The following is a 72,089-nucleotide window of genomic DNA, read 5'->3' as shown; positions in this document are numbered from 1 at the left end:
AGGATAAGGGAGTTTGGAGTCAAGTACTCCACTGCGTCCTCTTGCTCCTGTGCCTTGGCGTCGATGGGTCGCTCGTTGGTCAAGTTAGCTGCTGAGTAAAGAAGGGTCTGGAACTCCCCCCAGGTGTAGCAGCCGGTTGTTCCGCCGAGGCTGTTAAGAGCTCTCTTAATGAGCTTAACCGCTGCCTCGGCTGCTCCGTTCCTGTGGGGCGCGTCCGCAGGATGGAAGTCCCACTGCCACTCGGTGCCATTCCTGGCAGCCACGTTCTCAACAGATGCCTTCTGCAAACAGGCCAGGTGTCTGTGTAGCTCTCTCAGTGCAGGCCTAGCACCCACGAAGTTTGAGCCTCTGTCAGACCATAGCTTCTTCGGATGCCCCCTCAGAGCAGTGAATCGAGAGTAGGCCTGAAGAAAGCTTTCAGAAGACTGGTCATCGACGAGGTCGGTGTGGACGGCTCTGGAATACATGCAGCAATACACTACTCCCCAGACCTTTTGCTTGACCCTTTTCTTAACAGCGTCCCTCACCTCGAAGGGGCCACAGAGGTCCAGTGTGGTGTATTCGAATGGGTTTGCTCTGCTAGTCCGTTCCTGAGGGAGATCGCTCATCACTTGTTGGCACAGTCTGGCTCTTTGCTTCTTGCAAGTGATACACTCGTTGATCACTTTCTTGGCTATCCTCCGACCTTGCACCACCCAGGCCTTTTTCCTTGTGCGCAGCAATGTGGCAGCAACGCCTTCATGATTTGACTCATGAGCTTCTCTTGCCAGCAACGTCCCCAGCCACGACTGGAAAGGGATCAACGGTACAGCCGTACCGTCTTCGTTCCAAGATTGGACTCTACCGCCACACAGCAATAGTCCTGTTTTGTCATCCTTGGTCACGACCAGGCGGTCCAAAGTCGTGTTGTTAAATTCTGCGCCGTCTTGGGCCTCAAGGGCCAAGTCTTGGAAGGCCGTTGTTCTTTCTTCTGCCGACAGCTTAGAGCCCTTTGCCTCCCACTTTGCTGGACCCGCACCTTGCTGTTGTCTATTCAGCCAGGATTCCGCAGCTCGTCGAGTCCAGGCGACAGCCCCACACAGTTTTGACAAGGTACTGAACCGCTTGGTCTCGACAAGGCGCACGAGATCTCCACCCCAGGGTTTCCTGGTTGGCCTCTCTGCTGCTGGAGTTGGACCCTGACCTTTTGGCGGTGGCTGCGGCGCGGGACGACCCTCTTCATCCGTGGAGTCTCCCAAGCCCAGGCCAACGTCAGTTTTGCTGGGGCCAGATGTTTTCTGCGACTGAGCCCTGGTGACCGCAGCTGAGAAAGCTTTTCTCTTGAGCCTCTTCACGTCATCAGCAACGGTGGTCACGATGTCGCTAGCCATCTTCACCGGCCACTCACCTTCAGGCAATCTTAGGAACCCAGGGCCTCTTTGCCACTCCGACTCTTCATCGAGCTCCTCAGGCGATGCTCCCCTTGTAATGATGTCTGATATGTTGAGGTTGCCCTCAACCCACCTCCAGTCTTCTATTGGACCAGCCTTCTGGATTTCTCCGATACGGTTTGCAAAGAAAGTCTGATAGCCGTAGCTATCCTTCTGGATTGCTCCCAGGATCGTTTGGCTGTCTACGAAGTGGATCCAGTGCGCAACCTCGATGCGGCAGTGCTTCTCAAAGTACCTTCTCAGTCGGCTTGCGAAGACCGCGCCGCACAACTCTGCCTTAATCACGTCCCCTTTTTGGTCAAGGGGAGTAAGTTTGGCCTTTGACTCAACAAACCTCACTACGACCCCGTTCTGCGTCTCCCACCGGAGGTAAAGCACGGCGCCGTAGGAAGCCTCACTCCCATCTGAAAACGAGACTCCCACAGGGCGGCCTATGGCTCCTGGTGGCGTGAGGCTTCTCTCGAACCTGATCTGGCCAAGTCTGACATACTCCTCGAAGAGTCTTATGGATGCCTCCCGGAGTTTTGGCGAGAGAGGGTCATCCCAAGTATCTTTGGTCGGGTTGTCTTTCCCCGCTTCTTGGTAGGATTCCCTCACAAGCATCACCCCTTTTTGCTTAGCAGGCGTGGCTAGACCACTGGGGTCGTAGAATGCAGCAACCTGGCTTAGCAGTACTCGACGCGTCAAGGGGTTTGGAGTGTTGCTTCTCACTTCCTCTTCGCGCAAGTCCAGTCCTGTCCTCATTTTGCCTCGCTTCTTTGAGAAGTTGATGGACGTCAACACACGAAGTTTGTCGGTCTCTGGTTCATAGCCGACTCCCAGTGCCTTGCTCTCTTCGTCCCGCATTTGGTTGGGTAACACCAGAGTTTTGGGTGCAGGCGTAACAGTCTCACTGGTACTGGAGCTGGCTGTGGCTCTTGACCTCCCACTGTGGCCTGACAAGACCCATGGTTTCAGGAAGAAGCCCCCAGCTTCTAAGATCTTTTCCACCCCTTTGGTGATGCTTTCCAGTGTCTCGAGGTCATCGTGAGATGTCAAGATGTCGTCGACATAGCTGTCTTCTATCAGAACCCGGCGCTCTTGAACCATGGCAGTGAACTGGGGCAGGTTTGCCGTTTCCCTCATGGCGACCTGAGCAATGCAGCCCGCAGGCTTATCGCCGATGTTGACCCTGACGACTACGAAGACTTCAATCTCATCCTCTGGGTTGTCCCTCCAGAGGAAGCGGTGAAGCTGGACTTCTTTGTCTTTCAGCCAAACGGAGTTGTACATTTTTTTTCACATCGCCTAAAGCAGCGTACAACCCACTCCTGAACCTCAAAAGGACTCCTCTGATCTGATTGAGTACGTCGGGACCCTTGTGCAGGAGGTCGTTCAGACTTACTCCCCGGAACTCTTGGCTACTATTCCAAACAATTCTTACAGGGGTAGTAGTTGAGTGAGGATTTGGTGCAACTAGATGACTGATGTACCACTTCGGTCCCTTCCAACTGTCGATGTCCTCTTTAGTGAGTTTAGCAGCAGCTCCCCTTGAGACCATTTCGTGGATTTGTTCTCTGTACGCAGCCTTCCACTCTGGCTCCCTCGCGAGACGTTTCTCCGTGTTTAGGAAGGTTGCCTCCACTGCACGTCGATTGTCTGGCAGCGTCGCAGGGTCTCCTTTCCATGGGTAAGCTGCGTCCCAGTGAGGGGTTTCGCTGTGCTTGTCTGATTGCACGTAGGTGAGGCATTCTTTTATTTTTTCTAGGTCCCTTTGTTCTCCTAGGGTCATTTCTTTGCCTCCAGGAGGGCACCTACCGCACTTGCAGCCACCACATTGAGGATCACAGGCCGCGCCGACACTGTCCCACTTGAACCACTCGAAGACTTCTTTGATAGTCGCAGTACTCCGGGTGATTGTTTCTCCATTTCTCACCTGAGCTTCGCTAGGTCCTGCTGGGTCCACAAGGATCTCTCTGTACGCCTTTGAAGTTGTTCTCATTGACCTCGCAAAGTGAGTTTCGGACCTATGCACTGCGAGGTCTACCACTTCGAAAAGGTCAGGATGAGTTCCGCCGACAGTCTTACCCAGGGGACCGTCCCAGAGGACGAGGTCTCCCACAACTTTGGTTGGTTGTGGGACCAGGCGACCTTCCCTGTGACTAATTAACAGGTCAATCTTCTCGGGGCGGACCAAATCCTTGGCTGCAACATCAGGGAAGAACTTCAGTAGTTGCTGTGGTGTGACTGCTTGGTTCACCTTTGCGATGCTTTCCAAGCCGTAACAGAGGAGTTTGTGCTCCGTTACTGTACCCTTGGGGGTCTTTACCCTCAGCCTCAGGGTATACCTTCTAGTAGCAACTGTCTTCTCCATCCCTCCAACTCCTTGGACAATCATCTTGATGTTCTCACCATTCAGCTTGAGACGCTCGGCGGCTTCATTCGAGATGTAATTTGTATCTGACGCAAGGTCAATCAAAGCACCGATTAGCTGGCCTGAATTTGTCATCACTTCCAGTAGCATCATTACGACCGGGTACTCTTTCGGCTCATTTCCAGTGCTGGTGCACACTGTTGTTGAAACTTTATTTGAGAAAGCTTCTTTGAACTCTGCCTTCAGCTCTGGAGAGAGTTTGGCAAGGAGGTCCTCCTGTTTGTCGGTCAGTCCAAGTCCTCTTTTCTCCACTTTTGGATCGCTCTGCTCTCCGCTCGTTTTATCCTTCTTCTTGACCGGTGGCTTCGGACAGAGCAAGTAGTTGTGGTCTGAGGACCCTCCTTTCCGACAGTCATCCTTTGAGCAGAGAAATCTTTGGGTGCAACTGCCATCTTCGCCATGGTGGCGCAAGCACTTGAAACATGCTCCTGCTTTCTTCAGCTGAGCCTTCTTACTCGACAGGTTGAGCTTCTTGAAGACTTTGCAGGCAAACAGTCTGCCCGCGTGCATCTCGTCTCCACACGCGATGCATGAATTCGGTTGAGAGTTCTTTTGAGTGTTCCCCGATGTGGCTCTGGTGAACGCCTTCTTTTCCTTCCACCTCTCTGGTTTGTCCGCTGGGCTGGGCTGCAGCTGCAGCTGATCTAACTCCTCGAGAATGTCTTCCTGCTTTTTTAGGTACTGCAGTAGACAATCAAAGTGGTTGCGCGAAGAAAAGCCGCTTGCAGGTTCATTCTTGTACGTGAGCCACTTTTCTTTTAGGGAGTCAGGAAGCTTACTCTCAATTGACTGTGCAACCACCCGATTTTTCACAGCATCTTCCTCACCCAGGACTTGGAGATCACGAAGTGCTCTCTCCACAGCCTGAATCAGTTCGATTGTCTTTCTAGGGTGGTTTCCCTTCACAGGGGGAAGTCCTTGCACTTCCTTCGAGATTAGAAGCACTATCCTTGGTGTTGGAGCCAAAAGGTACTTTTGTTCATTTATTATTTTCTTTATTATCAGGCCTCTTCTCTGACACTGTGTGTGTGTGTGTGAACATGCAATTCTGGCATTGGGCACTGGGTGGAGCATTCATGTTGGAATGGAAAGTGCATATAGGTATGCTCCCAGGTGAGGGGAATTAGGTGCTGATTGGGAAAGCACACAGTTTTCGACCGTGCTGCAGTGTTTGGTGCTGCTCCATGCCTTTCACTATTACCGTGTTTGTTCATTTTCTCCGTGTTATCAGTATTATGTGAAGTCATGAGTTTGGTTACTGGGCATCATAGCGTGACTGTTGCTGTTGGACTATGCTGTACATATGGTGAGCAATGACAAACATGCATTACCAAATAAATGGAGGGTCGGTGAGACATCCAATTATAACACAGTGAATGGACATTGATTTCTTGGACTTGAACACGCGTCTGAAACTACTCCCAATTCGCCCCTCAGTGGCTTTATTATTTTGGTTTAATTTAGCCTCTACATTAGTCGAAAACTGGCTTAATTTTTGACTCGTATTGGACCGTTGTTCGGGATCAACCAGCCATATACAGCACTGGAGTGTGTTTGGCTGGAGCTGCAGGTGCATAGTGGCAGAGTGCGCCTGCTGTCATAAGCTCCGGAGACCAGGTGACGGGAGACTACAGCCATCGGCCCGGGACAATCTACTCAGCGTGTCGTGCACGAAGAGGGATCCACATCTCATCACAGCCAGCTAAGCGGTACCGATCTGTGCGAGGCCACAGGCAGCTCATCGCAGGGGGCCACGGGTTCAGAGGGATCCACATCCCAGCCTATTCCTCGCCGGCTCTTGCCGGTGCGGAAAAAACATCATGTGAATCACACTCACACGCTCATTGCCGATCAGGAACGGCAACTCACCAGCGCTGACGTCACAGCCGCTCTTTCCACTGGGACGGGACACAATCTGCTCTGCCAACGCAATGAAGAGGTATGTGTAGCGCGCTACCAACATGACATGGCCATTAGATGGTGTGCACACATTAGCCTATAAACCCAATGCATTGGTTCCATTTGGGTTTTGAATGGTGGGGTGGGCTGTGCGAACATAATGCCCATTGATGATTATTGCTTGTGGTTTCTTCTGTGAATATATGCTGCGTGGTCTATGAATTCCTACCTGGTTCTGATCATTTTCTTGGTTTATGATCTGTTTGACTTGGGTGTGGTAGGCTATTTCCAAATTGATTGTTTTTGAATTATGTCTGAGCAAGAAAATACAATTTCTCCTGTTGAGCCTGCACCTGTTGAAACTCCATTTACAATGGAAAACCCTGTTGAAATGCATTCAGCTGCTGGTGTGACCAGTGACAAGGTGGAAGCTGGTGAAAGGGAAAAACGTACAATTAAACTAACACAAAAGGCATTGTTGGCTAAAGTGGAAAGGCTGCAAGAAAATAGGAAATCCATGTTGAATAAAGCATCAAACTTAAAGGGCACAATACAGGACCTAATGCAAGACAGAGAAAAGGAAGCTGAGGTTCTGTCCACAATGGAGAAATACAATTATCTGTGTGGTGAAGCAGAGGATGCACACATTGCTCTGTTGCATATTATGCCTCCTGAAGAAAAGGAGAAACATGAAATATGGTTCAAAGCAAAAATGTTGAGTGTCAATGAATTTAATGATGGTGTGAACAAATGGTTGTCAAATACAGACATTTTGAAACCAGCTGAAATTGTTGAAAATGAGGATGGTAATGTTGAGGAGGAGAATGAAATAAAACCCAGTGACAGCATCTCCAATGTGGAAGTAAATGTTCATGGTAAAAAATCAAGCCGGAAAAGTCATGTAAGTCACGTCAGTTCAAGAACCAGCAAATCCAGTGGAAGCTCCACTTCTTCAGCACGCATTCAGGCAGAGGCTGAGAGGGCAGCACTCCTGGCTCGTGCTGCAGGTTTAGAAGAAAAACATGCTCTGGAGGAGGAAGCACAGCTGCTGAAAAGGAGACAGGAAAGGCTGGAGCTGGATACAGAAATGGCCGCTTCTGCTGCTAAACTAGCAGTATTATCTAGTCAACAAGCTTTCTCAAGTACATGGTCAAATGGAATGGAGTCGTACATGAGAAGAGGAACAAGGTCAAATGAAATCAATACTATTCTCAACCCACCACCAATGGACTTACAACAACAACCACCTATACTACAACAACAACATGCATATAGGAATGCAACTCTCAACCCACCACCAATGGACTCACACCTACAACAACAATCACCTATACAACAGCATACAACTCTCAATCCGCAGGCCAAAGCATACACGCCAAAGCCAAACCCACCACAACCACCGCCTATGCAACAGCATATGCCTCTAACTCTTAACCCACCACCTATACTACAACAACAACAACAACATGCATATAGGAATGCAACTTTCAACCCACCACCGTTTCATTCGCAACAACCTGTGAACGCACAACAATGGCAGCAACAACCATTACCATCATCTTTGCAGCTACAACCACATGCATATGGGAATGCAGTAAACACAGTACAGGATGGAAAACCGACAGGCACGCCTCTATTGAACCCTCATGTGCAGCTTACATCCCCTAACGTCATCCAAACTCAATTCCAGCAAGGAAATGATGAAACATCTGCTTTATACAACCTCATGCAAAAGCAAAATGAAATTTCATCACTGCTAATACAACAGCAAACTTCTCATTTGTTACCACCAAGAGAAATTCCATATTTTGATGGAGACCCTTTGCAGTTCAGAGCGTTTATCCGAGCCTTTGAACACTGTGTGGAGTTGAACACCAGCAACAGAGGGGATTGTTTGTATTTTTTGGACAAATACACAAGAGGGCAGCCAAGAGAGCTAGTGCGTAGCTGTCATCACATGGATCCAGAAAGAGGCTATGCTATGGCTAAGGATTTGCTTCAGGAGCATTTCGGCAACGAACACAGGGTCACCGCTGCCTATATGGAAAAGGTTCTGGGCTGGCCAATGGTGAAGCCTGAAGATGTCAAATCTCTTCAAGCTTATGCGCTCTTTCTGCGAGAGTGTGGCAATGCAATGGAGGCTGTGCATTATCTGACAGAACTTGATATGCCAGGAAATATGAAGGCAGTGATTCTGAAGCTTCCATATAAGCTAAGAGAAAACTGGAGGATCTGTGCATGTGACATATTGGAACGATGCAATCGCAGGGCACGGTTTGTTGACATCATCACATTCATCGAACGTCAAGTCAAAATAGTGTCTGACCCAATCTTTGGCAACATTCAGAATACACCACCACTAAGTAAGGCTATGAACAGGATGGAATCTGACTTAAAGCCCAGATTCAAGGGGGGCAGCTTTGCCAGTACTGTCACCATGGAAACTCCTACATTGGAAGAACCCAGAAACTCTAACCAAGCTCAATGGCAAATTGGCTCATCTGCCAACACCCGCTTTTGTATGTGTTGCTCTCAAGATCACACACTGGAGCATTGTCCACGTTTGGAGGAGAAGACACACAGGGACAAGATTAACTTTCTGATGGAGAAAAGAATCTGTTTTGGCTGCCTTTGCATTGGGCATAGGAGCAAGGATTGCGTTAAGCGCTTGACTTGCAAGCTGTGCAGTCAAAATCATCCCAGTGTTCTTCACATCCATCAGAAGGAGAGAGCAGTTAACACAGACCCAAGCCAGTCAAAGAGCCCGACGGTGACTAACGCATGCGTCTCTCTACAGACATGTGGTCAGACAGGGGCCGGGAATAGTGACGGGATTTTATCTATCCTGCCAGTACAGGTGAAGTCCAATAAGGGAGACAAGGTCATACAAACGTATGCCTTTCTAGATCCAGGCAGTACAGACACATTTTGCTCTGAAAACCTGATGAGGAAACTGGACATGAATGGAACAAAAGCCCAAATCAGCCTACTCACCATGGGCCCAAAAGCAACTGTTTCCAGCTACATGCTGACTGGTTTGGAAATTTCAAGTCTCACTGGAAACCGGTCATACAATCTACCAAAGGTCTACACCCAGAAGAGGATGCCTGTGAGCACACATAACATCATCAAAAAGGAGGAGCTGGCAAAGTGGCCATACCTGGATGGTGTTAGTGTTCCTCGCATTCAAGCTGAAGTGGAGTTGTTGATAGGCACCAACGCCTCTAAATTGCTTGAACCCTGGGAAGTAGTTAACAGTTATGGAAATGGACCTTATGCCATTAGGACCCTACTGGGGTGGGTTATTAATGGCCAAGAGTGCAGTGACGAGCGGTGTGAGAGTGGCTGCCCCGCTACTGTTACTGTTAACAGAATCTCCATAGAAAACCTGAAGGAGCAGGTGAATGATCTGGAAATGGCTAATGGAGAGAGGAAGTGTGTGCAGCAGGAGCTCACACAAGACAAACAGGAGAATGGGACCATCCTGAAGGCAACATCTGAGGAAATGGTGGTCAAGATGGAAAAACTCCACAATGAAGTACGGGCTGCTAAAGAAGAGGAACTTAGTGCCAGAGCTGTGGGACAATGTAAAGATCAGTTTGGCCAAACAGCCAAGGACCGAGAACAACATTCTGCGCTCACTCTGGAACATGCAGACTTGCAGAAGACTGCTCTGAGGGCAGAATCTGAGAACAACTTTCAAGGGGTGGAACTAGAGCTGAAAGCTACAGACACCAGAATACTAAAGCTTCAGAACTCTCTGGAAAGGGGCTCTCAAGATGGATCAATTCTGACCCATGAATTCTCCAGTCAGTTGAAGAAATTGAAGGCTAAACACAAAGAGCGAATGTCTGCTTCAGAGGAAAGGCACCAAAAACAACTGGAAAAGCACAGGAGCACCATAACCCATCAACTTAACACTGTTCGTGTAGAGCTCAAGCCACTTTCATCTGAACTCTCTGAGGTGTTGAAGAATAAGCAGCTTCTGGAGGAGAAGTTGACGGCAGTTGAATATGCCAATAGTGGAGCTCAGCAGGCAATCGAACACAGGCTGCAAGACCAGGTGACAAAGCACGATCTGGAGTGGAGTGTGTTCACAGTGGATCTTGTTCAGTGTAAGAGTGACTTGAACTTGGAACATCAGCTGGAGTTGGCAAAGGCTGACTGCAAATCAAGACGAACACACTGGATAGGCCAGTGACCAACTTTGTACAACAGGAGTTGTAATGGGACAGACCATTAATGTTGACCTCTGACACAGAGGAATTTTGTTTGTTTTGTTTCAATGATTTGTTTGGCTCATCATAATATATATACATTTGAATTGTTCATGCCATCCTGCCATTCACAATTAGGGGCCGGTATGTTGGAGCCAAAAGGTACTTTTGTTCATTTATTATTTTCTTTATTATCAGGCCTCTTCTCTGACACTGTGTGTGTGTGTGTGAACATGCAATTCTGGCATTGGGCACTGGGTGGAGCATTCATGTTGGAATGGAAAGTGCATATAGGTATGCTCCCAGGTGAGGGGAATTAGGTGCTGATTGGGAAAGCACACAGTTTTCGACCGTGCTGCAGTGTTTGGTGCTGCTCCATGCCTTTCACTATTACCGTGTTTGTTCATTTTCTCCGTGTTATCAGTATTATGTGAAGTCATGAGTTTGGTTACTGGGCATCATAGCGTGACTGTTGCTGTTGGACTATGCTGTACATATGGTGAGCAATGACAAACATGCATTACCAAATAAATGGAGGGTCGGTGAGACATCCAATTATAACACAGTGAATGGACATTGATTTCTTGGACTTGAACACGCGTCTGAAACTACTCCCAATTCGCCCCTCAGTGGCTTTATTATTTTGGTTTAATTTAGCCTCTACACTTGGCTTGTTTCCGTACTTATTGTCCAGGAGTCTGAATACGTCGTCTGCAGATCCACAGCTGGATAGCACGAAGTCCCTCTTGACTTTGTCGTCTAGGCTGCCTAGAAGGTGGAATTTCTTCACATTCTCCAATCCGTGTGGGTTTCCCAGGCGCTGCAGGTCTTCCCACTCAGCCTTCCAACGGTAGTACTCCCTCATGTCACCGGAAAATATGGGCAGGCGTGCCCGCTCCAGACTGATCAGGGGCCTGACATTGTAGGTCGCGGAGTTCATGCCGGAACCACCTTGCAGTGCGTTGAAGGTCCCACGTGGCGTGCTTGCGGCATTTGGAAGTACACCATAGCTGAGGTTGGGGGGCACGCTGGGCAAACTAGGCTGGACGCCGCCTAAGGGGGGTTGTATGCTCCCAGGGTCGAACAGGTCAGAGTCAGGTTGAACAGCCCACATGGAAAGAATCTATATGTACCCTATATGTTTTAATATAGGGCCACATATAGTTTCCCCATATATGGTGCATACATAAAATTGGCCGTTTTCCTATATTATATGTACATATATGTACCTATATGTATAGGTACATATATGTACCTATATGTACATATAATATAGGAAATCGGCCAATTTTATGTATGCACCATATATGGGAAACCTATATGTACATATATGTACCTATATGTAGGATTTTAAATAAAAAAAAATAGCAGCGCACACGGGATTCGAACCCCGTTCTCCAAGGTTCAAGCCGTGCGCTCTAGTGCTGAGCTATACATTTTCTTGTACTAACCAGAGAGCCGGGCACATTATATACTCTCTCGCACACAACGTAGACCACAATTGTCAGCGATCGGGAAGTTATTTTATGTGATGCGTATGATCGTAACAGACTAAAATGATGTTGTGTGTGTGTGTGCATCTATAGTCTGTAGGCTGTACGGCTTCAGAGGTTAACTTCATTTAACACCAGAGACTCACAATAACATAGTGTGCCCAGAGCACCTCGTTCCGCACTTGGTGCAGACCGGTGCAGACTTGCTTTGGTCTAGTCAGTCACAGCTAGTAAGTACTTGCGCATGCTCGTTGCTGCAGGAACTGAATTCATTATTTTATAGTATTGCGCTAAACTATTAACCATAGTTGTGTCCTGGAAGCTTTTTGCTGGCACCACATAGCCTATAGTCCCATATTTATGATATTTCATGTGACATAAAATGCGTTGAAATGTAGTTTTCGTGTAGATCAGATTTCAACTCTCAGTTACACAATAAAAGACAATAAAATGCCAATTCACACACTATCAATATTGTCTCTATTCCAAACTACAACAAATGTTTTAACAATATGATGAACCAAATTGTGTTTTTTTACACGTTTACGTTGTAACCGCATTTTAGCCGGTTGAAAAGAGGGTGAAATTAGGTCTTAGACGTTCAAACCCAATATCACCCAGATTTAAACTAAAAATCAACGTTGAAAAAACGTTTTGTGCTCGCTGGGTATATATGGATTATGACACAGTGTATACAAACAGATTTGTAAATGACCTATATAGGAGGCATATACCTTGTATTGTGTACATATATGGCCTATATGTGGATATAAAGAAGTGAGACCTATATGACCTGTATTATGAACATATAGGGCCTTTATGTGTATATAAAGAAGCTATATAGGAGACATATATGCCCTGTATGTGCACATATAGTACCTATATGTGGATATAAAGAAGCTATAGGAGACCTATATGCCCGGTATATGCACTTATATGCACCTGAATCTGGCCTATATGCAACCTATATGCGGCATAAATGTGGCCTATATGCGCATATATGCACCTAAATCTGGCCTATATGCAACCTATATGCGGCATATATATGGCCTATATGCTCCTATATGCGCATATATGCACCTAAATCTGGCCTATATGCAACCTATATGCGGCATATATATGGCCTATATGCTCCTATATGCGCATATATGCACCTAAATCTGGCCTATATGCAACCTATATGCGGCATATATATGGCCTATATGCTCCTATATGCGCATATATGCACCTAAATCTGGCCTATATGCAACCTATATGCGGCATATATATGGCCTATATGCTCATATATGCTGCATATAGGTTGCATATAGGTTGCATATAGTTGCATATATGTTCATATAGATTCTTTCCATGTGGGAGGCTCTGCCTCCTCACCGGTCTTGCTCTGCTGTTCGTCTTGGTTTTGCTCTACTGGTTCATCAGCCTCCTCCTCTTTGCCACCATCCCAGCCTTGAGCACTGCCTTGCCACGACCACTCATCCCACAGTTTCTCTCGTCGTTTCCTCAGCTTCCTAATCCGGTCTCTTGACTCCGTTATCTTGGGTCTAGGAATCAAGTTTAACCATGCAGTTAACCCTCTGTCAAGCTCGAAGACCTCCCGTTCCAGGCTCCTATTCATCAGCTCGCGCTGCTTCCCGGTCATCTGCCGGTAGTCAGTTTTCTCAGCCTGGTCCATGGCTGATTCAGCCTCATCTCCGAGGGTGCTAATTGCCTCCTCAGCGAACCTGGTCCAGAAGCTCTTTTGGATGATCTGTTCAGTCTCATCAAACTTGCAGTCGCAATCCGCTGTTTTCTGATCGATATGCTCCGCATTCTCTTCTGCCTGTTCATCATCTGCTTCTCTCAGGGCCGTGGCATACTCAAAGCCAGCATCTCTGACTCTGGTGTGCTCCATTTTAAAGTTCATCCAATCGTCTCTCATTTCACTTTCTCCCAGTGCGTTAGCCCTGGAGGCGAGATGGTTGGCTTTTCTGGTGAACGATGTCTGGACTGCTGAACGCTTCTGCTTAAGCTTCTCCAGCTCATCCTTTGTTGTTGCCATCTTGCTACTTTGTCTTGCGCTTACCGATGGTTTCAGCTTTCAATGCCACCTGGGCTCAATAGTCGTTTTCCTCTATTGGGTTTGTAGACTGTCCCTTCTTCTTGGCTTTAGCTTCTTTATTCCTCGGCTAGCAGGTTAGCAGATGAGCAGACAGCGTTTATGGATGGGCTGTTAGCTCACAGTCAGATTGGTTAAAACAGTCCTTTAATTATTATTCTTTATTTGTCCTTGCTTCAAGGTTGTCCGGCCTAGTTTTCTCCAGAACCGGGGCCTTGGTTTATGACTTTTCGGATCTTTCAAAGTTTAGCCCTCCGAATAAGCTTGGCAGGCAGCACACTAGAAGATATGACTCGTGTTTGTCTTTTGGTTTGTTTATTTTTTTAGTTCCAAATGACCACAGGTCATAAACCTGAAATAATCAGATACAAAGAAGCAAATGTTACATGTATGTATGTTCAATAAACTGCAACTCCTAAGAGCTGTCTTCATTTTTCAATACACAGAACATAGATTTCCTTAAGCTTGTCAATTATTTCTTCCATTATTAATTATCATTCTACATCTCTTTAAACCTACATAAATGTAAGTAATAGATTCTCTAAATATACACAAGCAACATTGTACATATACCAGTAATGTAGTCCAACACATAACACAGCCATAGATTTTACACAGCAGACCCCAAATAACTGCAGTGACTCCACTTCCCAGAAAGCTTAGCGCCCTAGGCGCATGCGCAAAGCAGTACCTAACCGGCATGCGATGTTACCAAATAGTCCGTGTCTAGCCACTCACACATGTCGCCGGCAAGACACAAACACCATGACATTCAACATGACACGTTAATGCAATGGATCAAACAGCAACGGATTATGGAGTTACAGTCAACGTTTACCACGCTATCATTTCTGTCAGCCGACGAAGCATTTTAATTGACGCTAATGTCTCGGCTAATATTGGACTGAGAATGCTACTCAGCTAGCCGAGAACTAGCTGAGGGCGCTACGTTAATCTCACATTAGACTGAACGTTTATAATCCCCAAATTATAAATTTAACTAAAACACATCGGGATAACGTGGTAAACGTGACACACAAAGTTATTTATGATTGAACCATTGACAGCAGGCTATTTTACAACTAGCAGCTTATACATACCAACGGTCTGTGTGCTCCTGTCAACGGTCTGATCACAAAATGAGCCGCTGCTGCACAACATTAAAGAGCACCTACAGCAGCCGCACGCACCCACAACCACACAATTTAAATAGCATTTTTCTCTGTTATCAGAGGAAAAGTGGCTGCGGCAGATCAATAATTATACTAAAATGTCCCAAAAGTCTTGACAAACACAGTGATCCATCTGTTTGTCATACTCTACATACTTCAGTGAAACATTTCCAAGTTGCTGACAAGTTGACGACTATATAAAACCGTAACCCGATAAACACTATCTTTTGCATCAATGCATTTGACTCCCGAACAAACGTATTAGGGCAGGTGTCAGCAACCTATGGCTGGAGGCCATTTTGGCAGAGAGTAGAGGAAGTACTGTACAGCCTGGGAAAAACCATCTTGATAATGTGACCTCAAATTCTGTTTCTCTGTATGTAGAGCGAAGCAGAATGTGAAGTCAGGTTTATCAGGTTATCAGGCTAGAGGACGTACAGCTTCATCTAAACGGGTGGAGTTGATAGCCAACTCTTCTTCATTCCAAGTTTTGATGTGGAAATGGCATGAGGAAGAAAGAAAACAGTATCCAGTCATCAGGTACTCTTTGGTTGGTTCTCTCTCTCTCTCTCTCTCTCTCTCTCTCTCTCTCTCTCTCTCTCTCTCTCTCTCTCTCTCTCTCTCTCTCTCTCTCTAATTTTCTGCACTTTAGAAATTGCCAACAAGGAGATTACTGATCTGGTGATTTGCACTTCAACTTTCTGCACACAAAACCATTCTTGAATGTGTTTAGTACGAGGCATTCTTCTTTGGCCCTTATAAAAACACAGAGCAATCATCAGACGCAATTCGCCGAATTTGTGTCTAAGAGGCAGGAAGTAACACAGTTGCAAGCAGAACATTAATGAGGGTTTTCAATTTTGAATCCTTTTGGTGATCCAATGCCGGGGCCCTCGTTACTGTTTTGCTTGTACCTGTGTTACTTCCTGCCTTTTAGACACAGAATGGGTGAATTGGGTGGGAAGTGAAAAAGGCTAATGACTCCCACGGCTGCTGCAGATACACTTACTGTTATTATATGTTTAACATTTAGCAACAATGTGAGTTGAAGGCATCCTTTAGATTTCACCTGCTGTAAGTAAGGTTCCTTTGGTCAGGTGTCCATGTGTTGTACTTGGAGGCAGTATGAATTATCAAACAACATACAGTACTATAGTAAACTCTCAAACAGCCCCTCCTGGGCTACCGTACAGTAGGGCTAGACTGGCCTTCTCATAGCAAAAAATCTGTTGCTCATCTGTTGTTCATCTTGATCTCTTGAGACTAACTGAAACCTTCTCATTTTTGTATCATTCTGTGATCATTTATTCGAGATGAAAAAGAGACTTATTACTGGGAGTCTTCTCTGAGACAAATGAAATTGAATTGAGATAATCATTTGAGCAATATTTGAGAAAGTAAAGAGACGAACATGAGATCATTCTGAGACTTTCATGAGACAAATCTGACAAGTATGATCCTTAGACGAGATCTTATTATTGTGTATCCAATGTCTTGTCCTTGGCTCAGTTATTTATCTTAAATGTCCAACTGAAGCTATGAGAAGGTAACATGATTTTGAGCCATATTTGAAAAATATGAGAAACAGTGAAGAACTTAATGAGTTAATAATTAGTCAGTAGAATGAATTGTACTAAAACAAGAATAAACACTCTTCAGTTTTAGATCAACCACCTTAAAGTGGCAAAACCATATCAATTTTAAGTAAATTGGCATTCATACTTTATCCATCTCTATTGTTTAATCATGGGATCAAGAGGCATAATAATACACAACACAGCCTGTAATAACATGTGATTCCACCATCCCTCAAAAAAAATCAAAAATATATATACTGTATATATATATATATATATATGAAATTAGTTTCATACCAAATTTCAACCAGAAGGCCACCAGATTTGCATAACCTGATCAGTCCGTGACGTCAGTCATCATAGTGGCAGCTGGCATCGCGGCTGGTTCATCATCTCCTCTGAAGCCATCCTCTGAAGCTGTCGTTTGGCCCACCCACCTCCCCAGTCCACCACCAACGAGTCTTGACTCCCAAAGAATTCCCCACGGGGGGGATTCTCTATCCTAGCCTATTCAGATGCCCTCCTCTCACCACAAGAGGAGCGCCACCTGGCAAGGGAGTCATATGCCAAAGTAGTTGCCATGCTTGCCATTTGTAAAATAAAGCCGCTTGGCCTCTCATGATTGAAATATATATATATATATATATATATATATATATATATATATATATATATATATATATATATCAATCATATATATATATATATATACATACACTGTATATATACTGTATATATGTGTGTATATATATATATATATATATATATATATATATATCGTAGTCTCTATATTTTTCTATTATTTTCTCAGAAATTGCAATTTTATTTTATAATTTCAATTGAATGTAACTCAACAAGCTCCAATATATTATCATGTGGTGAAAAGGTAAGTCAATAGGTTACCAACAGGCTACTGAAAATGAAATCAGTACAAGCACAGCACATTTTAATAAATTGCAGGAAGATAGACAGGAAAGAATTGTTGATAATGTAAGCCTATAGTAAACTATAGTTTACTCTACAGTGCAGGCAATGCTAATATGATACTATTATTGTAGACATATCAGTGTTGTCTGGAGTTATCATTCCAACTTAGAAACTAAGACAGATGTAAACCTGGCCATACTGCATGGCGATACAGATGGGCCCAGCTCAGAGATGCAAAGAAGATGAGGGAACATCAGCGATAGAAGAGCAGTACAGCTGCCTCAGTCATTTCCCTGGATGCACTGTAACCTGTGTTGGTCCCATAGCCACTCCAGTCAAAGGAAGTGAAGTCTCCACATTGTCTTGGTGCATCTTCAGGGAAGTGTCCTCCTCCACCAATACAGTGCTATATTAAAAAAGAGTAAAAAAATAAAAACACATAGACTTGTGTTGTTATACTTGTGATACTTATGAAGACTTTCCTCTGTCTTACATTAGTTCTGCAGTAACCTAACCCTGGAATACTTCTTTGTTGTAATATCTGCCATTACTGACGTACTGCATCAAAGGAGTCACATAAATCAACTCTCACATGTTCAACATCGCCTCCTGTTGGTCTGATCCCAGAGCAGATGGCAGTGGCCGAACGCTCACGGTTGATAGCTCTGAAGCTGATGTAGCCTGGGGTAAACTGACCTGATGGAGAAGCAATAAATAAATAAATAAATAAATAAATAAATAGATAGATAGATAGATAGATAGATAGATAGATAGATAGATAGATAGATTGGTCGATCAATCAGTCTAGGTCCTGCATGTGTAAAGTTAGTGTAAATAAAAATGATTGAAGCAGATAGATGCAAAGAGCTTTCACTGGACAGATCACATGAGCACAGAAACCTGCACATACTGTGCATTAGTACACTCTATATTGTACTGTAATGGCAAATTATTGATCAAGTGTGTATTGATTGATTAATTATTAATTATGGCCCTTCTAAGATGTATTTTGTGAACTGTGTTTTTCACCACATTGTAGAAGATTGCTGTACAGAGTTTTCCTGTGAGAACCTGTGTCCTGTTGTGACTAGACTGGATTTGTTATGTATTCTAGTGAACATCAGATTAGCTACATGGCTGAATGGAAACTTACTAGGCTGAATGGAACTTTTAGACAGTAGTGGAAAATCACTGCCCTCCACGCTGGGGGGCGGGCAACATTGGTTTTAGTATATGAACTGTTGTAAACAAGGATGCGGGGCTCTTGCATTGACAACGTGGTCAGGAAGAGACCTCTCTGCAGAGATGTTATTGTGGAATAAAAACCTCCTAGAACACTTGAAACGGATATCTCATTATTGATGAATCGGCAGGGCATTGCATGTGGATTTTTCCTCTACAACTTGGGGGCTCGGTCCGGGATCTCACGACTGGGATGCGAACCTCTGGCATGTCGACTGGTGATAACCTCCTGTCAAAGTTGGACCTGAAAGCTCGATTAATGCTAAGAGAGCAGGAGTCGACATGCGGAGGAATGTAGCCCAGCGCTGTGATCTGCGGAACCTGGTGAGGCAAATACACACTGGATGCAATGTTGATTGATCGGTTTTATGTCAAATTGAGTAGCTGTGAAATTTAGAATAATGTTATACAATTGGTTCTAAAAATAGACAATTGTAACTACTGCTAAAAGCTACAGGTCTGGGGGATGTGTGTGCGTGTAAAACGGATGTAACCACTGCCTTAGTCAAAATAGGATTTGTCTAGAAGAGAGTGGTGCGGGGTCATGGTGATGCTCGCGTGAGATAATATTAGATAAAACTCACTATTGCCGTTATCGGATATACTCATCGCCTTGGATAACGGATCCAGAAGAGGGTGAGGCGTGCGTTAGTAGGAGGCGCACGCGTAAGGTAACTTACTAGAGCCGACTCATATTTGGGCAAGATTTAGAGAAGAATAAATCGGCCTGTTTGTCGACGGGCAAACAGTAAAGACGCAGACGCAGGTTGAAAGGTACACTTGGCGTCGACGTAAGTTGAAAGGTATACTTAGCGTCTAAAACTGCAGTATAAAGGGGTAAAGCAGCACATACCCAGACCTGAGCGTTGCGAAAGGAGGTATAAATTATATGTAAAAAAAAGAAAAAAGAAAAGTTGTTTTCAAAAGGTCTTTTTCCTTTGAACAAAAAAAAAAAGAAAAAAAAAAAAAAGGGGAGAGTGTGGGTGAAACTGAGCAGTGAGGCTCATTGAGGAAGAAAAAAAATTAGAAAAATGAATGGGAAATGAATGGGAAATGACTGAGATATGAATGAGAAATTTCTGAATGAGAAAAATGAGAGGAAGAAAAATCACAAAGTTCACAAACTAAACTTTTTGTTTTGGGGCTAAATGTTCAAGTTAAACTTTTTGTTGTGGGGCTAAACGTTCAAATTGAACTTTTTGTTTTGGGATGCAAGCATTAAACAGGGGCTAAATGTTCAAATTCAACTTTTTATTTTGGGGCTTAAACGTTCATATGTGTGTAGATAAGCCGGCCGGCAGGGGACAAACAGGGTTGTTTATTTTGTTATGTGGATCCACAGTGTGTTTTCTATACCTGTCTACAAAAGAGGGAGTGGTTGTTATTTTGTTTTTATTGCTAATATCATAAGGTATTGGTTTTGATTTCGCACACACAAACAAAACCACAGTTGTTTAGAGAAAGCTCACGAGGAGCTATGGGTTTGTATTTGCAGAGGGCGAAATACACACCAGGAAAGCACATTTGTCTCAAGCAGACCTACACGCCACATTTAGAGGGAAATATAGACTGTATAAAAGTTATGGCCTAGGTGGTTTTGAAAAACCACAGAAAACAACAGCAACACATTTAGTATGAAGGGGAAAAGAAAGTATGTCTGCCAGAAGCAATACATACATACCATACATACATACATTTTTATTTATCATGTGAGGAGTTTAATCTTTCGCTAGTGTCTCTTAATGTGTCTTAAAAGGTCTCGACCTGGAATTGACCCGCGCCTCACCACCACCACCATGTAGCAGACTGAGAGTCAGCGCCAGGCTCAACTACACTGAAGACCGCCAGCGGTCCAGGCTCCAGCGGAGACCATCAGCACTCCGGGCAGGCTTCAGCCAGAGAACCGGCAGCAGCATCCGTACCAGCAGCCACCAGCCCTGAACACCGCAGCTAGCGGCCAGCAATGGGAGAGAGTAAAATCTCTCCCTCCCGTGTAAGTGTTTCACCGCACCGGTGTAAACGGGCTACAGAAATGCAATATGAGTGGTTTGCTTGCTGTAAAAGAATATATGACTGCCGTGGAGTTTTCGATTCATACGCTTGGCCCGGAGGTTGACGCCACCTGGACAGTAACAGCGGAGAGGACTCAACGAAGCGAATCAAGACGGAGCGGAGAGGGTGTGAGGCGCTGGTCAATCACAGGCGAGAGACTGACACGGCCGGAGACGCAAGCCAGTTGAGGGTGGAGGAGTTCACAGCAGAATTTTCTCCAAAGACACCAATTATGAGCAGATAAGTAATGACACACATGAACATTTGCATGTTACAGTTGTTTGACAAACCATTGTTTTAGTAAGAGAATCGCACACTGTATACATTATGTACATGCAATGCACTCAGAGCAAAAGTACTTTTTTGCATTAGTACAGTATTGTTTAATAGAAGTTATGGTTTTTTTTGGCCTGGAAAACTCTTATTGCCAAGCGAAAAGGTAAATGTTTGTGAACACACTGAGATTTCTCTCCCCACCCCCCCCCCCCCCCCCGCTTCTCAGCCTGAAGCCTTGAAACCTGCAGCACCCTCCAGATAACCACAGTGCATAGCGCACACACATTTTCCCAAGAGGACTGAGAGAGAGGCAGAGACAAGTTAAAGGGTGTCTCTCTCTAAAAAATAAGTAAATAGAAAAACTGCTAAATTAATTGACACATGCGTTATATAACGCATCTGTCAAAGGGGGTAAGCAGCTTTTGTTTTTGTGTCTGTTTTTTGTTTTGTTTTTAAGTTTTTGTTGTTGTGGTGTATGTGTTTTGTGTGCCTGTGTGACTGAGACAATCAGATGGACAAGCAGACTGAGACAATCAGATTGGACAATCACCATGGGACGATCTCCAATGCCAGATGCTGAGATCCAGCTTCCCACATTCTCCACCAGCGCAATTAGCTTAGGCTTTCCACACACACACACACATGCGTGAGCTGGACCACAGACGGTTTCCCCATGACGAATCGGATGCAGAGAGTCGTACTTTGCGTGGTTTGTGTAAAAACTGTGATTATGTGTATTAAAAAAGCGTTTTGGAGTCATAGGAGACAGGGGAGTGTGAACACAGTGTGAATGAGTGATGTTTGACGGTGAAAGGTGTGTGATCGTTGAAGGCAATGTTATTGTACACCAGTTAGACAGGAGAAAGGGGACTCCAGTGTGACTGGAGAGCGGAGAGGAGGACAAAGACTTGAGACATGACTTGGACTTGTAAAATAGACTAGAGTGACCATTTGCATCAAAATTGGGTCGTGGGTTCAATTTCCCAGCCTCTGAGTGGGCTGCATGCCAAAGTGCACTTGGTGTGTAGCCTATGTCTGCCAGAGGTTTGGAAATCGTCAACAATTGTAGTAAGAAACCCGAAAAAAAAAAAAGAAAAAACATTTGTAGCCTGTGAGAATGTTTTTGTATGAAATGTGAATAGCGGCTTGCTGATATGAGTGGATAGTGGAGGACGAAGTGGGAGGCGGGCCAAAACGATTTAGTGACTTCGACTACCAGGATCCAACACCAGTGAACAGGAGCCAATTACCAGAAATGTGTAAACTGTGTTTTTAAGAAGAAAAAAAAAAATATGCCAAAAAGTGTGGAACAATAAAAAAGGCCATTGACCTCTGACACACTTCGTTTATGCTATGAAATCTTGGGTAAATAATCATGCTTGATTTGATATTAGCATAACTAAGAGTTTGATTTGAGCAAATGATACATTGTAACATAAGTATGTATTAAGTATTAAGTAAGTAACCGAAATGAAGGACTTATTAATTGTGATTGTGAACACATAGGGAAATTTTAATCTATATAGATGTGTGAGATGATACATTTTTTTCTAACAAGTTAAGGATAATAGTTATGTTAGTTTTCTTTGACTGTGTTTGAACTTATAGTTTGTTATCAATAATTTATTTTTAATATTGATAATAATGATTTATTCTTATCAAAAGTGTGGAATTGTAATGGCAAATTATTGATCAAGTGTGTATTGATTGATTAATTATTAATTATGGCCCTTCTAAGATGTATTTTGTGAACTGTGTTTTTCACCACATTGTAGAAGATTGCTGTACAGAGTTTTCCTGTGAGAACCTGTGTCCTGTTGTGACTAGACTGGATTTGTTATGTATTCTAGTGAACATCAGATTAGCTACATGGCTGAATGGAAACTTACTAGGCTGAATGGAACTTTTAGACAGTAGTGGAAAATCACTGCCCTCCACGCTGGGGGGCGGGCAACATTGGTTTTAGTATATGAACTGTTGTAAACAAGGATGCGGGGCTCTTGCATTGACAACGTGGTCAGGAAGAGACCTCTCTGCAGAGATGTTATTGTGGAATAAAAACCTCCTAGAACACTTGAAACGGATATCTCATTATTGATGAATCGGCAGGGCATTGCATGTGGATTTTTCCTCTACAGTACCAAGATCACAGCAGAAGACAAGAGCAGCACATAGACTATCTGCTAGTAGGCTACACACAACATGCTCATTTTAAATACTATTACCTCTCGAACCAGGTCCATAAAACATGCTTGTGGTGTCTGCATCTCCATGATCATATATGATAGGGAAGGATGGTCCATTATCCGTGAGTGCAGATCCTTCATTGTTCCTCACTGGGTAATGCTTGAAATTGCAAAAAAAGAATGTTAGTGCTATTTTCCTACAGCAAACACAGTAAAACATTATACATTCAATCATTAAACTAATAGTACTGCAAATAACGTTTTAAATGTAGTGCTTTACCAGTTAAGTGCTGTAAAAGAAATGCTGTAAAATCAGCTGGGATGCATATTCAAAAAAGAAAGCTTGTAGGTTACTACTGGCTCCAGGCCTGCTCAAAAGAATAGCAACCCTGCATTATAAAGGAATAGTTCACCCTGAAATGAAAATTCAGTCATTATCTACTCACCCCCCATACCAGTATAAAGTAAGGGTTGTTAGTCCATACAACAGTCCTGGAGCTTCCCATTTTAAGGATTTTTAATGTTTTGATGAACCAAAACAACCCCAATCCAAGTCAGAAACACAAAAGCACTGTGAGGCTGTTGGAATTCAAAATTTTACTAACTATTAAAGTCTTTCTGATTCTGATCTGATTTCTGATTCTGATCAACACTTAACTAGCCTGTACTCTACTATACTGTACTGTACTGTAATGTACAGTCAACCTAGTGACATCATCTATGTAGCAGCGCCCAGTTGGTGAAAAAGTGAAATGTTCTTCTTCCTACCATTTCTAGGTAAATTTCAGACTTGAAAGCAGTGTCCTGTCTCGTCTGAGAGGTGAAATGCAAATGAACGAGAGTCATATGATCAAATGTTTCATGTGAGTCATTCTGATTGGTGAGAATGAAATATTTGCCTGATTTAAATCCCTGTTCACTCCCTGTTAAGCTCAAGCCTTGCAAGTCAACTCAACAGTTCATCCTTTAAAGTGATAATACAGAAGATTTCAGTTTTGTTCTCTTGGGTGACACCTATTGGCGAGGAGTGGTAATTGCAGGTGAGATCCAAACTGTTATTATGTGACATTACTCAGTTTGTTCAGCCATAGTAACCACCCGTAATGCTAGCAGAGACCGGAAAAAGTAGCTTGTTATCCTTCACACAAGAGTTGTCAGGAACCTACAGTAACCTACAGAGTGAATCTATAGGGGTAGCTCCGCCCACCCTGTGTCACTACAGACACCAAGTTCATAAATGCTGCAATACTGAAAATGCAAAGGCTTCCATCAATGGGCCATACGCTCAATCACCATTGTGTTAACTCACTATCAGATAGATAGTGACTTAACAGACATTTATTTAGATGGAAATCTTCTGTATTATCACTTTAACACATTGAATGCCAGCCATGTTTTCATTCCTGTAGGTAAGTTGTGCCAGGGGTGTTTTTGACGATTCTGGCTCATTTTAGAACAGCCGAGGATTCTTTTCTGTTAAGAATTCATGAACACCAATCATCTAAAAATAACTAATAGAATGTGTGCTTTCTCTGTCTAAAAGAGTTAGTTTGCAGAGTTAGTAGTTATGTAGATATTAGCCGTTGAGTACAGCATGGTTTCAGCGTCTGGAAATTTATTCAGAGATAAATGGCTTTTTGTGAAACAGTCACTTTAACCATTCATTTTTGGCATCAGTAAGACCGTCAGACATTCTAAACAATAGTTTTGAACAGTAATTTCCTCCATAACAACAGGAAACACCCCTCTCATTCAAACTCCTCCCTCCGTGTGTCTTCTCCTCCTTCCTCCTGGCTCTAACAGCGGGCGTGTCAGAAGCGCGTTGCTGCTGCTGCCTGCCTGCCTGCCTGCCTGTCTGCCTGTCGGGCAAGACGAGTCTGAAATGGATTACTGTAAAATCGCGTCGCCATTTCCTTGAATGGCTTGCTCCCGCGGTGTGTGTGTGTGTGTGTGTGTGTGTGTGTGTGTGTGTGTGTGTGTGTGTGTGTGTGTGTGTGTGTGTGTGTGTGTGTTCGCGCGTTGGCCCGCGGCTCTGGGGGGAAGGGATCTCTGTCCGTTCTGTGTGTGTGTGTCCGGGCTTCTGACTGTAAAATCGCCAAGCCATTTCCGCGGGAGGCGGCTGCTTTTGTGGCTTTTGGGTCCCATGGCTGTGGCTTCTCTCGGTCTCTGTCGCCACTTAGTGGTCGGTAAAATAGATTACACACATGCTCTTGCTCCAAATAGTTATCTCGAAGATGTAAAAGGGGTTGATTGATGTCCCACCGTCAAAAAAAAAAAATGTTTATGTAAGACGAGTTAGCTCGTCCTTGGCACTTAAGCGCTGGATTATGTAAGACGAGTTAGGTCGTCTATGGCACTTAATGAGTTAAGGAACAGGGAATGAGCAGGAATACATTTGGATAGGAACATCTTTCTTGTAGGCTACTGGTTACATACATAACCCAAGTGCAGAATGTATTAAGGCACAGTAGATCTTACTGAAAAGAGTCCAAAGAGGTTCCCCCCATATGTGGGTAAGAAGCTGCTGGCTGTGTGGTATCGTAAGATGGCTGTGCTTGTCCAGTTCTCCAGCGGGATGTTGTTGGGAACATGCCACACTGACATATCACTTGCAGATAAGTCATAGTAGCCAGGATTCTGGGAAAGAAAGGGAAGAAGTGAAGCAACAATGCCTGTGTAGTAATTTATTTCAACTGGACTTTAAAGCATTGATGTTTTTCTCATGAACGATGGTTGTCAGTCAGTAGAATCAGTATAGTCAGGAACCATCTACTGTAGCCCACCTTGAAGTCATCAGAAGTGGCACTTTCGGCCGTTCCAAAGACGTTTCGGTTGGCCCAGTTTCCATCTCCTCCTGGCAGATTAACGTTGTTCCCCTGCTGGCTGGACCAGCGGTCACCCACTGTACATTTGCCATACATGTTGTTCTCATGTACGCTCGCCACCAGGGTCCAGCCACCGCCAGCAGTGGTCATGTCACAGAAAGTCGGGTAGAATATGCCATTAGCAGTGGCCAGGTAGTACAACCCATCTAAATGAAGGAAGACATGAGTGTCATGACAATGTCTAGTACCAATCACAACTCCAAAACCTAATCAGGAGGGCTGCTAAAATCATTGGCATGCAGCTCCCATCTTCTCTCCAGGAGATTTTCGAGGAGACATCGAAGAAGCAGGGCCTTAAAATCACCTGCGACCTAAACCACATCCTTCATACAGATATGAGCTGCTGCTTTCATGCAGAAGGTACAGGTTACCAAACCACATCCTTCATACAGAGTATGAGCTGCTGCCAGCAGGCAGAAGGTACAGGTTACAAAACCTGCTTCACACAGAGCATGAGGTGCTGCCGTGAGGCAGAAGGTACAGGTTACCAAATCGTAAAATGAACAGGTATCAGGGTCGCACTGGGACTAAAAAAACAGCCTTGGACTTTCCTACGCAGACCAGCCCACCTCAACCAGCCCGTGGCGTGGATACTCCACAACCCCCGCCCCATCGACGCACAAACACAAGAGCCAAAATTTGGAGGGGACAACATTCGTCGACGACCAAAGGTCGACGCTGAAAACTTTTGACAGCAACCTTAGCTCACAGCCGAAACTTTTTGGCTGTTTTTCTAAAATGTTGGTCGTTTGAAGCCAAATTTAGAGGAATATCTAATTTTAAATTAACATTAGTCTGTTGTGATCTCATTATTCAGTTTTAACCATCAATATTTGCTCCTTTTCTCATTAGGGTAAATACTGTATGTTTATTTAGAGATTTTTGTCAATTATGTGCTGTTATGGTTATTAGCTTAGTCACTCACTTCTACTAGCTTCTACACTATTTCCACAGGAGTAATCCTGTGGGGATGGTGCATTCCCAAAGTGGTCCGCTGGGGGTCACTGTCTCAACCAATATTCCCCCCTTTTTTTCTGCAAGCAGCCCACCAGCCCACTGGCCCACCAGGATTTGTCGCGGTGCTCCCGATGGAAAGGCCGACTATGACAGGTATACATTTTATTTTGTTCCACTCAAACTACAGTAAGAAAGAGATGATGTATTGTAGAGCATCTGTGCAATACCCAGTGTTGGGGGTAACTCATTACAAAAGTAACATATTACATGTAATATATTAATTTTAACAGTAACTCAGTAATATAACTTATTACTTATAGGATTTCAGTAATATTATACCAGTTACTTTGTCAAGTAACTCAAGTTACAAATTGAGTTACATTTTATTAAATCAAAGCACATATTTAAAAAAAGATACAATACTTTTCTAATTCTAAAAACGTTGTGTTTTTATGCAAATAACCACTACAGATGACAATAACAAAGGAAAATAATAACATTTAGAATTTTGGATTGTTTACACTGACTTCAAGGCGGTTTAAATAATTTTCGGGATGGTTCCGTGGTGGCGATGTCATTCTGCTCCTGCTGTTGTTTTGGTAAAAGTAATGCAAAAGTAGTGTAATAAGTAATGAGTTACTCTACACAGAAAGTAATATTGTAAAGTAACGTATTACTTTCAAATGAAAGTAACTAGTAATATGTAGTATATTACATTTTGAAAGTAACTTGCCCAACACTGGCAATACCTAACATTAGGTACATACCTACTGTATGTTCTCTCAAATGCCCAAGACAAAGTTCTCCTAAGGGAGACAAGAAAGGCTAATCTAATCTAATCTAATCTAATCTGATCTAATCTAATCTAATCTAATCTAATCTAAAATGGATTTGATCAAGATCACCTAAATAATAACAATGACCTAAATAATAACAATGCAACATGACATTACTGAGGTTGCACTGCTGTGGACACCAACTCACCTGTGTTAACACCATAATCTCTTAGTTGTTTGCAGCTTCTGGCCACAGCACCTGCACAGAAAAGATCAGATTCTGATTCATGGTATTCTAGCATCACCACCAGATGTATTAGTGTTTGTCTCTCGTAACGGACAAGCCCGTCTTTTATTGTCACACGAACACCACAATACATGCATGCGGCCATGCTGACGGTGGCCGGTGAAAAGTGTCCTCTGCATTTAACCCATCCAGGCATGTCCTTTCCTCTGGGGGGGCAGGCCAGGAGCAGTGGTCGCTTTCTCGTACAGCGCCCGGGGACCAACTTCGGATGTTGTCGTCACTGGTCGGATGACGATGACGATCTGATCTTCTGCATGTTTTTAGTGGGGGGGTTATATACGGAGGAACCCCCTGGGGGAGCACGGGGAGAACATGCAAACTCCACACAGAGAGAAAGGCCCTTACGACGAGATAACCCACCTGGGCAGTAGGCACTGAAGATATGGGGGGGAACACAACCACAGCGCCCACAGTGTCCCAGGCGAGAATCGAACCCAGGACCTTCTGACTGTGAGGCGACAGCGCTACCGACTGCGCCACCGTTGTCAGTTCAATCTTAAAGGTACAGTAGGCTGCTTTTATAATGTGTTTATCAAACAAATAATTTTAGTGATTAAACAGGAGAGCAGACAAAGTTATTATAGGTAGAGGAACTGTAGGTTAATGCCATACCTGACACATGGTGAACAACCAGGGGAAGGATAGCAAGAAGAATGGTCCATCTTTCCATGACTGAGGAGACCAACAAAATCAGTTACAACATTCTGACAAAAGTTTTAGATGTTTCAATACTGCCTATGCTAAACATCCATTTGTTAAAAGCAATTGGATTAACTTAGTTTAGGGACCATTTCTTGTGACTTACCTGGCCAAATGTGATACACAGAGAAAGACAAAGCAGCTCTTCTTCTCACTAGACTGTACTGTTCTCTGATGGATGAAGAATGAGGGAAAAGGCAAATGTGGCATGATGTGTTGTCCCACCTCCTCCTTTATAGCCAACCAACACATTGAGTGGCCAGCAATGGTGACACTTTCAGTGAAAGCTCACAAACACAGTGATCCATCTGTTTGTCATACTCCACATACTTCAGTGAAACATTTCCAAGTTGCTGACAAGTTGACGACTATATAAAACCGTAACCCGATAAACACTATCTTTTGCATCAATGCATTTGGCTCCCGAACAAACGTATTAGGGCAGGTGTCAGCAACCTATGGCTGGAGGCCATTTTGTCAGAGAGTAGAGGAAGTACTGTACAGCCTGGGAAAAAACATCTTGATAATGTGACCTCAAATTCTGTTTCTCTGTACGTAGAGCGAAGCAGAATGTGAAGTCAGGTTTATCAGGTTATCAGGCTAGAGGACGTACAGCTTCATCTAAACGGGTGGAGTTGATAGCCAACTCTTCTTCATTCCAAGTTTTGATGTGGAAATGGCATGAGGAAGAAAGAAAACAGTATCCAGTCATCAGGTACTCTTTGGTTGGTTCTCTCTCTCTCTCTCTCTCTCTCTCTCTCTCTCTCTCTCTCTCTCTCTCTCTCTCTCTCTCTCTCTCTCTCTCTCTCTAATTTTCTGCACTTTAGAAATTGCCAACAAGGAGATTACTGATCTGGTGATTTGCACTTCAACTTTCTGCACACAAAACCATTCTTGAATGTGTTTAGTACGAGGCATTCTTCTTTGGCCCTTATAAAAACACAGAGCAATCATCAGACGCAATTCGCCGAATTTGTGTCTAAGAGGCAGGAAGTAACACAGGTGCAAGCAGAATATTAATGAGGGTTTTCAATTTCGAATCCTTTTGGTGATCCAATGCTGGGGCCCTCTTTACTGTTTTGCTTGTACCTGTGTTACTTCCTGCCTTTTAGACACAAAATGGGTGAATTGGGTGGGAAGTGAAAAAGGCTAATGACTCCCATGGCTGCTGCAAATACTGTTACTGTTATTCTATGTTTAACATTTTTGCAACAATGTGAGTTGAAGGCATCCTTTAGATTTCACCTGCTGTAAGTAAGGTTCCGTACAACACATGCACACCTGACCAGGTGTCCATGTGTTGTCCATAGTATGAATTATCAAACAACATACGGTACTATAGTAAACTCTCAAACAGCCCCTCCTGGGCTAGCCTGGGTAAACCCATCCCCCACGTGACCTGCTCTCAGACCTGTTCTCAGTCACTAGGTGTGTGACGCTAGTGACTGGGAACTGAGAGAGCAGGTCACGTGGGGGCTGGGTTTACCTAGGCTACTCCTGGGCTACTGTACAGTAGGGCTAGACTGTCCTCATAGCATAAAATATGTTGCTCATCTGTTGTTCATCTTGATCCTTGAGACTAACTGGAACCTTCTAATTTTTGTATCATTCTGTGATAATTTATTCAAGATGAAAAAGAGACTTATTACTGGAAGACTTTTTTGAGACAAATGAAATTGAATTGAGATAATAATTTTAGTAATATTTGAGAAAGTAAAGAGATGAACATGAGATCATTCTGAGACTTTCATGAGACAAATCTGACAAGTATGATCCTTAGACGAGATCTTATTATTGTATATCCAATGTCTCGTCCTTGACTCAGTTATTTATCTTAAATGTCCAACTGAAGCTATGAGAAGGTAGCATGATTTTTGAGCCATATTTGAAAAATATGAGAAACAATTAAGGATTTAATTAGTTAATATTTATTATTATTATTATATTTATTATTATTTATTATTAACATAATGTGATTCCACGATCCCTAAAAAAAATCTAAAATATATATCCTGTGTGTATATATATATATATATGAAATTTGTTTCATACCAAATTTCAATCAGAAGGCCGCCAGATTTGCATAACCTGATCAGTCCGTGACGTCAGTCAAGTGCAAGTATGACATCAGTTATGACGTCAGTTCATCCTAGTACATATAGCGAGGGTTCTACGTCACCTCCCTCTCTGGTGGATCATAGCAGCAGCTGGCATCACGGCTGTTCATCATCTCCTCTGAAGCTGTCGTTTGGCCCACCCACCTCCCCAGTCCACCACCAACGAGTCTTGACTCCCAAAGAATTACACACGGGGATGATTCTCTATCCTAGCCTATTCAGATGCCCTCCTCTCACCTCAAGAGGAGCGCCAACTGGCAAGGGAGTCATATGCCAAAGTAGTTGCCATGCTTGCCATTTGCAAAATAAAGCCGCTTGTTAAATCTTACCGACTGGCCTCTCATGATTGAAATATATATATATACACACACACACACACACACACACACACACACACACACACACACACACACACACACACACACACACACACACACACACACACAACACACACACACACACACACACACACACACACACACACACACACACACACACACACACACACACACACATATATATAACCTGATAAACCTGACCTCACATATATATATTCTGTGGTTTCATTGTGACCATTCTGGAGCCTGATCCAGGTAAATAAATGTGTCTGAACATGTGATTGTATATCCTTTTGAAATTCTTCCACATATATTTTAAAATAATTCTATTTTCTAATCTCAATGTAATTGTGGCACTTGATATTGCTATACTTAACTCAATGAACTTGTCTTTTCAAACATGTATAAACTGCATTCTCTTGCTGTCACATGATCTGTAATGATACTCACCTGTTGATAATTGATGGTACAGCCTTTTTAAACCCACCCTTGTACCATTCATTTGTAAAGCGAACCTGATGAAGCAACAGCAAAACGCATTGTTCGCCATATCGATGCAACTTAAATAAAATAAGTCTATTCTAACAACCTGGTGTGCGCTGGATTTCCTCACCTCTCTCTCTCTCTCTCTCTCTCTCTCTCTCTCTCTCTCTCTCTCTCTCTCTGTCTCTCTCTCTCTCTACTTTAGAAAGTGCCAACAAGGAGATTACTGATCTGGTGATTTGCACTTCAACTTTCTGCACACAAAACCATTCTTGAATGTGTTTAGTACGAGGCATTCTTCTTTGGCCCTTATAAAAACACAGAGCAATCATCAGACGCAATTCGCCGAATTTGTGTCTAAGAGGCAGGAAGTAACACAGGTGCAAGCAGAACATTAATGAGGGTTTTCAATTTCGAATCCTTTTGGTGATCCAATGCCGGGGCCTTCGTTACTGTTTTGCTTGTACCTGTGTTACTTCCTGCCTTTTAGACACAAAATGGGTGAATTGGGTGTGAAGTGAAAAAGGCCAATGACTCCCATGGCTGCTGCAAATACTGTTACTGTTATTCTATGTTTAACATTTAGCAACAATGTGAGTTGAAGGCATCCTTTAGATTTCACCTGCTGTAAGTAAGGTTCCTTTGGTCAGGTGTCCATGTGTTGTACTTGGAGGCAGTATGAATTATCAAACAACATACAGTATTATAGTAAACTCTCAAACAGCCCCTCCTGGGCTACCGTACAGTAGGGCTAGACTGTCCTCATACCAAAAAATCTGTTGCTCATCTGTTGTTCATCTTGATCCTTGAGACTAACTAGGACCTTCTCATTTTTGTATCATTCTGTGATCATTTATTCAAGATGAAAAAGAGACTTATTACTGGAAGACTTCTCTGAGACAAATGAAATTGAAAATTGAAACAATTAAGAATTTAATTAGTTAATATTTAGTCATTAGAATTAGCTGTAATAAAACAAGAATAAGTTTAAGATCAACGACCTTAAAGTGGCAAAACATATCAATTTTAAATAAATTTGCATTCATTATTTATCCATCTCTATTGTTTAATCATGGGATCAAGAGGCATAATAATACACAACACAGCCTGTATTAACATAATGTGATTCCACCATCCCTAAAAAAAATCAAAAATATATATACTGTGTGTGTATATATATATATATATATGAAATTTGTTTCATACCAAATTTCAATTAGAAGGCCGCCAGATTTGCATAACCTGATCAGCCCGTGACGTCAGTCAAGTGGTAAGTATGACGTCAGTTCATCCTAGTACATACAGTATAGCGAGGGTTCTACGTCACCTCCCTCTCTGGCAGATCAAAGTAGTTGCCATGCTTGCTTGCCATTTGCAAAATAAAGCAGCTTGTTAAATCTTACCGACTGGCCTCTCATGATTGAAATATATATATACACACACACACACACACACACACACACACACACACATATATATATATATATATATACGGTATATAAATAAATAGAAGAAAGTAGTACCCTGTGCACAGCTGTGTTGCTAGTCCCGGGTGCAGCTGGAGCAGGAGCAGCAGAAATAGCAGTATTGAGGAAATCCAGCGCACACCAGGTTGTTAGAATAGACTTATTTTATTTAAGTTGCATCGATATGGCAACAACGCGTTTCGCTGTTGCTTCATCAGATTTGCTTTACAAATGAATGGCACAGGGGTGGGTTTAAAAAGGCTGTATAAAAAGAGTAGAAACCGCACACTCTGGCTCCGATGCAATGAATTTAATAAAAAGACAACGTTTCGGCCTGGTGGCCTTTGTCAAGTGTGACTTGACAAAGGCCACCAGGCCGAAACGTTGTCTTTTTATTAAATTCATATTTAATATGAATATATATATATATATATATATATATATATATATATATATATATATATATATATATATATATATAGATATATATATATATATATATATATATATATATATATATATATATATATATATATATATATATATATATATATATATATATCGTAGTCTCTATATTTTTTATATTATTTTCTGAGAAATTACAATTTTATTTTATAATTTCAATTGAATCTAACTCAACAAGCTCCAATATATTATCATGTGGTGAAAAGGTAAGTCAATAGGTTACCAACAGGCTACTGAAAATGAAATCAGTACAAGCACAGCACATTTTAATAAAGTGCAGAAAGATAGACAGGAAAGAATTTGATAATGTAAGCCTATAGTAAACTATAGTTTACTCTACAGTGCAGACAATGCTAATATGATACTATTATTGTAAACATATCAGTGTTGTCTGGAGTTATCATTCCAACTTAGAAACTAAGACAGATGTAAACTTGGCCATATTGCATGGTGATACAGATGGGCCCAGCTCAGAGATGCAAAGAAGATGAGGGAACATCAGCGATAGAAGAGCAGTACAGCTGCCTCAGTCATTTCCCTGGATGCACTGTAACCTGTGTTGGTCCCATAGCCATTATAGTCAAAGGAAGTGAAGTCTCCACATTGGTTTGGTGCACCTTCAGGGAAGTGTCCTCCTCCACCAATACAGAACTACGGTATATTAAAAAAAGAGTTAAAAAACAACAACATAGAGACTTGTGTTGTTATACTTGTGAAGACTTTCCTCTGTCTTACATTAGTTCTGCAGTAACCTAACCCTGGAATACTTATTTGTTGTAATATCTGTCATTACTGACGTACTGCATCAAAGTAGTCACATAAATCCACTCTCACATGTTCAATATGGCCTGGTCCTGTTGGTCTGATCCCAGAGCAGATGGCAGTGGCAGCATGCTCATTGTTGATAGCTCTGAAGCTGATGTAGCCTGGGGTAAACTGACCTGTAGGAGAAGCAATAAATAAATAAATAAATAGATAGATAGATAGATAGATAGATAGATAGATAGATAGATAGATAGATAGATAGATAGATAGATAGATAGATAGATAGATAGATAGATAGATAGATAGATAGATTGGTCGATCAATCAGTCTAGGTCCTGCATGTGTCAAGTTAGTGTAAATAAAGATGATTGAAGCTAGATAGATGCAAAGAGCTTTCATTGGACAGATCACATGAGCACAGAAACCTGCACATACTGTGCATTAGTACACTCTATATTGTACCAAGATCACAGCAGAAGACAAGAGCAGCACATAGACTATCTGCTAGTACACACAACATGCTCATTTTAAATACTATTACCTCTCGCATCGGGTCCATAAAACATGCTTGTGGTGTCCGCATCTCCATGATCATATATGATAGCGGAGGATGGTCCATTATCCGTGAGTGCCGAGAGTGTATCATTGTACCTCACTGGGTAATGCTTGGAATGGCAAAAAAGTGAATGTTAGTGCTATTTTCCTACATCAAACACAGTGAAACATTACACATTCAATTATTAAACTAATAGTACTGCAAATAACTTTTTAAATGTAGTGCTTTTACCATTTAGGTGCTCTAAAATAAATGCTGTAAAATCAGCTGGGGGGATGCATATTCAAAAAAGAAAGCTTGTAGGTTACTACTGGCTCCATTCAGGCCTGCTCAAAAGAATAGCAACCCTGCATTATAAAGGAATAGTTCACCCTGAAATGAAAATTCAGTCATTATCTACTCCCCACACACCCCCATGCCAGTAGAAAGTAAGGTTTGTTAGTCCATACAACAGTCCTGGAGCTTCCCATTTTAATGATTTTTTATGTTTTGATGAACCAAAACAACCCCAATCCGAGTCAGAAACACAACAGCACTGTGAGCCTGTTGAAATTCAAAAACCTTACTATCAACACTTAACTAGCCTGTACTCCACTACTGTACTGTACTGTACTGTACTGTACTGTACTGTACTGTACTGTAATGTACAGTCAACCTAGTGACATCATCTATCTAGCAGCGTCCTGTTGGTGAAAAAGTGAAATGTTCTTCTTGCTACCATTTCTAGGTAAATGTCAGACTTGAAAGCAGTGTCCTGTCTCGTCTGAGGTGAAATGCAAATGAACTAGAGTCATATGATCAAATGTTTCATGTGAGTCATTCTGAACATCAATGGGCCATACGCTCAATCACCATTGTGTTAACTCACTATCAGATAGATAGTGACTTAACAGACATTTATTTAGATGAAAATCTTCCGTATTATCACTTTAAGGAACAGGGAATGAGCAGGAATACATTTGGATAGGAACATCTTTCTTGTAGGCTACGGGTTACATACATAACCCAAGTGCAGAATGTATTGAGGCACAGTAGATCTTACTGAAAAGAGTCCAAAGAGGTTCCCCCCATATGTGGGTAAGAAGCTGCTGGCTGTGTGGTATCGTAAGATGGCTGTGCTTGTCCAGTTCTCCAGTGGGATGTTGTTGGGAACATGCCACACTGACATATCACTTGCAGATAAGTCATAGTAGCCAGGATTCTGGGAAAGAAAGGGAACAAGTGAAGCAACCATCCCTAGTAATTTATTTCATCTGGACTTTAAAGCATTGATGTTTTTCTCATGAATGATGTTTGTCAGTCAGTATCGTCAGTATAGTCAGGAAGCATCTACTGTAGCCCACCTTGAAGTCATCAGAGGTGGCACTTTCGACTGTTCCAAAGACATTTCTGTTGGCCCAGTTTCCATCCCCTCCTGGCAAATTAACGTTGTCCCCCTGCTGGCTGGACCAGCGGTCACCCACTGTACATTTGCCATACATGTTGTTCTCATGTACGCTCGCCACCAGGGTCCAGCCACCGCCTGCAGTGGTCATGTCACAGAAAGTCTGGTAGACCGTGCCATGAGCAGTGGTCAGATAGTACAACCCATCTAAATGAAGGAAGACAGAGGAGTGTGAGTGACAATGTCTAGTAGCAATCACAACTCCAAAACCTAATCAGGAGGGCTGCTAAAATCATTGGCATGCAGCCCCCATCTTCTCTCAGCCCTCTCAGATCTTCGAGGAGACATCAAGGAAGCAGGCCTTGAAATCACCTGCAACCCAAACCACATCCTTCATACAGAGTATGAGCTGCTGCCGTCAGGCAGAAGGTACAGGTCACCAAACCACATCCTTCATACAGAGTAAGATGAACAGGTATACATTTTCTTTTGTTCCACTGTCAATCAAACTACTTAACAGTAAGAGATGATGTATTGTAGAGCATCTCTGCAATACCTAACATTCCAGTTTATTATGCAATATTTCCTAGGTCATCGGTGCAATATTGAACTTTTCATTTGATTATCAAATCTATTTCTTGGGGGGTAACATTTCCTTTGTACAGGGCATTGTGCAATATTAGATAATATTCGTGGTGTGTATGTTTTTGATGTAGGGATATTGGTATTGAATGTTAATTGTAGTTTGATTGTACATGCACTGTGTGTATGTGTGTGCTATGACGCCACCTACTATATGTTCTCTCAAATGCCCAAGAGAAATTTCTCCTAAAGGATAAAATAAAATAATCTAATCTAATCTAATCTAATCTAAAATGGATTTGATCAAGATCACCCAAATAATAACAATGAGATTACTGATGTTGCACTGCTCTGAACACCAATTCACCTGTGTTCTCATCAAATTCATCTTTTAGTCGTTTGCAGCTTCTGGAACTTCTGGGCTCAGCAACTGCACAGAAAAGATCAGATTCTGATTCATGAATTCTAGTATCACCTAGTATCTATAAGTGTTTGTCAGTTCAGTCTTAAAGGTACAGTAGACTGCTTTTATAATGTGTTTATCAAAAGCATAATTTTAGTGATTATACAGGAGAGCAGAAAGTAGTTATTATAGGTAGAGTGACTGTAGGTTAATGTCATACCTGAACCACGGTGAACAACCAGGGGAAGGATAACAAGAAGAATGATCCATATTTCCATGACTGAGGAGACCAACAAAATCAGTTAGAACATTCTGACCACAGTTTTGGATGTTTCAATACTGCCATATGTTTCAATACTGTCTTGTTAAGGTTGCTGTGAGACTGGTGGATTTACGTGCGGATACTTAATGTCCAAGACACACTTGGTAAACTGAAGTCTCGATAGAACGCTGTGGCACTTGATAGCTCTTGAGTCTGCAAGGTTCGAAGATGGGAACTGTTGCAGAAGGTTGCCGTGAGGTTAGTCTATGAACAACTACTGAGGACTTGCAGAGCACACCGTTATAGGCCGAGACTATGACATCACACTGCGTTGTGACATCATCAGTGAGGCCATCAGATCATGATCCAGTAACGTAGTCAGATAGAGATGTAGGTATGACAACATCTAACACGATCTGACAGAGATGTCATGGGGACATCACCTAACAGTACGGGCGCCAGCTGGCGTCCAACGAGACCTGCCACATGAACGGCCAGACTGACGAGCCCGATATACAACCACAGAGGGTGCCGCAGACTCTGCAGGCGAATCTCCAGGGGAACCTGCAGACCCAGAAGGAGGAGTCCCAGCGGACACCCCAGACTCCGAAGGCGGAGCCAACAGAAATGCTGCAGACTCCGAAGGTGGAGTCTCAGCCGATGCTCCAAACTCGGAAGACAGGGCCAAAGGGGGTGTCGCAGGCTCAGAGAGCGGAGCGCCAGAAGGCTCCGCAGAATCTAAAGGCCGAGTCTCAACCAATGTTGCAGCTCCCAAAGGCAGAGCCAAAGGAGGCTCTCCCCCGGGGGATGGCGGTCTAGGCAAAAGGCTGGCAGAACAACTGAATCTGAATAACAACTGAATTTGGATAAAAGCGTCTGCCAAATGACGTAATGTAATGTAATGTAATGAATCCGGACAGGAATTCGAGGATTGGGCGAGAGCAGGAACCGAACGTCAACGCTTAGACCTGTAGTTAGACTGCTGCTGAGGTCCGGGCTCGGACTCGGCGAGGGAAAGGCCTACCATCCCGACCTGGAGTTGAGGTAGGACACCCACAGGTTGGGCCTCAAGGTCAGCAGACTGGGAGGCCACCTGGGGGCGAACGGAGCTGGTCTGCAGACAGTGATTGACCTTCTCAATGAGACGATCGACAGTCTTCTCAAAATCTCTAACCCTCTTAGAGACACACCGCCTCTCCTGGGTCACGTGAACGCTGCCTACCCGTATGGGTTTCGGGACTGAACCCTCAGAGCCTTGACCCGCTAAGAGTCTCACCGGCCGGTGAGTGGTGGACCCACTTACTGGACGAGGTAATGCCCGGCTCGACCACAGTACAGGCAGCTGCGGGTGTCTAAACGGCGTTGCCTCTCCTCTGGTGTGATGTGAACCCTGCCGGCCTGATCACGGTACAGATGGCTGCTGGAGCTCAAATGTGGCTGCCTTTGCTCTTGGGTGATGTGAACTCCACCCCAGAGTATGGGCTTAGGATCTGGAAGTGGCTGAGAGACAGGGACAATAGTAGAGACAGCGGCAGTTGGTGGGGCAGGACCAGGCAAGGCATCTGTGGTGTAGGTGGGTGTAACCTCACTCTGTTCCAAAGATCTCAGGAGCTCCATCTCTGACGCAAGATTTATAGCAGCCCCTAGTGTGGGGGGTTTGGAACTACGGAGGTTAATGCGGAACTCACCAGTCGCAAAATGGGTAATGAACTGATCCCTCGCCAACAGATCCTGGGTGTGAGCGTCAGCTGAGGGGTAGGCTCTAATTACAAGCCTCCGCAGGTGGCTGCCAAACTCCCGAGCTGATTCATTATGTAGCCGGTGTCTTGATGTAAGGCTAGCCCGAGACCAGTCCTCACTATCATACGGCTCTAAACATCCAGCCATAGCGATCTTCAACAAGGTGAAATCATTCTTAGTCTCTGCTGAAAGGCCACTATAAATTTCACGAGCGCGGCCCGACAGCAGCAATGCCATAAATCTTAATCTCAATTGGTCATCCCACTCATTCACATCTGCAGCAAGCTCGAAATGTTCTGACCAATCCGACCAATCACGCCTGGTACCAGTGAACGTTTCAGGCATAAAAACCGGGCAGGGGGCCGAGACGCGACTATGCCCAACAAGGGCCACTCCGGCGCCCTGTGGTCCCGCCTGCTGCGGAAAACCCGGAGGAAAGGAAGCAGGGGGCAGGGCAGCACTGGAAACCTCGGAAGCAGATGCAGTGGCAGAAGGAATAGGAGGTACTGGAGCAGTAGGGAATAACCTTCGGAGGTCATCCACCGTCATGCCTTTGGCCCGCAGTAAACCTGTGAGCCTCTCCTTGAAATCGTCTCCACACTCAGCAGCACCTAGCAGGGGTACGTCCTGTGTCTCAACCAGCTGCTGCGAATCAGGCATAGTGGGAGCAAGAGGAATGGCTGCACTGGAAACCTCCAGTGTTTGGGTTGGGGCAACGATCTGCTCAGGAGGAGGGGGAGCGGAAGACTGCGGAAAGACACCCCCCTCTGCCCAGGCGGTCCATTCGTCGAGCCGATCTAGCTGGTTAACCAGGAAGGCGTGCCGATCATCGGCCTTGGAAGCTGCTTCCTTCTGGCTGTCAAGCAGGTCCTGAAGAATGTCTGTGAAGAGCGCTTGCACCCGGTGTGTTTCCCTGTGGCTGTCAAGCAGACCCTGAAGAATGGTGTTGCAGACAGACAGAGATGTCATGGGGACATCACTTAACATGCCTATGCTAAACATCCATTTGTTCAACAATATTAAACTATTTTCTGCACTCTTGTGTCAAAAACAATTGGATTAACTTAGTTTAGGGATAATTTCTTGTGACTTACCTGGCCAAATGTGAAAGACACAGAGAAAGATAAGGCAGCTCTTCTTCTCACTAGACTGTACTGTTCTCTGATGGATGAAGAATGAGGGAAAACGAAAATGTGGCATGATGTGTTGTCCCACCTCCTCCTTTATAGCCAACCAACACATTAGGGAGCGGCCAGCAATGGTGACACTTTCAGTGAAAGCTCACAGACACAGTGATCTATCGGTCTGTCTGTCATACTCTGCATACTTCAGTGAGCTGAAGACTGGAAGTCACAGTCACGCAACAAGCATTAGATCAAAACCAGTTCTGCTACATGATTAATTACATAATGACATGTCTGGTGTAATCGCCTTGAAATTGAAAACATTTCCAAGTTGCTGACAAGTTGGCGACTATTTATAAAACCCTAACCCTATAAAAACTATATTTTGCATCAATGCATTTGGCTCCCTAACCAACACATTAGGGCAGGTGTCAGCAACCTTTGGCATGGCAGCACACAGATTAAGATTAAGATTGAACTGGACGGCCAAGCCCTGTCTTCATTTGTCACAAACACTCGAATGGCTGCATTCTGGAAGGAGAAGACGTGCAGGGGAACCATTGGCAGAGAGTAGAGGAAGTACAGCCTGGTAAAAACCCTGATGATAATGTGACCTCCAATTTTGTTTCAGTGTACATAGAGTGAAACACAATGTGAGGTTATCAAGATGTATTTTTATTTATTTATGTATATATGTATGTATTTATTTATTACCAGGCTAGAGGACGTACAGCTTCATGCAAACAGGTGGAATTGATAGCCAACTCATTCCAAACAAAGTTTTGATGTGGAAATTGCATGAGGAAGAAAGAAAACAGTATCCAGTCATCAGGTACTGTTTGTCTGGTTAACACTTAAAATTCCATGTGTTTCAACTGATTTAGGACAAACAACATTCTGCTTTTTTGCACCATACAAATTTAATAAACTCCAAGCTGGATTGAAGCTGGTCTCACTCATGCCAGTTGTACAGTTCAAATCCTTCGTTGAGGACTTCTTTAGTATTCTTCTTGTTTCACCTAGCTGTGGTTATTTGCAGTGTTGGGCAAGTTACTTTCAAAATGTAATATACTACATATTACTAGTTACTTTCATTGTAAAGTAAACTTTACATATTACTTTCTGTGTAGAGTAACTCATTACTTATTACACCACTTTTGCATTACTTTTACCAAAACAACAGCCGCAGCAGAATGACATTGCCGCCCCGGAACCATCCCGAAAAATTATTTCAACCGCCTTGAAGTCGGTGTAAACTATCCAAAATTCTAAATGTTATTATTTTCCTTTGTTATTGTCATCTATAGTGGTTATTTGCATAAAAACACACAGTTTGATTAGGAAGTTATTGTATCTTTTTGTGCTTTGATTTAATAAAATGTAACTCAATTTGTAACTTGAGTTACTTGACAAAGTAACTGGTATAATATTACTGAAATCCTATAAGTAATAAGTTATATTACTGAGTTACTACTAAAAGTAATATATTACATGTAATATGTTACTTTTGTAATGAGTTACCTCCAACACTGGTTATTTGTAACAGCTCGGGCAGTAGTAACAGGACGCAGAGAGTCTCGACTGATGAACCATTGATTTTATTTTCTCCAGATGGGGTTACAGTGCGTATCTTCCCCCTTCTGTGGTTTCTCTGAAGAAGGTTTCACAGAGGGGGAAGATGGGCACTGTAACCCCATCCGGGGCAGATCAACGCTGACTGCTGTGTTGTTGTTAGCTTAGCTTCTAGCTATTAGCTAAATAATTATATTTACAACCATAATGAACCATGATCTGACAGAAAAAGTGTCATTTAGAGAGCGCGTGCACTCCCGTCCAGCATGCCCCACGCTGGCCGCAGGCTCTCGTTATAGCCTGTTTGAGGAGACTACTCGGAGCTCAAAATCTTCCGTGGGCATCCGAATGAAGCCAAACTATTTCGGTGAGTAAAACATCATATTTTAACCTGGAAATGAGGACCGTGGTGTAAAAAACCGAAATTCTCCTTTAATGAGGGTTTTCAACTTCCAATCCTTCTGGTGATCCAATGCCGGGCCCTCGTTACTGTTTTGCTTGTACCTGTTTTACTTCCTGCCTTTTAGACACAAAATGGGTGAATTGGGTGGGAAGTAAAAATGAAGTCTTAGACTATTTTCAATAATGAAGACTACTTAACAGCCAACGCCCAGTCTCGTCATATCACAGTGCATGCCCCCTTTCTTTGAGGATGTATAACCCATTCATTGTTAGGCTCGCCCCTTTCTCTGATGCTGTCTCCTCACCCATTCACAGTTTACCACACATGTGGCAATAACCAATCAGCCCATGGTATTCCTCTCCAGCTGATCCCAATCACCTAATCAGCGTAGTATATCAGGGTCCATGTTTACTCTGTTTGCTATGTGCTGTGTATGTGTCATTCTCAGTTGCTGATCATCATCGCTGAAGCAGTTGTTTCGCCCCACCTCCTCCCCTGACCACCACCATCGGTCATGACTCCTGATCGAAGAATTCCCTATGGGGGATTTCCTATCCTATTCTTCACTGACGACGCCCTCTCATCATCTCAGGAGAGCGTCATCATATCATGGAGTCATACGCCAAAATTAATATGTTGTATCATTAAAGCTTGTTATACTTTCTACTAGTCTCTCATTATTGAAAAGGCCAATGACTCCCACAGCTGCTGCAAATACTGTTACTGTTATTCTATGTTTAACATTTAGCAACAATGTGAGTTGAAGGCATCCTTTAGATTGCACCTGCTTTAAGCACAATGCATCCACATGCAGGGAAAAGGGTGAAAGGTGACTCATCAGACCATAGCTGAGCAAAGGTTCCTTTGGTCAGGTGTCCATGTGTTGTACTTGGAGGCAGTATGAATTATCAAACAACATACGGTACTATAGTAAACTCTCAAACAAGATTAGCCAGTAGTGAATGCCCCTCCTGGGTTACCATACAGTAGTGCTAGACTGGCAAAAATAACAAAAAAAATAAAATAAATCTGTTGCTCATCTGTTGTTCATCGTGATCTATTGAGACTAACTGGAACCTTCTATATTTTTGTAGCAATCGGTGATCATTTAATCGAGATGAAAAAGAGACTTATTACTGGGAGACTTCTCTGAGACAAATGAAATTAAATTGTCGGTGTGTTTTCACGTTGTATATATATATATCTATATATATCTATATCTATAAGCAAGCAACATTTATTTTAGTCATGTAATGGATATTAAGCAGATCAATATTGTACAATATTGTACAACAATATTGATCTGTTTAATATCCATTACATTTATATTACTTTACTTTATTGGTTTATTGTGACGGGAGAATGCACATTAATGGACATGTTCAGAAATACAGAAGCCTCTATATACGAAAACATGTAAATATGCCGGAGTTAGCTAATGCTAATTTACATCCGTAGTCCCCAATAAATATCAAAACAATCACTCATTACATTCATTCAACGCACAAACTGATATACATGTAATGTGTCATCGCAAGAGATACCACAACATTACAGACATCAAAATTACAGCAAAACACAGACAGGATGTACGCACAAACTGATATACATGTAACGTGTCATCACAAGAGATACCACAACATTACAGACATCAAAATTACAGCAAAACACAGACAGGATGTACGCACAAACTGATATACATGTAACGTGTCATCGCAAGAGATACCACAACATTACAGACATCAAAATTACAGCAAAACACAGACAGGATGTACATGCAACATGTCAGTGCTAAAAGAAGAATACTACACCTTACATTCGACAGGTTACATGATAATACATAAATACAATATGGAAGGCTACTCTACTCTCTCTTAAGTGCTACACTTAAGTGGTGAAAATAATATATAAAAATAATGTATAAAATAAATGTTGCATATATAAGCAACAGTTTATTGGGATCTTTCCAATTTCTTTTAGTCATGTAATGATAATAAACAGATCAATATTGTAGAGTTTTTTCATATTATGCTCTCAGAAATTGCTATTTTATTTTATGATTTCAATTGAATCTAACTCAACAAACTACAATATATTATCATGTGGTGAAAAGGTATGTCAATAGGTTACCAGTGTTCTGAAAATGAAATCAGTATTACATATTAATAAAGTGCAGGAAGACAGGAAAGAATAATGTTGATAATTATAAGCCTAAACGACCAAGGCAAATAACTGACCATGAGCCAGTGGTCATCAAAAAACAGGTAATAACTCAAGTGTCCTCATATAAATATTTAGGTGTACACATAGATAATCTTCTCTGCTGGAAAACACATATTGACAAACCATGCAACAAACTGCAGCAGAGGCTTTGCTTTTTTAAGACGGCTGAGGTTGTCCTCAGTGAGCAGCCACATCATGTTGCTGTTCTACCGGGCGAGTCTAGAGAGTGTGATCAGATATGGACTAACAGCATGGTTTGGTAAACTTACTGTTCAACTGAGAAGCAGGCTGGCCAGCATGCACAAGGCGGCCATGAAAATAATAGGTAAGAAAGAATATGAGCCCATACAAAAACTCTGTGAGCGAGCAGTAATCAAACAAGCAACAAAAATCACTGCAGACTGACGACACCCCCTCTTCTCTGAATATGAAACTCTGCCATCAGGCAGGAGACTCCGGGTGTCAAAGTGCAACACAAACCGCTTGAAGCTTTCCTTTGTTCCAGCCTCCATTAAGTTGCTGAACCCTACAAAACGTTAGAGCAGGTGTGTCAAACTCAATTTCATCCCGGGCCACATCAGCATTATGGTTGTCCTCAAAGGGTCGGTTGTAAATATAACGCAATATAAATGTATCTAGCCTACATATTTCATATTGCCTCTGATTCGATTATTATTGTTACAAGATTACAAGATCAGTTACAACATTCTGACACAAGTTTTAGATGTTTCAATAATGCCTATGCTAAACATCCATTTGTTGAACAATATTAAACTATTTTCTGCACTCTTTTTGTCAAAAGCAATTGGATTAACTTAGTTTACAGACAATTTCTTGTGACTTACCTGGCCAAATGTGATACACGGAGAAAGACAAAGCAGCTCTTCTTCTCACTAGACTGTACTGTTCTCTGATGGATGAAGAATGAGGGAAAAGGAAAATGTCGCATGATGTGTTGTCCCACCTCCTCCTTTTTAGCCAACCAACACATTGAGCAATGGTGACACTTTCAGTGAAAGCTCACAGACACATGATCCATCTGTCTGTCTGTCATACTCTGCATACTTCAGTGAAACATTTCCAAGTTGCTGACAAAGTTGGCGACTATATAAAACCTTAACCCGGTAGAAAATATATTTTGCATCAATGCATTTGGCTCCCCAACAAAGGTGTCAGCAACCTATGGCTGGGGGCCACTTCTGGCACGCGAAAGGTTAACCAGTGGCATGGCAGCACACAGTAGCAATACGATTAAGATTAAGATTAAACTGGACGGCCAAACCCTGTCTTCATTTGTCACAAACACTCCAAAGCTGTAATGGCTGCATTCTGGAAAGAGAACACGTGCAGGGGAAACATTTTGTCAGAGAGTAGAGGAAGTACAGCCTGGTAAAAACCATCTTGATAATGTGACCTCACATTCTGTTTCGCTGTATGTAGAGCGAAGCAGAATGTGAGGTCAGGTTCTCAGGTTATCAGGCTTGAGGACGTACAGCTTCATCTAAACGGGTGGAGTTGATAGCCAACTCTTCTTCATTCCAAAGAAAGTTTTGATGTGGAAATGGAATGAGGAAGAAAAACAAAAACATGATCCAGGCAGTCATCATTATGATACTCTTTGTCTGGTTAACACTCAAAATTCCATGTGTTTCAACTGATTTAGGACAAACAACATTCTGCTTTTTTGCACCATATAAATGTAATAAACTCCAAGATGGGTTGAAGCTGGTCTCACTCATGCCAGTTGGACAGCTCAAATCCTTGGTTGAGGACTTCTTTAGTACTGTTCTTGCGTCACCTAGCTGTGGTTATTATTACCAACAATGTTTTAATTACTTTTAGGCTAGCTATAATATTAATAACACAAGAGATTATGTTTAAAAAAAGTTGTCCCTGTATTTTCCTATTGTCTATTATTGTCTATTGTTTATTATTGTACTGTATTATTGCTCTTCTGTGAACAGGGCACAAGATGTTTTTCCTCTGTAAATAAAGGTTACTGTTTAGATCACCTTTCTCATTCTAGTGTTGCTTATAAAGCAAATTATTCACTAGTGACTTGTTTAGACACATTTGTCATTCCTAAATGTCACCAGAATTGCCATCAACTTAAAAGCCTTTCTTGTCACCCATGCTTTTTTCCCTACTAAAAATCTCTGTGTGGTGGGATATTAGACTGATGTTGGACTGTAAAGTCTCCAGTTGTTTGAGGTGGAAGCTTTATTCCTTCTTTCTAGAAAGTGCCAACAAGGATTACTGATCTAGTGATTTTGGAGGCCATGGAAGGAGTTGGACTTCAACTTTCTGCCCATGAAACCATTCTTGAATGTGTTTAGTAGGAGGCTTTCTTCTTTGGCCCATACAAAAACACACAGATCAATCATGAGAACAAATTCACCTTTTTCACTTCCCACCCAATTCACCCATTTTCAATAATGAGAGACTAGAGAGAAGGTACAAATAAACTTTATTGATAGTAATTTGATTTGGCCTATGACTCCATGATATGATGACGGTTCCTCCTGAGATGTGCGGAGGACGTCAGTGATTTATAGGATAGAGAATTCCTCCCATAGGGAATTCATCAGGAGCCATGACATTGGTGGTGATCAGGGGAGGAGGTGGGGCAAAACATTGCTTTCAACAAGGTTTCAGCAACTGAGAGGTGACGGCACATAGGTGAGTTACAACACAGCGAGATACATGGGAACTTTTATACAACTCATTCAGTTGATTGGCCAGCAGAAAAACGAGGGAAATTAGCTGATTGGGTATAGTCCAGAAAGAGGGAAACCGTGGGAGACAGTGATTGGACAAGGAATGAACGAAGGGGGCGTGTATATCAATGAGTGAATGATATAACTGACTGGCACATTTTAATAAAGTGCAGGAAGATAGAAGATAGAATCATGTTGATAATGTAAGCCTATAGTAAACTATACACAATGCTAATATGATACTATTATTGTAGACGCTATCAGTGTTGTCTGGTGATTATCATTCCAACTTAGAAACTAAGACAGATGTAAACTTGGCCATATTGCATGGCGATACAGATGGGCCCAGCTCAGAGATGCAAAGAAGATGAGGGAACATCAGCGATAGAAGAGCAGTACAGCTGCCTCAGTAATTTGCCCGGATGCACTCCATTGTTGGTTGGTCCCATAGCCACTCCAGTCAAAGGAAGTGAAGTCTCCGCATTGTATTGGTACCAATTCAGGGAAGTGTCCTCCTCCACCAATACAGAACTATATTAAAAAAAAAAAGTAAAACAAATAAAAACACATAGAGACTTGTGTTGTTATACTTGTGATACTTATGAAGACTTTCCTCTGTCTTACATTAGTTATGCAGTAACCTAACCCTGGAATACTTCTTTGTTGTAATATCTGCCATTACTGACCTACTGCAACAAAGTACAGTAGTCACATAATTAGATTCTCACATGTTCAACATCGCCTCCTGTTGGTTTGGTCCCAGAGCAGATGGCAGTGGCAGCATGCTCATTGTTGATAGCTCTGAAGCTGATGTAGCCTGGGGTAAACTCAGCTGTAGGAGAAGCAATACATAAATAAATAAATAGATAGATAGATAGATAGATAGATAGATAGATAGATAGATAGATAGATAGATAGATAGATAGATAAATAGATAGATAGATAGATAGATAGATAGATAGATAGATAGATAGATAGATAGATAGATAGATAGATTGGTTGATCAATCAGTCTAGGTCCTGCATGTGTAAAGTTAGTGTAAATAAAGATGATTGAAGCTAGATAGATGCAAAGAGCTTTCACTGGACAGATCACATGACCACAGAAACCTGCACATACTGTGCATTAGTACACTCTATATTGTACCAAGATCACAGCAGAAGACAAGAGCAGCACATAGACTATCTGCTAGTACACACAACATGCTCATTTTAAATACTATTACCTCTCGCATAAGGTCCATAAAACATGCTTGTGGTGTCCGCATCTCCATGATCATATATGATAGGGAAGGATGGTCCATTATCCGTGAGTGCCGAGAGTGTAGCATTGTACCTCACTGGGTAACACTTGAAATTGCAAAAAAGTGAATCTTAGTGCTATTTTACTACAGCAAACACAGTGAAACATTACACATTCAATCATTAAACTAATAGTACTGCAAATAACTTTTTAAATGTAGTGATTTTACCAGTTAAGCGCTGTAAAATAAATGCTGTAAAATCAGCTGGGGGCATGCATATTCAAAAAAGAAAGCTTGTAGGTTACTACTGGCTCCATTCAGGCCTGCTCAAAAGAATAGCAACCCTGCATTATAAAGGAATGGTTCGCCCTGAAATGAAAATTCAGTAATTATCTACTCACGATAATGGGGGAGGGGGGGGGGGGGGGGGGGGGGTTGTTAGTTAGTTAGTTGTTAGTTAGTTTGTTAGAAAGTAAGGTTTGTTAGTCCATACAACAGTCCTGGAGCTTCCCATTTTAAGAATTTCTAATGTTTTGATGAACCAAAACAACCCCAATCCAAGTCAGAAACACAACAGCACTGTGAGCCTGTTGGAATTCAAAAACCTTACTATCAACACTTAACTAGCCTGTAGTCCACTACTGTACTGTACTGTACTTACTGTACTGTACTGTACTATACTGTACTGTACTGTACTGTAATGTACAGTCAACATAGTGACATCATCTATCTAGCAGTGCCCAGTTGGTGAAAAAGTTAAAGGTCCCATTCCGTGCAAAAGCTGTTTTTACTTGTAAATGCATATGTACTGCTGTCATCCCTCCCTGTAATGAGTGGTCACAACCTCAGAACTGCCAGAGTTGGATTTGTCCCTATCCAGCTTCCCCCTGCAGTCTCCTTCAAGCCACGCCCCTTACACTCTGTTCCCCCAGACGGGTTAATGTGATGTCACTCGGGTCCTTAAGCATACTGCGTGCGGTCTCTCTCACACAAGCTACCTGCACCATTTTGTATATAGCCACAAAATTAACACTTCTAGCTGGAGCGACACCAACTGTACGTGATCCAGCAACTGCGGAGGTTCATTCGGTAAGTCTAGGCATTTTGAGATGTCCTCTTTCGCGTAGCAACCGTTAAGTTATCGATAGCTCGTTGCTAACGTTAGTTGTGGACACAACCTACCATGCTGGTCCACAGACACTAATCTGATTGGCCGCTGAGAGCCTGGGGCGGGCTCTCCCTCAGCGGCCAATGGGAACTGTTAGTTCTGAATATATTATAGAAACAGACCATTCTTGGGACGCAACGAGATGAGGAACTGACAACTCCGTCAGGGTTGCTATATTTTCGACAAATTAATCCAGAATCATGTTTTATGGACCAGAGACACATGTTTTTAAGAGGTTACAGCTGCACGAATTGGGACCTTTAAATGTTCATCTTCCTACCAATTCTAGGTAAATTTCAGACTTGAAAGCCGTGTCCTGTCTCGTCTGAGAGGTGAAATGCAAATGAACTAGAGTCATATGATCAAATGTTTCATGTGAGTCATTCTGATTGGTGAGAATGAAATATTTGCCTGATTTAAATCCCTGTTCACTCCCTGTTAAGCTCAAGCCTTGCAAGTCAACTCAACAGTTCATCCTTTAAAGTGATAATACGGAAGATTTCAGTTTTGTTCTCTTGGGTGACACCTATTGGTGATGAGATCCAAACTGTTATTATGTGACATTACTCAGTTTGTTCAGCCATAGTAACCACGCGTAATGCTAGCAGAGACCGGAAAAAAGTAGCTTGTTATCCTTCACACAAGAGTTGTCAGGAACCTACAGTAACCTACAGAGTGAGTCTATTGGGTTAGCTCCGCCCACCCTGTGTCACTACAGACACCAAGTTCATAAATGCTGCAATACTGAAAATACAAAGGCTTCCATCAATGGGCCATACGCTCAATCACCATTGTGTTAACTCACTATCAGATAGATAGTGACTTAACAGACATTTATTTAGATTAAAATCTTCTGTATTATCACTTTAAGGAAAAGGGAATGAGCAGGAATACATTTGGATAGGAACATATTTCTTGTAGGCTACTGGTTACATACATAACCCAAGTGCAGAATGTATTAAGGCACAGTAGATCTTACTGAAAAGAGTCCAAAGAGGTTCCCCCCATATGTGGGTAAGAAGCTGCTGGCTGTGTGGTATCGTAAGATGGCTGAGCTTGTCCAGTTCTCCAGTGGGCTGTTGTTGGGAACATGCCACACTGACATATCACTTGTACAATACTGTAGTGTACTGTACTCTACTGTACTGTACTATACTCTACTGTACTCTACTTTACTGTACTCTACTGTACAGTCAACCTAGTGACATCTATCTAGCAGTGCCCCAGTTGGTGAAAAGCTGAAGTGTTCATCTTCCTAGTACCAATTCTAGGTAAATTTCAGACTTGAAAGCAGTGTCCTGTCTCGTCTGAGAGGTGAAATGCAAATTAACTAGAGTCATATGATAAAATGTTTCATGTGAGTTATTCTGATTGGTGAGAATGAAATATTTCCCTGATTTAAATCCATGTTCACTCTTTGTTAAAGCTCAAGCCTTGCAAGTCAACTCAACAGTTCATCCTTTAAGGAACAGGGAATGAGCAGGAATACATTTGGATAGGAACATCTTTCTTGTAGGCTACTGGTTACATACATAACCCAAGTGCAGAATGTATTGAGGCACAGTAGATCTTACTGAAAAGAGTCCAAAGAGGTTCCCCCCATATGTCGGTAAGAAGCTGCTGTTTGTGTGGTATCGTAAGATGGCTGAGCTTGTCCAGTTCTCCAGTGGGCTGATGTTGGGAACATGCCACACTGACATATCACTTGCAGATAAGTCATAGTAGCCAGGATTCTGGGAAAGAAAGGGAACAAGTGAAGCAACCATCCCTGTGTAGTAATTTATTTCAACTGGACTTTAAAGCATTGATGTTTTTCTCATGAACGATGTTTGTCAGTCAGTATCGTCAGTATAGTCAGGAACCATCTACTGTAGCCCACCTTGAAGTCATCAGAGGTGGCACCTTCGACTGTTCCAAAGACGTTTATGTTGGCCCAGTTTCCATCTCCTCCTGGCAGATTACCGTTGTCCCCCTGCTGGCTGGACCAGCGGTCACCCACTGTACATTTGCCATACATGTTGTTCTCATGTACGCTCGCCACCAGGGTCCAGCCACCACCTGCAGTGGTCATGTCACAGAAAGTCTGGTAGAATATGCCATTAGCAGTGGCCAGGTAGTACAACCCATCTAAATGAAGGAAGACAGAGGAGTGTCATGACAATGTCTAGTAGCAATCACAACTCCAAAACCTAATCAGGAGGGCTGCTAAAATCATTGGCATGCAGCCCGCATCTTCTCTCCAGGAGATTTTTTGAGGAGACATCGAGGAAGCAGGGCATTAAAATCACCTGCGACCCAAACCACATCCTTCATACAGAGTATGAGCTGCTGTTTTCAGGCAGAAGGTATAGGTCACCAAACCGCATCCTTGTTTTTGGATGTTTTTCTAAAATGTTGGTCGTTTGAAGCCAGATTTAGAGGAATATCTAATTTTAAATTAACATTAGTCTCTTGTGATCTAATTTTTCAGTTTTAACCATCAATATTTGCTCCTTTTCTCATTAGGGTAAATACTGTATGTTTATTTAGAGATTTTTTGTCAATTATGTGCTGTTATGGTTATTAGCTTAGTCACTCACTTCTACTAGCTTCTACACTATTTCCACAGGAGTAATCCTGTGGGGATGGTGCATTCCCAAAGTGGTCCGCTGGGGGTCACTGTCTCAACCAATATTCCCCCCTTTTTTTCTGCAAGCAGCCCACCAGCCCACCGGCCCACCAGGATTTGTCCCGGTGCTCCCGATGGAAAGGCCGACTATGACAGGTAATACATTTTATTTTGTTCCACTCAAACTACAGTAAGAGATGATGTATTGTAGAGCATCTGTGCAATACGGTACCTACCTAACATTAGGTACATACCTACTGTATGTTCTCTCAAATGCCCAAGACAAAGTTCTCCTAAGGGAGACAAGAAAGGCTAATCTAATCTAATCTAATCTAATCTAATCTAATCTAATCTAATCTAAAATGGATTTGATCAAGATCACCTAAATAATAACAATGACCTAAATAATAACAATGCAACATGACATTACTGAGGTTGCACTGCTGTGGACACCAACTCACCTGTGTTAACACCATCATCTCTTAGTTGTTTGCAGCTTCTGGCCACAGCACCTGCACAGAAAATATCAGATTCTGATTCATGGTATTCTAGCATCACCACCACATGTATTAGTGTTTGTCTCTCGTAACGGACAAGCCCGTCTTTTATTGTCACACGAACACCACAATACATGCATGCGGCCACAACACACTCATGCTGACGGTGGCCGGTGAAAAGTTTCCTCTGCATTTAACCCATCCAGGCATGTCCTTTCCTCCGGGGGGCAGGCCAGGAGCAGTGGTCGCTTTCTCGTACAGCGCCCGGGGACCAACTTCGGATGTTGTCGTCACTGGTCGGATGACGATGGCGATCTGATCTTCTGCATGTTTTTAGTGGGGGGGGGGGGGGTATATACGGAGGAACCCCCTGAGGGAGCACGGGGAGAACATGCAAACTCCACACAGAGAGAAAGGCCCTTACGACGAGATAACCCACCTGGGCAGTAGGCACTGAAGATATGGGGGGGAACACAACCACAGCGCTCACAGTGTCCCAGGCGATAATCGAACCCAGGACCTTCTGACTGTGAGGCGACAGAGCTACCGACTGCGCCACCGTTGTCAGTTCAGTCTTAAAGGTACAGTAGGCTGCTTTTATAATGTGTTTATCAAACAAATCATTTTAGTGATTAATCAGGAGAGCAGACAGTATCAAATAAGTTATTATAGGTAGAGGAACTGTAGGTTAATGCCATACCTGACACATGGTGAACAACCAGGGGAAGGATAACAAGAAGAATGGTCCATCTTTCCATGACTGAGGAGACCAACAAAATCAGTTACAACATTTTGACACAAGTTTTAGATGTTTCAATATTGCCTATGCTAAACATCCATTTGTTAAAAGCAATTGGATTAACTTAGTTTAGGGACCATTTCTTGTGACTTACCTGGCCAAATGTGATACACAGAGAAAGACAAAGCAGCTCTTCTTCTCACTAGACTGTACTGTTCTCTGATGGATTAAGAATGAGGGAAAAGGAAAATGTCACATGATGTGTTGTCCCACCTCCTCCTTTATAGCCAACCAACACATTAGGGAGTGGCCAGCAATGGTGACACTTTCAGTGAAAGCTCACAGACACAGTGATCCATCTGTCTGTTTGTCTGTCATACTCTGCATACTTCAGTGAAACATTTCCAAGTTGCTGACAAGTTGGCGTCTATATAAAACCGTAACCCGATAAACACTATCTTTTGCATCAATGCATTTGGCTCCCCAACAAACATATTAAGTCAGGTGTCAGCAACCTATGGCTGGGGGCCACTTCTGGCACGCGAAAGGTTAACCAGTGGCATGGCAGCACACCGTAGCAATACGTGCAGGGGAACCATTTTGTCAGAGAGTAGAGGAAGTACAGCCTGGGAAAAAACATCTTGATAATGTGACCTCAAATTCTGTTTCGCTGTATGTAGAGCGAAGCAGAATGTGAGGTCAGGTTTATCAGGTTATCAGGCTAGATTTTCTCTCTCTCTCTCTCTCTCTCTCTCTCTCTCTCTACTTTAGAAAGTGCCAAGGAGATTACTGCAAGGAGATTACTGATCTAGTGATTTTGGAGGCCATGGAAGCAGTTGCACTTCAACTTTCTGCACACAAAACCATTCTTGAATGTGTTTAGTAGGAGGCATTCTTCTTTGGCCCTTATAAAAACACAGAGCAATCATCACACGCAATTCACCGAATTTGTGTCTAAGAGGCAGGAAGTAACAGGTGCAAGCAGAACATTAATGAGGGTTTTCAATTTCAAATCCTTTTGGTGATCCAATGCCGGGGCCCTCGTTACTGTTTTGCTTGTACCTGTGTTACTTCCTGCCTTTTAGACACAGAATTGGGTGTGAAGTGAAAAAGGCTAATGACTCCCATGGCTGCTGCAAATACTGTTACTGTTATTATATTGTAGTGTTCCTGGTATTTATGGAATCAGAGGCTTCTTGCTGGTACAGGGTTCTTTATTCACAGTTAGTCATATTACAACTCTTGGCGGTTGCTACGCCCATAGCTAGCTAGCTGCTTCTCCTAATTAGGCGGTATCCGGAGACTGCCACGCGCATGCTCTGTCTCCCCGGAAGTCTCCCACAAGCATAGTGTTCCCCCCCAGTAACACTCCCCCACATCAGTTCCTATCTGCAATCGAGACACTTCTATTGCTCACCACATTATGTGTAACTCTGGTTCGCTACATACTCCCCGCCCAACAATAAGGCCAGCTCCCACGCTGGCACCACAACCCACACATCCCCCTGTACCAAAACACACCCAAACTTCTTTCTTTTTTTTAGCAACTTTCTTTTTTAAACACATTCTATCCTTCATTCTCCAGCTTTTCTCCCCCATCTTTCATCCCCCACAATATCTCATGCCATGTACATTATTTTTCTTTTTTTACATCCATTTCCAACCACCACCATCCTCTTTTTTTTTTTTTTTATAACTCTCAAAGTCCCGGTATCGTCCCGGAGCCCGTGTCTCTCTACGCGGCCGTGTTACTCCCTGTGATTCTGTCTCTGAGACTTCAAGTCCCTGGGTGGTGGCCGTCCGGTCATAACCGGACGCCCCTCTCTGTGGAAACAGATTCCTTCTCCCAGCACGTCTAGGTGAGACCGCTGGGCGGCCGAGATCTGGGGGAAGGGTGCACCCCCCCGGGACGGGGCCAACCTGTCCCGGTGGAGTACCTTCCTGCCACCAAGTGGCATCTGCACTCGGTACACCACCTCCCCCATTCTCTCCAGGACCCTGCATGGGCCTGTCCAGTGACAGTCCAGTTTAGGGCATCGCCCTTTCTTCCTCCGGGGTGCGTACACCCAGACCAACTCCCCTCCCCCGGAAATGGTTTCCCTTCGCCCTCACGTCATAGTTCCTTTTTTGTCTCATGCCCGCTTTCTCCAGCTGGCCTCGAGCGAAGTTGTGAGCGGACTCTAATCGATCTTGCAGCCTCCTGGCGTACTCTCGCCCCGGGGGCGCATCCAGTGCGTCCGGTGGTTTGCCGAACGCCATTTCCGCTGGTGTCCGCAGTTCTCGGCCTAACATGAGCAGAGCGGGTGTGCAGGAGGTGGACTCTTGGGCGGCAGATCTGTAGGCCATGAGGATGAGAGGCAGGTGCATGTCCCAGTCTTTCTGGTGCTCCTCGGTGAGGATGGCCAACTGCTTTTTCAGTGTCCGATTGAATCTCTCCACCAGGCCATCGCTCTGGGGGTGCAGTGCTGTGGTCCGTGTTTTTTTTATGTTTAGTTTCTCGCACATGGTGGCGAACACTCGTGACTCAAAGTTCCTCCCTTGGTCACTGTGGAGGGTCTCCGGTGCTCCGAACCTACTGAACATGCCCGCCACCAGTGCATCGACCACCGTTCCCGCCTCCTGGTCGGGCAGCGTGTATGCTTCTGGCCATTTTGTGAAATAGTCCATGGCGGCCAGGACGTATCGATTTCCATTGTCCGTGCGCGGAAACCGTCCCATCACGTCCACGTCCACCCTCTCTATGGGAGCTCCTGCTGCTAGCGGGGACACCTCGGCATTCCGAAATATCGGCACTCCGAAATACCGGCATTCCGACAAAATTGTCGGAATGGAGATCTGTCTCACCATTGCGAAAGATATTAGGTCCAACATAGCATCTTGAGTTATTTACAGATTCTGAAAGTGCAGATAAGCTTTCACGAGATCTACTCGACAGTGCAGCTGTGTGTGTGTGTGTGTGTGTGTGTGTGTGTGTGTGTGTGTGTGTGTGTGTGTGTGTGCGCCTATGCGCGCACCTCCTCCAGCTTGCTGTTGGTGATTTGCGCTGAAACAGCCAGCATTCAGCGCATCCTGGATGGCAAAAAAAAGGATCATAAGAGGGTGAATTTATATTTTCTATAAATTAAAATAAAAATGCATTGTCCTTTTCTCTGCTTCCTCAGCATGCTGCAAATTCACGACATTGTGTGATTGCGTGATGAAAAAGAGGAGGAAAAAGTCTGCGCACTTCAGCTCCCTTTATGTGCATTTATTTAGCATCTATTTAACAACTATTTGGATGTGATAAATAAATGCACATAAGAGCTGAAGTGCGCAGACTTTTTTCTTCTTTTTCCTCATGTTGATTTGATTGGAAGTGCGCAGCTGCTCTGCTTGACACACTGTCCGTGGTGCTGAACCGGCCAGAGCGCGCCGGACCAGAGCGCGCGGAGGCCAAGCCGACGCTGTCCTTGGTGCTGGGCAGTCTTCCCGTGCCACTGACAGTAGCGGGAGAAGGCAGCCTATGAGTGAACAATGCACCGCTGCATATAAATAAAATGAAACAAGCTGAGTGACAGAAAGTGACTGAAGCAGTAAACACTGTTAGTTCAGAGCCACGGACCCTGGAGGAGATTAAAAAGAAGATCTGATTTTAAACTGAGAGGCCAATAGCGCATTTGGCACAAACGCCAGGCTTTATATATTGATGTCTTAACGACCTAACTGGTCACACCTGGGTGTAGGTTAATCTTACTCCTCAATAATATAGAATAATTTGTTTTAGTTACATAAAGAACATGTATCTGTGGCTTGTCAAAATGTTCTTAATTGCTTTATCGTCACATCACGCAATCAGATATGCAAGAGTGGAGCAGCTGCGCACTTCCAATCAAATCAACATGAGGAAAAAGAAGAAAAAAGTCTGCACGCACACTTCAGCTCTTATGTGCATTTATTTATCACATCCAAATAGTTGTTAAATAGATGCTAAATAAATGCACATAAAGGGAGCTGAAGTGTGCAGACTTTTTCCTCCTTTTTTCCATCACACAATCACACAATGTCGTGAATTTGCAGCAGGCTTAGGAAGCAGAGAAGGCAAGGCAAGGCAAGTTTATTTGCATAGCACATTTCAACAACAAGGCAATTCAAAGTGCTTTACATAAAACATACAGCAAGTAAAAGCAACAGGCAACATAAAAAGACATTAATTACATTAAAGTTAAAACCTAGATAGGATAAAAAAAAACATAAGTTTGAATTAAAACGTAGATAAAACAGATAAAACAGAATAAAAGTTACAGTGGAGTGTGAGATATTAATCAAAAGACTCAGATTTGATTCAAAGGCAGCAGCAAACAGAAAAGAGAAAAGGACAATACGTTTTTATTTTAATTTATAGAAAATACAAGTTCACCCTTTTAAGATCCTTTTTTTGCCATCCAGGAAGCGCTGAATCCTGGCTGTTTCAGCGCAAATCACCAGCAGCAGGCTGGATGAGGTGCGCACATACGCACACACACACACACACAAACACACACACACACACACACACACACACACACACACACACACACACACACACACACACAGCTGCACTGTCGAAGAATCTGTAGGCTAAATAACTCAAGATGCTGTGTCGGAATGGCGGACCTAATATCTTTCGCAATGGCGAAACCTTTTTTGGAGATAAAAAGGGCCGCCTCTCCGACAGCATAGAAGTCAATGATCGGAATGCCGACACTTCGGAATGCCGAGGTGTCCCCGCTGCTAGCTGCTGGAGCGGGGCGCGAGACTGGTCTAACGGACCCTTGTACACTGCGCAGAGGTCGCAGCGTCGACAAAAGTCCTGCACGTCTCTCCTCATCCTCCCCCAATAAAAACCCTGCTTAAGGCGACGGAGGGTTTTGTTTACCCCAAAGTGTCCAGCCCCTGCAGTTCCATGGCAGCTCCTGCACACCGCCTCTCTCAACGTCGTCGGCACTACTTTCCGCCACTTGCTCTCTCCCGTCGCTGGCTCTTTCCAGGACTTCATCAGCACCCCGCTGCTCAATCTCAGGGTTTCGAACTCTGACCACAGCCCCTTGGTTGCGTCGGTGACCCCGGCCACCTCTTCCCACGGCGGCTTCTGGCCCTCTTCTACCCATTGCAGTACTGGCAACAGCTCCATGTCGTTCTCTTAATGGGCCCTCCAATCTGCCGCTTCTGCCAACCGCAGCGCCTTGCACACTGGTCCGTCCCCCGTATGGTTAGGGCATATCCTCGCTTCCTCTTGGAGCTCCCTCTCCCTTCCTTCTCTCTTCTCGCAGTACACACACCCTCTCTCTGCGCAGGGCCGTCGTGACAGGGCGTCTGCGTTGACGTGGCGCGCCCCTTCCCTGTGCTCTATGGTGAAGTTGTAGTCTGCCATCCTTTCTAACCAGCGGCACACCTGTCCCTCCGGCTCCCGGAAGGACCACAGCCACTGCAGCGCCGAGTGATCGGTCCGTATGGTGAACCGAGGCTGTCCCAGGAGGTAGTATCTGAAGTGCCGTAGTGCTTCTACGACGGCGAGGAGCTCCTGGCGGGTGACGCAGTAGTTTCGTTCTGTTTTGTCAAACGTTTTGCTGAAGTACGCCACCACCCGCTCCCCGTCCGGCCCCGTCTGGGACAGCACGGCCCCCATACCCCCATTGCTGGCATCAGTGTCCAGTAGGAACGGCAGTGTGGGGTCTGGTGCTCTAAGCACCGGAGACTCCGGTGCGCTTTCTTGAGGGATTCGAAGGCTAGGTGGCATTCTGTCGTCCAGTGGAAGTCTGTGTTCTTTTCCTTTAGCCGGAACAGTGGCTCTGCGATTTTAGAAAACCCTTTTACGAATTTCCTATAGTATGAGGCTAACCCTACGAAGCTCTCGAGTTCTCCCTTGTCTCTGGGGGTGGGCCACGAGCGCCCGTGTCTTCTCTTCCAGGGTGCGAATGCCCCCCGCGCCGATGCCATGCCCTAAGAACTCCACCCTCCTCTTCAGGAAGTGGCACTTATCTGGGTGTAACTTCAGAACCGCCTCTGCTATCTTCTGCAGGACCTTCCGTAACGCCCCCACGGCTGCCTGAAACGAGCCCCCGTGTGTCAAGATGTCATCTAAGTACACGACGCATTCGGTTTGGGGAATGTCTCCCAGCAGTTTCTCCATTAATCTCTCGAACGTTGCTGGTGCGTTGCACAGACCGAAACTGAGTACTCGAAACTGCCACAGCCCCCTCTCGGTGCGGAAGGCGGTCTTTGGCTTGGCATCGTCGCAGAGGGGCACCTGCCAGTACCCGCTGCAGAGGTCTAGGGATGAGAACCAGGATGACTCCCCCACCGCATCTAACAGCTCCTCGATGATGGGCAGCGGGTACGCGTCTTTTTTAGTCACTTTGTTCAGCCCCCTGTAGTCTACGCAAAATCGCATCTTCAAGCTATTTTTCTTCTTCACCAACACTACCCCCGACACCCACGGGCTCTCTGACGGCTCAATGATCCCCGTCCGCAGCATGTTCTCTACAGCTTCGTTCGCTATGTCCCTCCGCGCTGCTGGGACTCGACGGGGATGCGACCTGATGGGCCGCGCCCCCTCAGTGTCTATTTGATGTTGCACCAGGTGGGTACAGCCTAGCTCATCATCAGACATCGCAAAAATGTCTTTATATTCCTCTAGTACTCGCCACAGTTCTTCGCTCTGTTGGGTTTCTAAACCCTCACTCTGGCGTTGGTGCAATCTTCTCAGCATCTCTAACCTCCCGGTCTCCCCCTCCGCCTGTAGCGGTGGCTGAGGGAAAGTGTTCGGAGGTGGGCCAGGGGCGTGGTTTTGGGGAGGGGTTTGGTGCGGGACAGGGGTCTGGGTTGGGGGAGGGGTTTGGTGCGGGGCAGGGGTCTGGGTTGGGGGAGGGGCTTGGTTTGCTGGGTGGGGCTCGTGCTCAACTGTGACGCGGTATGCAGTGATGTTATTGACGTTAGGTCGCTCCCCTAGAGCGGTGGGAGGGTGACCCATCTGGACTACTGGGCCCCCTGCGAACGTCAGTGTGCTCTTCCCTAGGTCTACTGTGCATGGGTTTAGCGTCAAGTAGTCCTCTCCCAAGATACAGGGCCCCGCCATCTCTACTACCCATACGGGAAAGACTGTCTGTCCCCCCACTGTTATCATCACGGACCCCCTTCCCCTCATCGGCATCAACTCACCGGATACTGTCCTCAGCAGCTGTGCCGCTGGCTGCTCCAGAAGCGTTCCCTCGGGCATCATGTTGGCGTTCACCAGCGTTGCCGTACACCCCGTGTCCACCAGGGCGACACAGTATCTCCCCTGTAGGTAGACTGGAACATGGCAGCCGTTCATCGTGCGCGGCCCGTTCTGCATGCTGACAGCTCCGGCGATGTCGTCTACTTCGGGGGAAGGCGGAGCCCCACCTCCCCGTTGATGTCGGTGGGCTCCCTCCTGCGACGACGTGGCTACGGGGAATGTGACATCGGAGACCCGTCTCGCCCCATCTAGACGGGCCCCGTGCCGTTTCCCCGGTTCCACGTTCTCCGGCGGCACTCTGCTTCCCGATATCCGGGCGCCCACAGCCCCAACAGATCATGCTCCCTCTGCTCCAGTTATTGCTCCGCGGGGTGGGCTGCCGAGCGGGGGTGGGCTGCAGAGTCGCGCTTCGGAGCAGTTGTTCTTTTAGCTGCTGCAGCGACTCGGACAGTTCTTTCACCATGTTGCCTTGCTCCGCCAACGCCATCTTCCACGCTGGCTCTTCTTGTAACGGGCTCTCCGCCACCATTCTCACCACGGGGACAGCTCTCTTCGTGTCGCTGCCCATGGCCCAGCCCTCCACTGTCTCTCTTTCAAGCGCCAACTCCAGCGCCACCCCCAGTGTCTTTGGCCGTTGCAGCATTACTTGATCGCTTAGACTTCGCGGCACGATTTTCCAGCTATCGCAGCTGCCAATCATCACTAATCAGCAGGCTTCATATACCCAGCCCAGACTCCAAGACACTGTCAGATTATCTTCTCACCTACACGGAGAGGAACGTCTGCTGTCCTAAATCTGACTACCTGCGCCAATCCTCACCTGTCTGCCTGCTCGCGATCTGCCTGGACTTCAGCCTACCTGCTCTCTGCCAGCCTGGACTTCAGCCTGCTTGCTCTCTGCCAGCCCGGACTTCTGTATGCCTGCTCGTCCACCTACCTGGACTCTAGCCTGCCATCCTTCAACCTAGGTATCTAGTCCAGCCGGACTCAACCAATAACATTTAAATAAACAAACTTTGTTACAACTTGATATTCTGTCTCTGTCTGTCTCTGCCCTTGAGTCCAACAAACAAAACCCTAAAAGGATAATCTGACCAAAATGGACTCGGCAGAGGCAGAAGCAATGAGACAAGCTCTTGCTCAGCAGGGCCAATGGCTGGGAGGCCAGGAGGAGCGTCTGCGGACCATGACCACAGAAATGCAGAGGCTTGGTGTGACCATCACGGGCCTCACCGAGCGTCTTACACCAGCTCCAGCTGCCGCTCTGCCTCAGCCCGACCAACCAGCGCTGCCTGCTACCACAGCTCCGGAGCCTCACATCCCACCTCCAGCAAAATACTCAGGTGATCCACACAGCTGTCGTCAATTCCTCACACAGTGTCACTTGTCTTTCAACGCTCAGCCCATCCGCTTCTCTACTGAAGCTGGCAAAATTGCATACCTGGTTAACCTACCGGAGGGACCCCCGCTTAACTTTTTTAATGCTCTCTTTGAACAGGGCTCTCCGCTCACCCAGTCCTTTGCGGGATTTGCTGTCGAGCTCAAACGAGTGTACGACCACCCAATACGAGGGCAACAGGCGGGGCAGCGCCTGTTGACTCTTTGACAAGGAAGACTCCCAGTCCGTGAGTTTATAAGCCAGTTCCACAGTTTGGCTGTTGAGTCGGGGTGGGATAATGTGGCCCTCATTGCAGCGTTTCAGAGTGGTCTGAATAGAGAGATTGGACGGGAAATAGCACTAATTCCTTAGACGCCGCCATTAGTCTGGCCATTAAGATTGCGGATCAAATCGCCCTGTGGCCAGGGCCGTAACCAGGGCCGTAACCAGGGTTCCGAAATAGGGGAGGTCCAGCAAGGGGAGGCGGATTCGGTGGCGCCCGCAAGGGCGCCGCCAGAAAAAATTGGAGTTTTTTTTTCTCCCTTTTTTAGCCATATTTAGAGTACCGTAAATTCCGGACTATAAGCCGCACCTTTTTTCCCGTTTTTTGGCCTTTTTTGGCCCCTGCGGCTTATATAACGGTGCGGCTTATCTATGGGTTTTTTCAAAAAAAAAAAAAAAAAAAAAAATCTCTTTTTTAGCACTCTTTCTAACTATAAATCCTATATAACTATAATAAGTTTTAATTTCCTCTCTTGCCCTCTTTTCACCACACTGTATGACACTGTATGACACTGTGTGCACTGTAAAAAACAACACAGGTGGTGTTGTGTTATGTTGTTTTGTTGAAATGTTAATAAATGGGAGCTTCCTCTACAATCCCCTCTGTGCATGAACCCTTACGTAATTAAACATTAAAACACACAAAAAAAAAAAAAAAAAAAAAAAAAAACATTAAAACACCCGCGGCTTATAGTCCGGTGCGGCTTATATAAGAAAAAAATAGTCAACTTTGAAGGTGCGGCTTATACACCGGTGCGGCTTATAGTCCGGAATTTACGGTAATATATCATTTTAAATCAACATTAGGATTATACTGTTGTGATGTCATTATTCAGTATATTCTCTTTCATGTCACCACCTGCTCAGCTCTCCTGTCAACATAATTGTAACTAACAAACACAAACTGTTTTAGCCAAATTCATATCAAAATGACACCTACAAACACAGGTACACAACCCAAGCCGTACACAACACACAAAGTCATCATCGATAATTAAAAAAAACATACAGAGGGACATTTATTTATTCCTGATAGGAACGATTGAAAAATAAAAAATATATATAATATATTATGTTGTTTTTAACTTTACACCACCTCTTTTTGTTACTTATTGGGTCATGAAACTGAAACCATGCATATAGCCACCTGCATACCTGACTTCGGGAGCTTGGCAATTGGCATCATGCATGATTAGCCAGTAGCATCCCAACGTGTCACACAGGTAACATTACTTAAGAGACAGACTAGACACTTACTTTCTTGGTTGTTGCTAAAAAATCTGTCAGTGTCACTCACTGTCTGTCGTTCACTCGCTCACTGTCTCGCAGCTCGCTCACCTTCAATTATCTCGCCAGGCAGACAGACAGTCATCACTCACCACCATGCTGCTGCTCTCTCGGAATCAAGTTACCGCGGACGCGGCGTCAGATGACTTCCTGCCTGACCTGCCTTTCGTTTCAAAATAAAAGCGATCCCGTGTTTTTCATGCTTTTCCATGCAGATTGTTTTATTAAAAAAAAAAAAAAAAAAAAAAAAATCCTCTGAAATATTAGGGGAGGTCCGGACCTCCCCGTCCTCATGGCTAGTTACTGCCATGCCTGTGGCGTACTGACACCCCCGTCTCTCTGTTCTCGTCACGTCCCCGAGACTCCAAACTTTCCAGAACCAGAACCCATGCAGCTCGACCGGGTCCGTCTGTCCCCGGAGGAAAGGGCTCGTCGTCGGGCTACAACACAGGCCTGTTTTTACTGTGGAAACCCCAGCCACCGTATTTCCGATTGCCCCGTCCGTCCAGCAAAAGGGCCGGCTCGGCAATAGTTGGAGAGGTATTGTCGAGTCGAGCAGCCACTTCCTCTCTCCCTGTCCGTCCACAGCTCGATGCCGCCATCGTGTGGTGCCAGCAATCCATTACACTCTCTGCACTCATAGACTCTGGAGCAGATGAAAATTTCATTCATAGTGGTACGTGCCAGCAGTGGGGCATCGAGACTGAGCCCCTCGATGTCCCACTAAATACCACAGCCCTTAACGGGGTACTGCTGGCCCAAGTGGACAGAAAAACCGTTCCCCTGTCCCTTCACATGTTTGGGAATCATCAAGAAAAAATTCAGTTTCATGTTATTCATTCTCCCAATGTTCCTCTGGTGTTGGGCTTCCCCTGGTTGAAACTCCATAACCCCCAGATCAACTGGACCACCGGCACGGTGGGGTCATGGAGCTCATTCTGCCATGCTAACTGCCTCCGTTCCGCCCAGACACCTTCCTCTGAGCCGCTACCAGTACCAGAACCTTCAGATCTGTCGTCTGTCCCAAAAGAATATCATGACCTCGCTCCTGCATTCAGTAAGCAACAGGCGTTAACACTCCCTCCGCACAGCCCGTACGATTGTGAGGTAAAGCTTTTGCCCGGAGCTCCTCTTCCCTCTAGCAGGCTCTACAACCTCTCTCTGCCGGAACAGCAAGCCATGGGGAAATACATCAAGGACTCCTTGGCAGCGGCGATCATCCGACCTTCATCCTCTCCGGTGGGTGCAGGTGCCTTCTTCGTGGGCAAGAAGGATGGGTCTTTGAGACCATGTATAGACTATAAAAAACGAAATGACATCACAGTTAAAAACAAGTACTGTCTGCCTCTGATTGACTCTGCTTTTGTGCCCCTTCATGACGCCACAGTGTTTTCAAAACTGGACCTCCGGAACGCGTACCACCTGGTGCGCATCAAAGATGGAGATGAATGGAAGACTGCTTTCAACACTCACCTGGGCCATTTTGAGTACCTGGTGATGCCTTTCGGCCTCACTAATGCGCCCGCAGTCTTCCAGGCACTCGTCAACGATGTACTCAGGGACATGATTGGTCATTTTGCGTTTGTTTACCTTGATGACATTTTGATTTACTCCCAGTCTCTCCAGGAACACCAGAAACATGTGCGGGCAGTGCTGCAGCGTCTCCTAGAAAACAGACTGTTTGCTAAGGCAGAGAAGTGTGAATTTCATGCTTCCACAGTGCACTTCCTGGGTTTCGTCATCTCCCCGGGGGAGATGGAGCCGGCCAAAGTGGCAGCAGTTCTGGATTGGCCTGTACCTACTAGCCGTAAACAGTTACAAATGTTTCTAGGATTTGCCAACTTCTATCGAAGGTTTGTCCGTAATTACAGCACCATAGCAGCCCCCCTGACTGCACTCACTTCCACCTCCATCTCGTTTCGATGGACACCGGAGGCGGAGACCGCCTTTGGGGAGCTCAAGCGCAGGTTTGTCTCCGCTCCAGTGCTCGTCCAGGCAGACCGGACCCAGCAGTTCATTGTGGAGGTGGACGCTTCTAATGTAGGGGTAGGTGCAATCCTCTCTCAGCGCACACTGGCTGATGACAAGTTGCATCCCTGTGCCTTTCTGTCCTACAAACTTTCCCCCGCAGAAAGAAACTACGACGTCGGCAATAGAGAGCTCCTGGCTGTGAAGGTGGCGCTGGAGGAGTGGCGACACTGGCTAGAGGGGGCCGAGCATCCCTTCGTCGTGTGGACAGACCACAAAAACCTCACCTACATCAAGGAGGCGAAGCGGCTCAACTAACGCCAAGCAGGGTGGGCTCTGTTTTTTGGCAGGTTTGCGGTGGAGGAGGCAAACATGGACCCAGAGCCCATTCTTCCATCTTCATGTGTCATCGCTGCCGTTACCTGGGAGATCGAATCCAAGGTCCGCCAAGCCCAGAGGGCCCAGCACGACCCAGGTAATGGTCCTCCTAACCTCCTGTTTGTACCTGATTCTGTCCGCTCCCAGGTTCTGCAATGGGCTCACTCATCCCGCCTTACCTGTCACCCGGGGGTTCATCGGACAATGGCCTTCCTTCGGCAGAGTTTCTGGTGGCCCACCATGGATCAGGATACACGGTCATATGTTGCAGCTTGCTCTGTCTGCGCTCGCAGCAAGACCTCCACAAAGCCCAGCTCTGGCCTGCTCCGTCCACTGCCTGTACCCAGCCGGCCATGGTCACACATAGCAGTGGACTTCGTCACTGGCCTTCCCCCATCTGGAGGTAACACCACCGTTCTCACTGTCATAGACCAAGGCAGTACACTTCATTGCCCTGCCCAAGCTGCCTTCCGCTAGGGAGACAGCCGATCTATTAGTGCAACATGTGTTTCGGGTACATGGTCTGCCTGCAGACATTGTCTCCGACAGGGGGCCTCAATTCACCTCGCAGGTCTGGAAGGCATTCTGCACGGCCATGGGAGCCACCGTCAGCTTATCTTTGGGGTACCATCCTCAGACCAACGGACAGACGGAGCGAGCAAACCAGGAGATGGAAGCAGCTCTTCGCTGTGTCACCGCGGCGAACCCCTCTTGGAGCTCACAGCTGTCCTGGGTGGAGTACGCCCACAATACCCTCCCCAACGCCTCCTCTGGTATGTCTCCGTTTTTATGTTCTTTGGGCTATCAACCTCCTCTGTTGTCAGGGCAGGAGGAGGAGATTGCAGTCCCTTCAGTTCAGGCCCAGATGCGCCGCTGCCGCGCTACCGAAAGCTCGCACCTCGCTACGTTGGGCCTTATGAAATTGAAACCATCATTAACCCCTGTGCTTTCGGCTTAAGCTCCCTCCCTCCCTTAAAAGGATCCATCCCACATTTCATGTGTCTCTGTTAAAGCCTGTGCCGTCCAGTGCTCTTGTCCCTCCCACAGCCGCCCCTCCTCCTCCTCGGAGGGTGGTCCAGTCTACACCGTGAGGCGTATCCTGGATGTCCGTCGCCGGGGCCGCGGATTCCAGTATTTGGTCGACTGGGAGGGTTATGGTCCGAGGAGCGCTGCTGGGTCCCTCGGCGGAACATACTGGACCCCACACTCATCCGGGACTTCCGTCGCCAGCACCCTGACGGAGCCAGGCGTGCGCCAGGTGGCGCCCGTAGAGGGGGGGTACTGTCATGCCCTCAACCTCTGCCTCCTAGTCTCTCTCACCCCCTCCCTTCTGTTGTGATTACAGGATTGGAGCCAGGTGTGTGGAGCTGGTTTCCAGCTATCACAGCTGCCAATCATCACTAATCAGCAGGCTTCATATACCCAGCCCAGACTCCAAGACACTGTCAGATTATCTTCTCACCTACACGCAGAGGAACGTCTGCTGTCCTAAATCTGACTACCTGCGCCAATCCTCACCTGTCTGTCTGCCTGCTCGCCATCTGCCTGGACTTCAGCCTACCTGCTCTCTGCCAGCCTGGACTTCAGCCTGCTTGCTCTCTGCCAGCCCGGACTTCTGTATGCCTGCTCGTTCACCTACCTGGACTCTAGCCTGCCATCCTTCAACCTGGGTATCTAGTCCAGCCGGACTCAACCAATAACATTTAAATAAACAAACTTTGTTACAACTTGATATTCTGTCTCTGTCTGTCTCTGCCCTTGAGTCCAACAACCCTAACAGCTAAAGTCGTTACTGATTGGTGGGTTCAGGATTCCCAACAAACTGATCACTGGCCAGGATTCGGACACCCGTTTGAAGCGAAGAGTGTCCCAGACCCAGAGAGAGAGCTCTGTAGCATGCAGCAGTAGTAACATAGTGTATCAGTGTAAGAACTCTCATGGGTCTGGTGTTGAGACGACTCTACATATACCCGAGGAATACATTTTGTAACTAACATTGGATGTTTACTGCCCACTGAATCATACTAGGGGCGCTGTTTCCCGCTGCCAGTTTCAACTACTGGCAGCAGTTGCTTACTTAGTTTTAAAAGTGTATTACACCCAAAAATACTATATTACTTATAATTTTAAAGGACTCTTACACCCAAATACTACAGTACTTATAGTTGTAAAGGTGTATTACACCCAAATACTACATTACTTATAGTTTTAAAGGTGTATTACACCCAAATACTACAGTACTTATAGTTTTAAAGGTGTATTACACCCAAATACTACAGTACTTATAGTTTTAAAGGTGTATTACACCCAAAATACTATATTACTTATAGTTTTAAAGGTGTATTACACCTGAATACTACAGTACTTATAGTTTTAAAGGTGTATTACACCCAAATACTACAGTACTTATAGTTTTAAAGGTGTATTACACCCAAATACTACATTACTTAGTTTTTAGCTGCCACTTTCAAATACTGGCAGCAGTTGCTACCACTGACCTGTAAAGGCACTGTTTCCATCATTTTACAGGTGTATTCGACCCAAATGCTATAGTACTTATAATTTCAAAGGACTCTTACACCCAAATACTACAGTACTTACAGTTTTAAAGGTGTATTACACCCAAATACTATATAATTTGGAAATTGTAAGAACTGTCAATATAAAATATGAAATATAAGAATGTAAAAGCTAACAAACAAGCTTGCATACTAACAAAACAAGACAATAAATAGTAAGTAGGTAGATATGAGAGGCAGTTATTGCACAGTTTGTGTACAGTGCTATTCAAAGTCTGTTTGAAGTGGCTGGTGCCTGTGATATAGTTCAGAGTATGGTCAGGTTTACGGGGGCCGGGGGGGGGGGGGGGGGGGGGTGGCAGTCAAGCTCCACAATACCACTAGATTCTTTAAAAAAGTGCTAATGTGGACTTTGTGTTGAAATCTTTGTTGTGGTGGGTGCCGGTGTACTGTAGGTACAGTGCTCCGCCCATCAGACCTGCTCAGAGCCCAAATAAAGACATTCACATCCAGCAAAATGCAAATACAAAACTCCATGTACAACCACATACAGTAAGGTCCGGGAATTTTTGGACAGTAACACAATTTTCATAATTTTGGCCCATACGCTACCACAATGGATTTGAAATAAAATGATTGAGATGCAATTGAAGTGCAGACTTTTAGCTTTACTTTGAGGGTATTTACAGGGTATACAATTTTCATACATAGTCCCTTCATTTCAAGGGCCCTAAAGTAATTGGAGAAATGAATATAATCATAAATAAAATGTTCATTCTCAGGTTTCCTCAAACCTTGCAAAAACTCTGTATCGCTTTTTGTCCACGAGTTCAAACAAGAACTTTTCATAATCATCTCTTTCTTGAAAGACAAAAGTAAAAAGGTCTGCTGGAGTATCCTCATCATATTCTCCATCAAAGTCCTGCAAGTCCTGGAAGGCTTGAGTCAGCTCCTCTTTGTCCATCGAAAGGATAGCGGGAACTTGAACTCTTCCTTTAAACTTCGTTTCTCTGCACCAGTTAGCTGCAGCCATGGCGTCTCTCAGTAGCAAATCTACCCGCTGTAAAGAAGAAAGTGTGGTAGTATATTAATGTTGAATAAAATGCTGCTTATGCCCCAAAAAGATGGAATGCCCTGCCTAGGGACCTGAGAGAGGCCCCCACACTGAACACTTTTAAAAGCAGGCTAAAAACCTATCTTTTCATGACAGCCTATGAATAGCCGTGTGTGTGTGTGTGTGTGTGTGTGTGTGTGTGTGTGTGTGTGTGTGTGTGTGTGAGAGAGACAATTGTATTTCTCTGCTTTTTTTACATTGTATTATCCCTGTATGTAAAGCACATTGTGTTGCCTTGTGTATGAAATGTGCTATACAAATAAAATTTGACTTGACTAAAATAAGAACTATGTTGTTTTGTTTTGCTTTTCATTGTAAGAAGCTTAGTTTTTGTTAAGTGCAGTGATAAAGTCTCTGTCAGTCAAACTACATTCCAGCATCAGTCTCTGGCTGCAACACACACATCATGATAGATTTTGTCAGTTCATTTTTATGGGGGGGGGGGGGGGGGGGGGGGTGATAATATCTCACCTCTTCTCTGCTGTCTGTGTCTGCAGTCATCTCTGCAGCTCTGGAGAAAAAGAAAATCTATAAATTAACCTGGGCCACTTTGCGTCACTACAGTGATGTCAACTTCATCTGCAAAACCACTACATGCCACGAGTGGCTGAATTAATTTAATGATGTAGCTAATAGGTGCATACCCACAATGCAAACAATGTTCTATATCTTTTATCGTTGGATGATGTTTTTTGCAGAAGTACAGATTCCGCTATGTGTCAGCACATGTTGCATTTGGTTTGCAACCACTGAATTAAAACCTACACAAAAAATTATAAATATTATTATTATAATAAAAACAATTCCAATAACAATCAGAAGCATTTGAAAAACGTACAGCTTCAACCACAATGAAGTGTTCATTCTTTGGAAACATCTGTTTTCCCTTAAATGGATTACTTGTGTAGTACAGTTTTGATTCTAACAGCTACATTACTGTTTGTAGGGAGTCATGCTTACATTTGTAAGCAAGTGTGATATGTATTCTCCAAATAATGTTCTCCAGAGTGTATTGGCACGCGTAGCTCTTAGAGGCCTATGACATAACTCGTGTTTAATGTGTGGTATCTGGCCTGCCCACTGTCTGCCCACTGTCTGCCTTAATTAGATTATAGTTATAGTTCACAATAGTCTTTTAGATATTAAGTTAGGAGGCACAGGATAGTGAGAGGATGAAGACTAGTATTAACTTTTAACTAACTGTGAGAGGAGGACAAAAGGCTAGACAGTCCGACTTCGGAGAAGGCCTTGAGGCTAGCAGCTTAGAGGGGAAGAAGGCAGTAATATGCGGAGAGGAACAAAGGCCTTGATTGCTATCAAAAGGTGGAGAGAGAGGAGGTCACACCTTTACACACAAAAATGCAGGAAAAGAGAAGAGCACATACACGAACATGGCAGCTGCATTGTCTTAGGAGAGAGGGGAGAAAGGAGGGGGCTCTGGACTCAGAGACTTGAAAGGAGATAACGAGGGGGAGCAGAGGGGGTGAAGTGGTCCTGCAGGAGATAAGCAAATGGTCAGCTTTTGTTAGGGTAGGATCAAAGATGCCAGGATGGGAGCAGAGGTGAGATAAGGGGGAAGTGGAGACAAAGGACACACACACACAGAGCGAAGCGCACACGCATTTTGAGAAAGTTGTGATTGGCTGGAGAGTAGAGAGACAGAGTTGTGATAGGCCAGAGCGAGGGGAGGAGTGAAGGACCAAAGGAGGAGTTTGGAAGAGCTAGAGTTTATTTAATTCAAGACGCGGCAAAAGACAGTAGAGAATACTTTGAATTTTTCCTCTCGATAGTTGCTTTCTGGCTATCTTTGTCCTTAGGATGCTGTTTTATTTTCTTTCTCAAATAAAACCTGTTTTTGAGACCTGAAACATCCGCCTCTCGACGTTTTCTTCTTTTTCTGCATATTTTTGAAACACTGTCCACACACCACGGCCTTAAGAGACGACAAATGTAAAAGTAATTAGTGTTCCAAATGTTAATTTTGTACATATCCTCATAGCACACCTCTGGGAAAAGGACATCTGTGATGAATAGCTGCTCATCCACTGTTCCAGGCACCGACAGGATATTTTCCAGTCGCTGGATCATCTCTTCAGTCTGGGGTATCAAGTACAGAAGAAAATGGAAAAACCTGTTTTATATACCATGCCGACAGAAGACATTAACAACACACAACTTGCCAAAATTTGCCAATAGTGAAGTGACATTAAAAGTTTATAGTATATTACATTTCAATCAGGAGACTTGATGAATAACAATGATTTTATTACAATGATGATGAATGATCTTTACAGAATATTATGATGAGAAAGTTAGTTAGTCTTTGGAGCTTGACACCACAGGGAGATATCGAGATCGAGCTGGGTCAGCTCGAACAGCACAGCCATATATACCCCCCTGTGGAGTCAGGATACTGGTGCTGGTGAAAACCTCTGGATCAGGAACTTGGCGGAGACGGGGAGGTGGTG

General features: G+C 44.3%; 3 protein-coding genes across 3 annotated transcripts; all 3 read right to left on the bottom strand.

Annotated features, from left to right (window-relative positions):
• Nucleotides 1-17,163: 17,163 nt before the first annotated feature.
• On the bottom strand, nucleotides 17,164-28,577 carry LOC310775783 (intelectin-like; the record flags this gene model as incomplete). The annotated part of the gene is made up of 7 exons (XM_083635917.1): nucleotides 17,164-17,632; nucleotides 17,819-17,922; nucleotides 23,022-23,142; nucleotides 25,461-25,619; nucleotides 25,766-26,013; nucleotides 27,809-27,859; nucleotides 28,520-28,577. The coding sequence occupies 7 exons, from the start codon at nucleotides 28,575-28,577 to the stop codon at nucleotides 17,480-17,482; spliced, it is 894 nt and encodes a 297-aa protein (XP_083492043.1). The 3' UTR covers nucleotides 17,164-17,479.
• Nucleotides 28,578-33,724: 5,147 nt separating this feature from the next.
• LOC310775782 (uncharacterized protein) lies at nucleotides 33,725-40,154 on the bottom strand (the record flags this gene model as incomplete). Its single annotated transcript, XM_083635916.1, has 8 exons — nucleotides 33,725-34,126; nucleotides 34,310-34,416; nucleotides 34,782-34,905; nucleotides 35,839-35,997; nucleotides 36,140-36,387; nucleotides 37,130-37,192; nucleotides 37,386-37,445; nucleotides 39,116-40,154. The coding sequence occupies 8 exons, from the start codon at nucleotides 40,152-40,154 to the stop codon at nucleotides 33,974-33,976; spliced, it is 1,953 nt and encodes a 650-aa protein (XP_083492042.1). The 3' UTR covers nucleotides 33,725-33,973.
• A 6,785-nt stretch (nucleotides 40,155-46,939) lies between these two features.
• On the bottom strand, nucleotides 46,940-53,705 carry LOC310775031 (intelectin-like). Its single transcript, XM_083635108.1, has 8 exons — nucleotides 53,616-53,705; nucleotides 53,423-53,482; nucleotides 52,687-52,737; nucleotides 51,497-51,744; nucleotides 51,192-51,350; nucleotides 48,432-48,555; nucleotides 47,935-48,038; nucleotides 46,940-47,737 (listed from the first exon to the last, which is right to left on the bottom strand). Exons 2-8 carry the CDS (start codon nucleotides 53,478-53,480, stop codon nucleotides 47,585-47,587), a joined length of 897 nt encoding a protein of 298 aa, XP_083491234.1. The 5' UTR covers nucleotides 53,481-53,482; nucleotides 53,616-53,705; the 3' UTR covers nucleotides 46,940-47,584.
• Nucleotides 53,706-72,089: the final 18,384 nt, after the last annotated feature.

This window comes from Poromitra crassiceps, assembly GCF_964638095.1.
Source record: "Poromitra crassiceps genome assembly, chromosome: 4".
Classification (NCBI taxonomy): domain Eukaryota; kingdom Metazoa; phylum Chordata; class Actinopteri; order Beryciformes; family Melamphaidae; genus Poromitra; species Poromitra crassiceps.
The sequence above is the reverse complement of the archived record's forward strand: the minus strand, read 5'-3'. Positions and strand labels throughout refer to the sequence as shown.

Excerpts from the sequence above, each read along its gene's own strand:
- LOC310775031 (XM_083635108.1), bottom strand. The coding sequence starts at position 53,480 with ATGGAAAGATGGACCATTCTTCTTGTTATCCTTCCCCTGGTTGTTCAC. Across the intron at positions 52,738-53,422 it reads GGTTGTTCACCATGTGTCAG|GTGCTGTGGCCAGAAGCTGC; the intron begins GTATGGCATTAA and ends TTTTCTGTGCAG. Across the intron at positions 51,351-51,496 it reads CCACCTCTGATGACTTCAAG|AATCCTGGCTACTATGACTT; the intron begins GTGGGCTACAGT and ends TTTCTTTCCCAG.